This window comes from Musa acuminata, chromosome BXJ2-6, assembly GCF_036884655.1.
Source record: "Musa acuminata AAA Group cultivar baxijiao chromosome BXJ2-6, Cavendish_Baxijiao_AAA, whole genome shotgun sequence".
Lineage (NCBI taxonomy): Eukaryota > Viridiplantae > Streptophyta > Magnoliopsida > Zingiberales > Musaceae > Musa > Musa acuminata.
In genome coordinates this window covers 18300001-18353815 of record NC_088343.1, presented here as the reverse complement: position 1 = coordinate 18353815, position 53815 = coordinate 18300001, and the positions used below count along the sequence as shown (strand labels likewise).

General features: G+C 37.4%; 3 protein-coding genes across 4 annotated transcripts; 2 read left to right on the top strand and 1 right to left on the bottom strand.

The window, feature by feature from the left end:
* Positions 1-20628: 20628 nt before the first annotated feature.
* LOC103974559 (CBS domain-containing protein CBSCBSPB5-like) lies at positions 20629-26355 on the bottom strand. Its single transcript, XM_009389408.3, has 14 exons — positions 26145-26355; positions 25027-25195; positions 24804-24936; positions 24552-24722; positions 24329-24410; positions 24080-24193; positions 23910-23976; positions 22730-22835; positions 22569-22627; positions 21743-21852; positions 21509-21639; positions 21341-21426; positions 21134-21223; positions 20629-20998 (listed from the first exon to the last, which is right to left on the bottom strand). The coding sequence occupies exons 1-14, from the start codon at positions 26261-26263 to the stop codon at positions 20819-20821; spliced, it is 1617 nt and encodes a 538-aa protein (XP_009387683.2). The 5' UTR covers positions 26264-26355; the 3' UTR covers positions 20629-20818.
* A 971-nt stretch (positions 26356-27326) lies between these two features.
* On the top strand, positions 27327-27779 carry LOC103974558 (uncharacterized). The gene has a single exon (XM_009389407.3). The coding sequence runs from the start codon at positions 27327-27329 to the stop codon at positions 27534-27536; it is 210 nt and encodes a 69-aa protein (XP_009387682.1). The 3' UTR covers positions 27537-27779.
* A 3086-nt stretch (positions 27780-30865) lies between these two features.
* LOC135615158 (SUMO-activating enzyme subunit 1A-like) lies at positions 30866-40124 on the top strand. 2 transcript variants are annotated; one of them, XM_065113288.1, is made up of 11 exons: positions 30868-31144; positions 31678-31773; positions 31888-31939; positions 33092-33287; positions 34832-34911; positions 35116-35232; positions 37818-37868; positions 38567-38633; positions 38749-38852; positions 38933-39040; positions 39794-40124. In XM_065113288.1, the coding sequence occupies exons 2-11, from the start codon at positions 31691-31693 to the stop codon at positions 39905-39907; spliced, it is 972 nt and encodes a 323-aa protein (XP_064969360.1). In that variant the 5' UTR covers positions 30868-31144; positions 31678-31690; the 3' UTR covers positions 39908-40124. The 2 variants fall into 2 exon arrangements, with proteins under 2 accessions (XP_064969361.1, XP_064969360.1); XM_065113289.1 differs by lacking the exon at positions 37818-37868 and having other exon boundaries at positions 30866-31144.
* The last annotated feature ends 13691 nt before the right edge of the window (positions 40125-53815 follow it).

The window sequence follows — 53815 nt, the reverse complement described above, 5'->3', positions numbered from 1 at the left end:
TCTCGTCCTCGTCGGTTCCGTCGACATCTTGATGCATCTCCATGCATCACGATCGTCCGTCTCGTGGGTCCCGCTATGGCTTCCACGCTCCCGCTGCGCCTCCTCATGTGATTACAACTTAATCATAGGCACGCAGGCCCGACAATAAACGAGAAATATAATGGAGGTTCGCAGACCTCAATAATAATAATCACAAGTACACACATCACACGGTCCATGATCATCCGTCCACTCATCACATGTATAAATAATCATCATCATGTAGGACTACTAGATAATAATAAAAATAATAATCAACTAAACCTTTTAATTAATTAATATTTTCTGAAATCAGGGATATATAGGGAATTTCTCAATTCCTAAGGGTATTTTCGTAATTTGGACAAAAGACAGAAACTGGAATTTCTCAAATTCCGAGGGGCAAAACTGTCTTTTGCGCAGAAAACCCTAATACCCTTTCCCCTTTTCGCTGCTGCCGCCGCCGCCACCCTGCCGGCGGCGGCCTGTGCGGCGGGGCGAGGGCGCTGCCCTCGCCTGCAGGCGGCACGCCCGCTGGCGGCGATGCCGCTGCGGGTGGGCGCCCTCTTCGGGCGCCGCTGCCTCCGCAGGCGGTGCTGTCCCGCCGGGCGGCCGCCCCTGTGGGGGGGGTTTCGCCCGCGGGAGCAGCGGCGGCAGGCGTCGCGCGTCGCTGTCCTGCGGCGGCAGGCGTCGCGCGTCGCTGCCCTGCGGCGGCAGGCGTCGCGCGTCGCTGCCCTACGGCGGCAGGCGCCGCTTCCTTTCGGCGGTAGGCGCCGCTGCCCTGCGGCGCCTCTGCCCGTGGGTTGCCAGCCCCGCCGGCAGCAAGCCTGCTGCAAGCAGGCCGCCGGCCGGCTGCTGCAGGCACAGCGCTTGCGCATGCGCCGGCGCTGTGCTGCCTGGCTGCGGCTGCGGCTGCCACTGCAGGTGGCTGCAGGCATGCAGATCGAGGGCAGCAACTGTTGTTGCCCTTCCTTGCTTTTGCGTCAACGATTTTGACGTCAAAATTCTTCCTAAACACAATACACGCAGTTCAAAACCAATCATTCGCACGAACAACCTGGCTCTGATACCACTGTTGGGAAATCATTGGGGGCGACATCATATGCGCAGCGGAAGAACAAGAAAACAAAATCCCCGATTCCCAAAAAGATGTTCGTCGTCGTGCGAAGATTGGTGCGCAAAAATCCGCAAAACACAAAACTGCGTATAGAGATTGTGTTACCTAGGGAGATCGTATATCCCTGTTTCCTTGCAGATCCTTAGGAGAGGGTGAAGGAGGTCAAGCGTCCTCCTCTCTAGCGGTGATCCACACAGCAGGGTTGCGACGACGCTCCTCAAAACTCCAGGCCTACTCTGAGGTGGAGAGGGAGAGGAGAATAGGAAGGGCAAGCAAAGACTCTAGCCTATGAGGCTGTGAATCCCTCCTATTTATAGAGATCCCGTGTCAAAACCCTAATGGGTCCTTTCCCTAGTGGGTATTGGATTTGCATCCAATAAGACAAGGGCTCCGTCGGATATCTCATATCCGAACCTCTACTCATCGCAATGCCTACCATATGTGTGTGACCCTCTAGGCCCAATATCGAGCTGGCCGTGAGTCATACCTGTCAGAACTCCTTCTAACTAAGTGAATTATTATCTCTGTAATAATTCACTCGACTCATCGACTACGGAAGTACTAGGCCACTACGCCGTAGTCCCCAGACGATACAGGGGAATCCAATCCATTGGACCTGTCTGTCCTCAGTTACCATGTACCTATAGTCCCTCATCCATCTAATATCCCAGAGACCGTATATCGAGCATGGTGCTGTCAGACCCATACGGTTTCTACTCGAGTCTCGCTCTAATCGGATTCTCCCGGAGAACTCTTTCTCTCTCAACCCGAATGACCCTGGCCAGGGATTTGTCTGAGCAAGAACACATGGGATATTCCTCTCATGATACCGAGAGTGGATGATCCTCTATCGACACTCAATAGCCCTCGTAAGGTCGACTACCACTCCCAATGACCAGTTGTACTAGATCTGGGAACAGCCAAACCTATAAGTCTGGTATCAAAGAGTGGAGCACTCATACAGGACATCCTTGGTGTCTCAAGTCTAAGAACCAGATACACCACTAGGACTACGGAATTGTTGTCTAACAATAAGGCATCATCAACCATCCAGCATTCCGTAAGCGGATCAATCAGTGAACTCATTCTCCAATGAGCACCTGTACTGTATCCCTAGTGTCCCTACACGAGCAGCTATGAGACCAGCTGCATCCATCATATGGACGGGTATACAGCACACCAGTCTATCCGGTTATCACGATGTCCCTCTCGAGTAACCTATGACCGGGATTATTTAGGATATGTGTTTAAAGGTGAATCGATCTCATTATCGTGATCTCATCACGATCCGATTCCCATTGCACAAATCCAAGGACATCACAATATATATGCATTTATGCAATAGTTATAAAGTGATATATGCCAAAATATAATAAGCAAAAAGATTCTGTATCAAGTCACACGTGCCATCACTCACGTGATTGGCTTGCTGGGCACTTATGACTAGCAGCGGCCACCTCTTATTCTCCTCTCTTCCTCTCTGCCTCAACCTGTAGTCTCTATTTGGGGCATATGGACAGCAAGAAGGGGTAGCCCCTTCTTGATTGTGTGATGCACGCTGCGAGGAGAATTGTGCAACAATTGAAGGAGCATCTTCGTAGTCCCTACCATGTGGATCACCACTAGAGAGGAGAATATTTGACCTCCTCCATTTTCTCCCATATATTTATAGGAATTTAAGGATATACAATCTCCCTTATACTTATAGTTTTTTAATTTTATGGATTTTTACGTGCCTTTGTAGAACGATAAAACCTTATTTTCTATGAAAAATTCTAGGATTTTGTTTTCTATTCTTTTGTCGCACATGTGATGTCACCCCAAATTTTCTTATAGTGGTATCAAAGCTAGATTACTCATGTAAAATATTGGCTTTTAAACTATGTGTGTACATGTGATGTATATATCTGTGATGTGTGATGTGTGATGTGGATGGATGATCATAGACCTTATGATGTGTGTGTACATGTGATGTGATTATTATTATTATTGAGGCCTGTGAGCCTCCAATTATTTCTCGTTTATTGTTGGGCATACATGCCTGTGATTAAGTTATAATTACATGAGGAGGCACAGCAGGGGCATGGAGGCGATAGCAGGATCCACGAGGCCGAGACGGACGATCGTGACCCATGGATCTAGATGCACCGTGATGCCGACGGAACTGACGAGGATGAGATGGACGATTATATGACATGGAGATGCATCAATGCACACATAGGTCGTGATATGATTGATTGGACCCACTAGCTCGGGCCTAATCATATTAGACTATGGTTTATAATCATCTGGTATGACTGTTCATGTGATGTGTGGTTGCTTATACACATACTAGATATGTATATATTTGCATGCGATATAGATATATATTAAATATGTATGTGTGTGACACATCATAGGAGACCGAATCAAAAATCTCCTGACTCAATAATATTAAGTCGGTAAACATAAGATAATTAGATTGACCCATGTAGCCTTCCATCGTTATAGAAAAAAAATCAATTTCCGATGTAGGTTGAGTTGGTCGAGTCCCTTGAGACTCATCTATATTGCGATTCGATATTTACCTATGGCATAGAGATGTCACCGGTGACCTGAGGATGTGGTATGCTTAGTCGAGTCCCTCGAGGGCATATCATCGAATCAGACTCATTATGTAATAATGGTGATGACTTAACCAAACATCATAGTAGGTCATGTCCCTTAAGGCTATGGTGGTTCAAAGGTCGAACAGGATGGGAATCACAAGGTGTTATGATTGGCAAAAGTTTCCTACCTTTTCGGGCTTAGCATAATTGGATGAGTCCCTCGAGGTTACATTGAGACGCTGATTGGATCCCGATCCCCACTAGAGATCCGCTGAAGATCTTCGATTCACATACCAGAGGGAGTTGTGTGTTTTACGAAAAATAGTCAGAGTAGATGAAGATAAAAGATTATATTTTAGTTATTTACTTTTTGTAAAGTCTGCATGTTATTTTGCTACATGTTTATTTTCAGAACATGTTGCTTTCGAATCTCTTACGTAACATACTTGATGTCAACCACCTCACTGGTCTAAATTACATGAATTTGCTATACAACTTGATAATCATTCTCACGATAGAGAAAATCGTGTATGTCCTTGATATAGTGTTGCCTATGCCCGAGGAAGGGGCAAGCGAGGATGAGATTGCTCACTACATAAATTACATAGATGACTCTACTCTTGCTTAGTGTTACATGTTGGGCTCTATGACTCCTGCATTACAGAGACAATATAAAAAAATGGATGCCAGATCCATTCACCTACATGTCTATAAATTATTTGAGGAATAGGGAAGGACTCAACAATATGAGATATCCAAGAGTCTCTTCTGTGCTAGGATAACTGAGGGGACATTGGTTTAGAACCATATCATAAAGATAATTGAGTGGATAGAGAAACTTACAGGTCCAGGAATGGTCCTAGAGGATAACCTATGTGTGGATCTTATGCTTCAATCCCTACTAGATTCTTTTTTTCAGTTCATAATGAATTTTAATATGAACAAGCTTGAGGTGACTCTTCTTAAGCTCCTCAATATATTAAAGGAGGTAGAGAGTACTATCAAGAAAGAGAAGACAGTTCTTTATATTAGTGAGACTAGAAAAAAAAAGAAGGTAGAAAAGTCCTTTAAGAAGGGCAAGAGCAAGGGCAGACCAGGTAAAGCAAAGGTTGCTAACAATAACCCGTTGAAGGACAAAGGCTAGTATTTCTACTATGACAAATATGAGCACTAAAAGAGGAACTACAAATAGTACCTTGTAGAGAAGACAAAACAGAAGCTTGGAGAAGCTTCAAGAACATTCATGATCAATCTCTATTTGTCATATCTTTATGATAACATATTAGATTCCGACAGTGCTTATCACATTTGTAATTTGTTGCAGGTTCTAGCAAGACCTAAGAGATTGGTGAGAGGTGAGATAGACCTCAAGATGGGCAATGGAGCAAAAATTGCTATAATGGCTGTTAGCGAGGTCACCCTACATCTACTTGGTGGAGCTATTATTGCATTGGATGCATGCTGTTTTGTTCCTTCTATTATCAAAAATATTATTTTTATTTCATGTTTGACAGTTAGTGGATATAAATTAGTTTTTGAGAATAATAGTTGTTCAATATTATTAAATGACAAGATCATCATGAGAGGAACATTACATAATGGTTTGTTTATACTAGACACTTCTTCACATATCGTGAATGTAAGTGTGTCTAAGAGGAAACGAGATGAGGTGAATAGTGCATACCTATGACATTATAGGTTAGGTCATATCCATGAGAGAAAGATTCAAAATTTACTAAAGGAATGATATCTAGATCTATTCGACTATGAGTCATATGCAACTTGTGAGTCTTGCCTTCATGGAAAATTGACTAACTCTCTATTTAGTGGAATTGAAGAGAGAGATACTTAGTTGTTGGAACTCATACATAGTGATGTATGTGGTCCCATGTCAACTCATGACATAGGTGATTGCTCCTACTTCATTACTTTCACTAACGATTTCTTTAGGTATGAACATGTGTACTTGAACATCCAGAAGAGAGCCTTGAACATGAAGAAGAAGATGCAGAAGAAGAGCCACAACCAACCGAAGTTACGGTACATGCACTAACTGGCTACTCAATCCCGCAAACGATGAAAGTTGGAGGCCTTCTCAAACAACAACCGATCATTATTCTCATCGACACGAGCAGTACTAATAACTTTCTAAATAGTAAGGTTGCTATTCGGATGGCCTTACCTATAAAAAATTACAGCAGGTTTGACGTTATGGTCGCCGACGGATAGATTTTGAAGTATGATCGTAGGAGCCCACGAGTGCAATTGTTGCTACAGGACCAAGAGATAATTGTATATTTCTTCCTCAGCCCTCTTGATGATCATGAGGCCATGCTTAGAATTAAATGGTTGATGACATTAGGTGATATTTCTTGGAATTTTATACAACTAATTATGAAATTTTACAATAAGAAGAAACAGGTGATACTGCACGGGAAACGTGGGGGCGACGTAACAATGATTTGCACATAACAAATGGAAAAGGTTTTGCATAAAGCATGCAGCGGCTTTTTGGTACAACTTGAGCAACAAACTAAGGGAGAGCCAATAGAATTTGAAGATCCAAACCTACTTCCTTTGCTTGCTGAATTTTCAGATATATTTGACGAACCATACAACCTACCTCTTACCGTTGGCATGATCATTATATAACGATTCTTTCAAGCAAACCTCTAGCAAACACTCAGCTATATCAGTATCTATATCTCTAGAAGGATGAAATAGAAAGGATTGTAAAAGAGATGCTCAAAACAGGAGTTATTCGACCAAGTTGCAGCCTCTACTCTTCACCAGTACTACTTGTACACAAGAAGGATGGAACATGACACATATGCATTGATTACCGAGCTCTCAATGGCATAACCATCAAGGATAAATACCCTATTCCAGTAGTAGATGAATTACTAGATGAAAGGGAGCATAAATCTTCACAAAACTAGACCTTCGATCCGGGTATCATCAAATACCCTATTCGACTAAGTTGCTAGTCATGGGCGTCCTACAAGCCAATCACGTGAGTAATGGCACGTGTGACTTGACACGTAGTCTTTTTATTTGCTATCATTTGATATTTTATCATTTTATATTATTTATTGATTTAACATATCGTGATGTCTATGGATTTGTGCAATAGGAATCCGATCGTGATGAGATCACGATAGTGAGACCGATTCACCTTTAAACACATACCCTAAATAATCCCGGTCATAGGTTACTCAAGAAGGACATCGAGATAACTGGACAAACTAGTGTACTATATACCCGTCCATATGATAGATGTAGTTGGTCTCATAACTGCTCGTGTGGGAACACTAGGGATACAGTACATGTGCTCATTGGAGAATGAGTTCATTAATTGATCCGCTTACGGAATGCTACATGGTTGATGATGCCTTATTGTCAAACAACGATTTCGTAGTCCCAATGGTGTATCTGATCCTTAGACTTGAGATACCAAAGATGTCATATATGAGTACTACATTCTTTGATACCGAACTTATAGGTTTGGAGGTTCCAGATCTAGTACAGCTACTCATTGGGAGTGATAGCCAACCTTATGAGGACTATTGAGTATCGATAAAGGATCATCCACTCTTGGTGTCATGAGAGGAATATCTCATGTGTTCTTACTCAGATAAATCCCTGGCTAGGGTCATTCGAATTGAGAGAGAAAGAGTTCTCCGGGAGAATCTGATTAGAGCAAGACTCGAGTAGAAACTATATTGGGACTATTGAGTATCGACAGAGGATCATCCACTCTTGGTGTCATGAGAGGAATATCTCATGTGTTCTTACTCAGATAAATCCCTGGCCAGGGTCATTCGAATTGAGAGAGAAAGAGTTCTCCGGGAGAATCTGATTAGAGCAAGACTCGAGTAGAAACTATATGGGTCTGACAGCACCATGTCCGGTATACGGTCTTTGAGATATTAGATGGATGAGGGACTATAGACACATAGTAATTGAGGACAGATAGGTCAAATGGATTGGATTCCCCTGTATTGTCTAGGGACTACGGCGTAGTGGCCTAGTATATCCACAGTCGATGAGTCGAGTGAATTATTATAGAGATAATAATTCATTGAGTCAAAAGAAGTTCTGATAGGTATTACTCACGGCCAGCTCGATATTGGGCCTAGAGGGTCACATACATATGGTAGGCGTTGCGATGAGTAGAGGTTCAGATATGGGATATCAATCAGAGCCTCTATCTTATTGGATATCCAATAAGCTACTGAATTATTGGATCCTATGGATGAGATCCAATAAAAGTCAATAAGAGATTATTGGATAGAGATCAACTAATATAAGAGGCTTGAGTAGTTGAATGGAGATCCAATACCCAATAAGGCTGAATCCATTATGGTTATGTTGATAGAGAACCTCTATAAATAAGAGGGAACTAATGGCTCATAGGCTAGAGCTTCTTGGTTGCCTCTCCTATTCTCCTCCCCTTCTCCTTCTCAGAGTAGGCCTGGAGTTTTGAGGAGCATCGTTGTAGCCCTATTGTGTGGATCACTACTAGAGAGAATGACACTTGACCTCCTTTACCCTCTCCAAGAGATCTGCAGGAATTCGGGGATATACGATCTCCCTAAGTAACACAATCTATCTTATACGTAGTTTTAAGTTTTACAGATTTTGTGCACTAATCTTCACATAACGACAAACACATCTTTGGAAATTGGAGATTTTGTTTTTAATATTCTTCCTTTATGCATGTGATGTCGCCCCCAAGATTTGCCAACATAGGTCAGCAAAACTTATCATGGATCGTATCATGTCTAACAGTGTACGATTCATCCTTTCAGATACACCATTAAGCTGAGGTGTATAAGGAGGTGTCCATTGGGATAGAATCTCATAGTCCTTGAGGAATTGGGTAAACTCTATACTAAAGTACTCACCTCCTTGATCTGATCGAAGAGTCTTGATACTCTTTCCAATTTGGTTCTCCACTTCATTCTTATACTCTCTGAATTTCTCAAAGGCCTTGAACTTGTACTTCATTAAGTACATATGTCCATTGAGAAATCATCAGTAAAGGTAATGAAGTAGGAGTAACCACCAATTGGCATGAGTTGACATAGATCCACATACATCACTATGTATGAGTTCCAACAGCTTAGTGACTCTCTCTCCAATTCCACTAAATGGAGAGTTAATCAGTTTTCCATGAAGGCAAGACTTGCAAGTTGCATATGACTCATAGTCGAATGGATTTAGATATTCATGCTTTAGCAACTTTTGAATCCTTCCTTCATGGATGTGACCTAGCCTAAAATGTCACAAGTATGCATTGTTTACCTCATCTTATTTCCTCTTAGACACACCTACATCCATGAAATGTGGAGTAGTGTCTAGCATAAACAAACCATTATGCAATATTCCTCTTGCCAATCTCCTCGGTTTTGCCAGAATCTACAATAAATTGTAGATGTAATAAGTAATACCGGTATCCAATACCAATATACTATCACAAAAATCTGACAATTGGAGATGAATCATGAATGTACTTGAAGCTTCTCTAAGCTTCTATTTCACCCTCTCTACAATATACTTTTTGCAGTTCCTCTTTCAGTGCCCATCTTTATCGTAGTAGAAGCACTAGCCTTTGTCCTTTCCCAAGTCTTTCTTAGCAATCTTTGCTTTCCCAATCTGCCCTTGCCCTTCTTAAGGGACATTTATGTTTTCCTTTTCTTTCTGGTCTCACTAGTATAGAGAAATTGGCTTCTCTTTCTTGATAATGCTCTCTGCCTCCCTCAACATATTGAGGAGCTCTGGGAGAGCCATCTCAAGCTTATTCATATTAAAATTTATTATGAATTGTGAAAAGGAATCTAGTAGGGACTGAAGCAAAAGATCCACACACAGGTTATCCTCTACGACTATTCCTAGACCTGTGAGTTTCTCTAACCACTCAATCATCTTTAGGGCATGGTTCTAAACCGGTGTCCCCTCCCTCATCCTAGCGTGGAAGAGGCTCTTGGATATCTCATATCATTGAGTCCTTCCATGTTCCTCAAATAGTTTGCAGACATATAGGATAATGGATCTAGCATCCATCTTTTCATGCTATCTTTGTAACTTAGGAGACATGGAGCCCAAGATGTAACACTAAGTAAGAGTGGAGTCATCAAAGTACTTCACCTAGCAAGCAATTTCATCCTCGCTTGCCCCTTCCTCGGGCATAGGCATCACTGTATTAAGGACGTACGTAATTTTCTCCACCGTGAGAACAATTCTCAAGTCGTGAAGCCAATCCGTATAATTCGGACCAGTGAGACGGTTGATATCAAGTATGCCATGTAAGGGATTTAAAAACGATATTTTTTCTAAAAATAAAGATGCAGTAAAAATAAATAACATGTAGATTTTACAAAAATAAACAATTAAGATATGGACTTCTATCTTAATTTACTCCCACTATTTTACTAGTGAGTCACATGACACCCTCAACACGTGAAATGGAAGTCTCCGGCAGACTTCTAGTGGGGATCGGGATCCAATCAGCGTCTTAATGTAACCTCGAGGGACTCGACCAATCACACTAAACCTAAAAGATAGGCAACTATTGTCGATCACAAGTCCTTGTGATTCCCATCCTGTTCGGCTTCCGAATCACCATGGTTTCGAGGGACTCGACCAACCATGATGTTTGGTTAAGTCAACACCATCGTTACAAGATGAGTCTAATTCGATGATATGCCCTCGAGGGACTCGACTAAGCAAACCATGTCCTCAGGTCACCGGTGACATCTCTATATCGTAGGCAAGATAGCGAATCGTGATATAGGTGAGCCTCGAGGGACTCGATCAACTCAACCTACATCGAGAATCGATCCTTACCTATAACAATGGAAGGTCACGTGGGTCAATCTAATTGCCTCACGTTTATCAACTTAATATTATCGAGAGAGGAAATTTTTGATTTGGTCTCTTAATATGACATGTCACACACATATATATTTAATATATATCTACATCACATGCAAATATATATACATATCTAGTAGGTATATAAGCAATCACACATCACATGAGCAATCATACTAGATGATCATGGACCACAACCTAATGTGATCAGGCCCAAGCTAATAGACCTAATCACTCATATCAAGATCTATATGTGCAATAGTACATCTTCATGTCCTATGATCATCTATCTCGTCCTCGTTGGTTCTGTCAGCATCTCAACGCATCTTCATGCATCGCGATCATCCGTCTAGGTCTTGTGGGTCCCGTTATCGCTTCGACGCTCCCGTTACGCCTCCTCATGTTATTATAACTTAATCATGGGCACACAGGTCGAATAATAAACGAGAAATAAAATGAAGGCTCGCAGACCCCAATAATTATAATCACAAGTACACATATCATCACACGATCTATGATCATCCGTCCACATATCATACATCACATGTATACATCATCATCATGTAGGACTACTAGATAATAATAAAAATAATAATCAATTAAATTTTTTAATTAATTAATATTTTTTAAAATCAGGAACAATGTAAGAAATTTTTTGAATGGTGAAGGTATTTTCATAATTTGGACAAAGAATAGAATTTGAAATTTCTAAAATTCTGATGGATAAAAGTATCTTTTGTCTGAAAAAACCTAAACCCTCCTTCTCCCTGCTTGCTGCGAGGGGCACGGGAGTAAGCAGTGAGTTAAAAGGAAAGGAAGCAAGCCCTGCTTACGCTTATGTCTTGCGGTGCATTAGCGGCTCTTAGAGTGTTTTAGAGACAATATAGAAAAGAAAAGGCTACCTTACCTCATCAATTCAACAAGCCTAAGTGCTGACGTTTCGGTGTTGGGTGGAGCACTTTAGCGTAAGTGAGAAAGTGCTTGTGCTGACGTTTCGGTGTTAGGTTCCCCGGACTCTTTAGCGTTAGTGAGAAATTCCTTGCTTATTGCTTTGTTTTCTTACTTTATTACTTTATTGGTTGGTGCACTCTCCTCTTTAGAGTCAGGAGAGGAAGAAGCAACGGAAGAATTGTTAGTGAAGCTGCGGGAACAAGACAAGTTAGCGAGTTTTGTTGCGGGAAGGAAATCCAGAAAGACAAAAGGTGCTGAAAGCCTAAAGTCAGAAAGGAATGGAATATTAAGTGCTCTGAAGCGCGGGAGTAACAGAAGGCATTGTTTAGTGAGTTGAAGTTAAGGAGTTCTTACTCTATCTGCTGACTCACCTTTGACTGATGACCATAATGCTCCTTACTCTAATCAAACAAGGTGGTTTCATTGAATCTGAATTCCAGTTCTTTACCGAACAAGCCTTATTGCCTTTATTTCTTCCACGCGGTATCTTATAGTGGTAGTCTCTTTTGGTGCTTGTGCTTGAGAAGACCATAATCTCCGTTCTTTGAACAGCATTGATTACTTAACTCTCGACTCTGAGGCTTCAGCACCCCTAAAAGTAACCTCACCCCGAACTACAATAATCAAATACATGTTTGATCGTTCCGCTATAATTATTATTGTCGTTGCTTTTTCCATTGTTTCTTGAATAGAGTTGCTTCCTATAGAATATAATTAAGTAACCTAATACTGCATCGCTGACTTTGAATCTTATTGTTCCCTTGTGTGTTATCACTTCTTACTTGTTGAAGTGTCTTCTTGATTGACAGCTTTCTTTACCGATAATGGCGCATCATTTACGGAGTTGAGACATAAAAGAGTTCACCCCTTCTACAACCACACTTGAACGGAACTCACTTGGAAAAGGCTTTCTAATGTTAGCAACCCGAAACAGTGAGGATAGGCCCCCCGGAAAGTAATCTCACACTGAACGAGCGTAGGTAGTATAATCCAGTTTGTTAGAGAGTTCCGAGCGCACCTTACCTTTCGAAATCAATATATGATTACCCTAGTCCCCTTGCTTTAAGAGAAGAATAGAGGAACCCAATCGCTATTGCTTGTTATGTTACTTGTTTCAAACTAGTAGAACTATACTGACGTACACTGCTGAAGTACACCGCGCTTATTCCTTTAATTGGAATCCATCTTGAAACCAGGAAGAGGAGTCAATCGTAGTTCGGCTTTAAGGTACAAGCAAGGGAAGTCCACAGCAGAGCCAGAGGATAAAGGATTCCAAAAACAGGGTCAAGATGTTAGGCGTCACTGTCTACGAACAGCCAATAGAGATCTTCAATGAGAAATGACCTATGTTGCCCCCTGAAAACAGGACTTATGGATAGCATTCCTGAGTCTAAAATTCGAGTTTGGACCCAGTATAGAAAGATTCTTAGGCTTGTGTTTAAGGCTCTAACTCTTTGTGTATCATCTCTTTGTGTGCCAGTTAAGTAAGGAAAGGAAGATGAATCGATTCATAGTGGAATTGAGGAATGAAATCTAGTGTGCATTGGTTAGTATAGAAAGAAGGAACCTAACCTCACTGAACAAGCAATCTGATCTTCTGGAGCTTTATTTGGAAATAAGCTGCTAACTACGCTTTTGCTTTTGGGCATGCCGGGCAACAAGTTAGTGAGTTACTACAGTCAGGTTACCCTATTACATAAGAGGTGCATTAATACTCTTTCTTTACAGTTGTACTAACGTGAGTTCGCCCGCGAAAGCCTTAGTTCTCTTAAAGCTTCAAGTCAGCAGTAAACAGAACACCCTTATAATACTGTTGCGCTTATGGGAGCTCGATAATCAATTCAGTATGGACGGACGGACCGAATATCATGTTGAAAAAATACGACAAAGAAGAGGATAAAAATACTATGAAAACAAATAACAAACACAAGATCAAGAATACTGTAGGAAAGATATTTAACGTGTATAAACACTTTCCTAAAAACGATATTTGTACCCTCTTCTCAATAAGATTGTTATGGGTTTGATGTAAATAGTTTTAGTGGATATGACAAACCTTTAGAAGATCTGTATTGAGCAAACAATAAAGAATCTTCACATAGGAATTAGAGAATTCAATCACTTGAAGAATAAAGAAGAAGAATATGAAAAAGATGTCTTCATAATTTACCCTCAAATATCTATTTATAGATATTTTCTCAAAAGATACTACCTTTGAAAAATAACTACCAATATAACTATAAAGGAAAACATCTTTTTTAAATAAATCTTTTGAAAAGAATTTTTTTTTTTTTAATTTGAACAATTTATAACAATCCCCCACTTGTTCAAATTTAAAATTTTCTCCAAGTGATTAAATAGTATTTATGAATAAAGTAATATATCTTTCGATTTGAATATTACCTTAGTGTAAGCATCACAAAGTGAAGTCAAAATCTCAAATAGTATAAAAGCTTTGAATTTGTTATTCCTAATGACAACACCGGTGATACCACACACATAAATACAATATCCTTGTATTCCTCATAAAATCTTACTTGGCCCTAATATGGCCTTGGGCTCATCCAAGTTCATGAACTTTTATGAGAGAAAACTCTAACTCTGAATCGAAGCGGCACCACTTCTAAGTTCATATAGGTGAAGTTCTTTTAGTATCTTTGTCACTCTTTGAGATACTTGTGCTAACTTGACTGAACTTCATTAAGAGTATAATTAACACAACCCTCATTTGATGACAACCAGCACTTTAACATATTTAGATAGGACTCGTAAAATATTTCAAAGTACTGAACCACTTCACATGTCAATGACTTGTTTTTACCCTTTGAACTCTTCATTACTCATTTCATAATGTTGAGTAGGGTTGCTATCATTGGTGGATCTTTTATTCAAAGAGTTTTAGCCCCATCAATTTTGATGTTGATCTTACAACTTCTCTTATAAGAGGTTTGGTGAATGGATCTTCCACTTGTAAAACAAGAGGAATTGTTTTTGTCTTTTGTACACGAGTGATTCTCCTTAATTTATGAGATTGCTCTCCTACCTCTTGTGAACTTGATTGATATCCAATCAAAGGAATATTAGGTTGCTCACCAACCTTTTGAGATGTCTCCACTAGTGACTCTTCACTAATTGGAGGATGAACATTATTACTTGAAGTCAATAAATGTTCAAAGAACTCCATATCTCGAGATTCTATTATGATATTAGACTCTAAATTAAAAAATCTATATGCTTTGCTATTTGAGGCATAGCCTATAAATACACATTTGATTCCTCTATGTCCCAATTTTGTCCTTTGAGGATCATTATTCTTATAATATGCAAGACACCCCATACTTTAAAATAACCAATATTATGTTATCTTCCTTTCCATAACTCATATAGAGAGATCTTATATTTTTTTAAGGGAATTCTATTTAAGATATGACATGCAGCCAATAAAGCTTCTCCCCACAAATTATAAGATAATTTAGCATGCAACAACATAGCATTAATCATCTCTAGATAAGTTCTATTTTTTCTTTCTGCTAATCCATTATGCTTGGGTGTTCATTATGCCATGTTGTTCACAAAACAAGTTAAATTCATTAGGAAAGTATTCTCCTCCTCTATCACTTCTTAAAGATTTAATTTTCTTCCCAATTGATTTTCAACTTCTGTTTTATATACCTTAAAAGCATTAAAAGCATTATTTTTATGTTTCAATAAGTACACATATGTGAATCTAGACATATCATCTATAAAAGTAAAGTAATGAAATATCTATTACCTCCTCTCGTTAATATGTCATTTAATTCACATATATAAAAATGTATTAAGTCTAACAAATTAGTATATCTTTCAACACTTTTGAATGGTTTCTTCATCATCTTTGATTTAACATAAATTTCACATTTATTAAGATCATCAAAATGATAATTTATTAAACCATACTTAACCATTCTTCTAATTGTGCTAGTTCTAATATGTGTTAAATCTATCATGTCATAATGAATAAGAATCAACAATATAAATAGAAGCAACATCTTTATTAAATTTAGAATCATTGTCAACAATAGATAATTTGACCATTTGAATCTCTTGCCCTTTTGTGACTTCTTTCTAAGTCTTGAAGAGTACCATATGGACGGTAGCATAAGTATCATACCACTAATTAGAAACCTTACCAAATATGGCATTCACTTCACTAACCATAGCGATTATATTATCATCTCCCTCAACGGAGTTGACTTTCGATTTCTGGCTCTTTTTAAATCTGCAATCCCCAGCAAAATGACCAGGTTTTCTATAAACAAAATAGCCTCCACTCTTTGGCTTCTTAAATTTTCTTTGATCCCTTTTGAGGCCAAAATGATTTTTCTTGTTTTGTTTGCCTTTGTTGGAATTCTTAGGCTGATTCACAACATTTGCTTTTATATTGCCAAAAGAGTTCTCACTCTTTTTTCTCATCCTCGATTCCTCCTCGATTCGAATATATTTTTGAATTTGCTCCAAAGTGATATCCTTAGAGTCATGCAAAATCTTCTTCCTATACCCTTTCCAAGATGAAGGCAACTTGGCTATTATAGCCCCTACTTGAAAAGGTTCAGGAAGTTCGATTTTTTCAGCCTTCAATTGATTAACAATGACTTGCAACTCATGCACTTATGTCAAGATTGGCTTGTCATCCATAAACTTATAATCAAAATATTTAGAAATCAAAAATTTCTTTGTATCTTCCTCCTCGGCATGATACTTGAATTCCAAAGCATTCCAAATTGCTTTTGCAGATGGTTCCACCATATAATGATCATAAAGTCGATCCGAAAGAGCATTGAGAATGTGTCCTCTACACATGACTCCATCTTCGATTCTCTTCTTTTGTTCGGCCTTGACTTCATCAGTGTCATCGTCGGTTGGATCAGGAATTGGTTGAAGATTTGGATCAAGCACATAGAAGATCTTCAACGTAGTCAACATGAATTTCATCTTGTCTTACCAACGGGTAAAATTCGTTACATCAAAATGATCCAAACGAACAAAATCTTGATTCAATAATTTGATGATATTTGTGGCCTCCATAGTGAATTTATATAAACTCACAAATATCGTTTTTAGATTGTTGAAAAAATACGACAAAGAAGAGGATAAAAACACTATGGAAACAAATAACAAACACAAGATCAAGAATACTTTAGGAAAGATATTTAGGCTTGAAACGTGTATAAATACTTTTTTAAAAACGATATTTGCACCCTCTTCTCAATAAGATTGCTATGGGTTTGATGTAAATAGTTTTAGTGGATATGACAAGCCTTCAGAAGATATGTATTAAGCAAACAATAAAAAATCTTCAAAGAGAAATTAGAAAATATCTAATTCAATCACTTAAAGAGTAAAGAGGAAGAATATTAAAAAAGATGTCTTAATAATTTATCTTCAAATATCTATTTATAGATATTTTCTCAAAAGACATCATCTTTGAAAAATAACTACCAATATAACTGTAAAAGAAAATACCTTTTCAAATAAATTTTTTGAAAAGAAATTCTTTTTTTCTTTTTAATTTAAACAATTTATAACAGATCAACTGTCTTCACTGCGCTAACGAAGTTCTCTTTGGAATGTTTGACTGTAGCATTAGGAGTTAGAGCAAGCGTTAGTGAGATTTGTGCGCTAGTTCATAAATAAATGAAGTAACAGAACAATAAGTTGTTATAAGTAAATAAGTAATGCTCTATTTTATTAATCAATTATATCATGTGCTTCTTATCTCAATGAAAGGTAGCTTCAAACTCGCCCTACTGCGTTGTTACTGCAGGAGAAGTCTCGTATCCAAGTGGAACCGTTGAAAGAAATGGTTGTCTCTGCCTTAGTATAGGCTGCCTCTACTCTCATCTTTGCGCTATTCCTAGGCGCTACTCTCTTCCATTCTGTAGTTGGGGGTGGTGCTACACTGAACTCCAATCTCAAGTAATAATTGAACTTCACGGCAATACCTCCGCTTCTCTATATATAGGATTCCAGTCAAGCACCCGAAGATCAATCAATTGAACTGCTTGGATTGGACCACGTTCAATTGACCACTTGACTTGGACTGAGAACATCTCTTACTGATCCCAAAGACTGGACTGACTCTTAAAGCGACCTATACCATTTAAACTACCTATACCTTGGGTGACAAACGACTTCTATAACAGAACAGGTGCACCTACATTCCACAAGTGCTTTCGCAAGAACAAGTGAGAAGTCAAGTTACCAACAAAAGAGGTCTGTCTTAATTAGTTCATCGAGCTAACAAACTCAAGCATAAGATCTGATGGCAGTACAGGATTCTTACCCAAACCCTGTTGCAAATGTAAATACGGAGCTTTCTTTTCGAACAGATACACATCATTTACAGCGGCTTCTGATCTCTCTCTTTCGTCGAAAGGAGCAGAATCAAGATCTTCTACAGAATCAAGTACTAGTCCAGTGCTGGCGACTTCACGTTAGGACCTCTCACCATTGCTTATTATTATTAGACATATTTTCCATTATTGGAGTTGGTTAAGCCAAGCATGCAAAGTCAAAGGGAGAAGAACCTGCAGCAATAGGTAATGAGCCAACAGTAGATCGAGAAGTAAGGAAATGAAGCTGTTAGATTAGAAACCAAATTAGAAGCGAGGGTCGTTAAGTTACAGGAGATAAGAGATCTCATGTAAAAAAAAAATAAGTATGAAGGTCCTCTCCTAAACTCGAAAACGAGAAATGGTGTAAAGGTTATTGATCTTCATATATTTGAAGTAAGATTGGTAATAAAAGTTAGTGGGCTCGAGCAAATAGGAATCGAGAGAGGGCATGGGTTGAAAAGACCAAACCACTATAAATCAATTTATATTCTTTCTCTTGCGTATGATTTTTTTATCTTGCTTACTTATTTTCATTTACCTTACTTGAAACTTTTATTCACGTTCAACACTTGATTAATCATATTTTTGAAACATGTTATTTTATCAATCAGGTTTTTAAATCAATTAAAATTACTATAGTACTAATTCATCACCTCTAGAGTCATTAAGATCATAATAATTGATATTAATACAAAATTCTTTCAATTGAATTTACACCCAAGAAAGATCTAATAACTTTTTCAAGTATCCTCATATGTTTGATGAGATGGATGACACCTATTAAAAAACTAGAATGAGGATTTTATTATTTTTTATGAATTATGATTTATTGAATATCATTAAGGTTGATTTTGAAAAAAAAAATTAAACTGATAAATGAATATAATAATTTAAAAAAAATATTTTTTTAAATATTAAAACTATGAATGTTTTATTTTGTACTATGTATAAAAATGAATTGAACCGAGTTTCTACTTGTAACATTATATATGATATATGACATACACTTGAAGTTATTTAGAAAGGCATAAGTAGAATAAAAAAATCTAAGATTAATATTTTGATTCATTATTATAAATTATTTAAAATGAATCCATTTTTATTGACATATATATCTACTTTACAAATATTGTAAATAGATTAAAAACACTTGACAAATGTTACACTAACATTGAACTAATGAATAAGATTTAAAGTCGCTTGCAAAGAATTGAGAACTAAAGGTGATTACAATCTAAAAAGCCAACAATTTGAGCAATCTTCCTCTTGAAATACTTATAGAATCACTAATAACTTATACGATGATTTACGAGACACATAAAGATGAAAAAAATTTATCCAAAAAAAAAAGAACATTGCCTCGAGGGCTATAAAGAAAAACTCAAATCAAAATAGTTCAAAGACTAAAAAGTATACCTTCTCATAAGGAAATTCAAAAGTTCATGAAGAAAAATAAGTTAACTTAAACAAGAAATGAGACGGACAAAAATCGATTTAAAAAAAGATATAATGACATATTAATAATATAAAAAAAGAGATATTTCAAAAGTAAATATCCTCAGTTGAGAAGGAAGATCACATTCATAAAGAAGACCAGACATTCAAAGTAATATTGGATAAATTAAGTGGATCGAAGATGAAAGAACAAACCACCAAAAAAGAAGTGACAAATTATTCCCTCGTAGCTTTTGACGATGAGGTAACAAAGTCTCCCGAAATCTATTTATCACATCATGAGCTAGTTGAGAACTTAAAAAAGATTAATAAAAAATACAATTCATTGAAAAAGGATCATACTTTACTAATGAATTTGATATACTAAAAAATACTCAGGGCAAATATATTTTTTACATTAAATATGAAAATTTAGAATCATCTCATCTTGAACTTAAGAAGTTATTTCAAAAATCAATAGATTTGCATATTTTTAAAAATATAAAAAAGATTTATTTATTATTAATAAAATTTAAAAATTACTTGAAAGATTCAATAGCATGCAAATCTTCATGTGCGACTAAGTCTTTAAACAATTCATCTGGTACCGACCTATAAAAAAAAAATACTATGTGAGGTTCTGATGTGATCCCGGTTACTAAAATAGTATTTGACTTTGATTATTATTGTTTGATAGATTTCTTTTATAATTGATTTAACTAGAAAAAATATTTGAGAGAGAATGTTTCTTGGATATTTGATATTGAGTAAATATAAATATGGTTGGATTATTGATTGAAGACTCCAATCTCTTTGTGCTGACTAGGTGCCATGAAGGTAAATATTTTGCCAATCAAACACTAAAAAGGAGATTCAATCAAAAACCTTATAATTAATAGACAAAGTTTTTATCAATTAAATTAATTGATACCTTAAAAAATTTATAAGATGAGGCATAAAGTTCTTAACTTTTGTTATTTTTTATTTGAAAAAGTTACTGCAATCCAAAAGTGGTTGGATTTTATAGTCCCATCGATCATGTATGATGTCAACGAAACTCCCACGAGTGCTCGTGCTCTTCAGCAGCACTAAAGTAACGCGAAGGTGAGTAAATGGCATCGTAACATTAGCAACAGCTCATCGTAGTACGACAAAGGCTACTGAAGCCTTCATGTGCGTTCGCCATAACGTGGCAAACTGTGAAGCCAACTTGATTCCATGACACCCACAAGCACCAAACAGTGACAGTATATATAACACATCCTGTTACCCACCCTACACAAAATTTGCTTCGCTTGATGATGGCTTTTCTCCTCACGGTTCTTCATTTATATATAACCTGAGAGGAAAGCTATCCATCAAAATGATTACAGGGCTGTTGCTTGCTTCACTTCTCTGCTACTTGCAGTTGCTTGGCTTAGGGAGAGGTGTGTCTGAGGCACTATTGATAGTGTATTGATTTATGATGCGAATCTCTTCAAGTAAGCCATCATACCCAGGCCAGCCACGACTGCAGCTCCTGCTGCAACCATGTTGTATGCTGCTGCCCATGCATCTATGTTTGCCAACTCCATTCTTCCTGATCCCCTACCCTTCTTCCCACACCCATTGGCAGAGTAATCCAAGTGTAACCTCAATCCCTGCACCAAAACAGAAATCACCATATGTTCAGCTGGCTTTTAACCAAAAGCAGAAGTCACAATGGTAACAATAGAGAGTCATTAATCATGTATCAGAAGAATGAGTTGTAAGAAGGAAATCTTGGGTAGCCATGCCTTCCAGCCAACAAGTCTTGCATGGTCCACGGCTGCAACCAGGTCACTGTCGGATGCTAAAATGACTTTGTCACCATCCTCATCTTCGTACTGCAAATTTCCATGTTATTTTAAATGAAATCAGGTTAAGGAAGCGTGCATTTTTGGGGGGCAAAAAAAAGAAAGAAGTATATGTTTTTTGCACTGTAATGAACATTCTGGGAATACCAGGATATGTGGCAGATGATTCCTGTCGATGTCATCGCCCACCCTTTGAAGGATGGAAGTGATAAGGTATGTCAAACTCCGCGTTTCTGAAATGTATACTCCAAGCATTACCAATCTTCAAGGCAAAAACTTCAAGTCGATCCATAGTCAAGTGAGTAGCTAACGTACCACAATGGAATCTATGCATCCTGCCCTGTTTATCCTCAAGCTTGAAAGAGAACATGTCAGGTAAGTTTGAAGAAGGGTACGCAGAGGCCACAACGTCTGTCACCTCAGATGTCATCTTCATAGATCCTTCACTATTCCACAATCAGAGTTGGTGATTGAGATGTCATGGTGTATTTAAGCAGTTCGCGTGAAGTGCGATAGCATTTCCCAAGGGGGAAAATTACAGCAGGTTACCTCCGTGTCTCATCATCTTCCTCCGAAGGCCCTGTGGCCATTGCAGAATCCCAGAACTTTTGCATCAAAGAAATTGCGGCCTCATTTCCAACGGCAGCACTGCTTTCAAACTTGTTAACAGTAAACAAAGACATTAATTAAAGAAAACAAAGGGCAAAACAGTATTTTTTAAATATTTCAGCTTGTCTAGAATTGAATTTTGTTATTATAGTGGTTGATGGTTGATTATAGAATAAACTAAACACTGCCACTGAACTGTTAGATCATCTGACAAATGGTAGTTATGGTAAGAACATATGGTTGATATGAAAAATTGAACCCATATACATATGTACATATATGTACATTTCTATATATGTGCATGTATATATATATATATATATATATATATATGTGTGTGTGTGTGTGTATATATATATGTATACATATATGCATATGTATATATGTATATATATATACATGTATATATATATATGTATATGTATGTATATATGCATATATATATATATGTATGTATATATATATATGTATATATGTATATATGTGTGTATATATATATGTATATGTATATATATATATATGTATATGTATATATATATATATATATGTATATATGTATATATACTCCATATATACATATATATATATATAGGACGGACTATTCAGCTCGTGTACTCTGGCTAGAAACTAACATTCACGTGCACCTAATAGAATGATATATGATTTGCAATCTATCGAAATTCACCTATATGTCGAGTGAGTCAATCAATGAAAGAAACAAACTGTCAGAGGAATGTCCTATGTAAAATTATACATATTAACTTACTGTGGCCAATGCAGCATGTGTGATATTAAGTACATCAATCACTGAGACAATGATACCATCTGCAATGAACAAAAAGATGTAAGAGACAGCAAAAAGGATTATTCTATATTTCAAAAGCATCTTTCTCCTTTTTGGGGTAGGAAGAAGATTAAATAGCTTACTTCTGTCTGTTAGAGGAAGATGCAAAAATTTTCCAGCTCGCATAGTGTGAAGAGCATCAAGGATCGAGGTATCAATGCTTCGACATTCGGGATTCGGTGTCATAACCTAAATATGAGAATCATACGTGTCAGGAATAAAAGCACTGGAAACATGACCACCATACTTCCAGACACAAATATGTTATTAGGAGAATCCCATCTACACTGTTCAGGCTAATATATAATATCCTACAAGCTTTAAATGAAACACAAACTTCTATTGCTAGCATATAGGCCAATGATCACAATGCAACATAGTGTGTTACAGTTAGTATGCAGATGAAATTGTGTACCTGTGATGCGAACCCAGGATTTCTTTCCCACAGACCCACCTTATGAGCAGAAAATTTAATATAATACTATACCTGAAGATATAATTGCTGGTTACTGGTGGTGACACAAGACAATTCCCTAGTTGCTGAAAACCCTCTTCATTATGGCAGGACTGCCATTTTCCATACATGGTATACTCATCCTTGGTTTGACATGGGCAATGATTTTCTTTCTTTTTTTCCTTTTGAGGAAAGTCTAGAATATAATATTCAGAAATAAAAGAAAGAGTGGCTACAGTTGACGATCTGGTGGCACATTGAAATTCCTAACTTATCCCCAAAACTTAATGATATTTTAAATCATCAATACATGTAAGTTCTCTTTTTTGGGTGATACAGTCCCCACTCTCTCTCTCTATAAAAAAAGACACAAATCTGTAAAAATGAGAATTAAATTAGTTTCACATATACATTGGAAATTTCTTTATCAGATGGCTGTGCAGTGGTCTATCGTCTACTGTTAGTATACAGAATTATTTAAACCATATTCTTATCCCTTGTTTAGGCAAAGATATGCAAAAGCTATTATTTCATTACAATCATGAAATAAGAGTATAGAGCTATAACCTTATTCTTATCCCAAGCATTTCTAACTTGATCAAAGTAGTTATGCCTGCTAATGAATTGCATACTCGGATTATTAAACATTTGATCTCATTTGTTTATCATGTTCTACGTTATTAAGATTATTAATATATAGACATCTTGGAAATCACAGAGATGACAAGAGAAATACAGGACTAATCCAACAAGCTTATATAAAATCATTGTAAGATGGAAAACTCCACATCAAAGTACTGAACACATACCTTTTCTACAGCAGTTGTATCTGGTGAAAGATTCTTTGCAGCCACACGCATCAAAATATCTCTTGAACTGATTCAGAAGAACAGTAGGAAAACAAACTCTCAGCAGAATTAATAGTTAAGATGACGTTCTTCAAGGAAAGTGACCTTAGATTTAGAATTGAAGGGCATACGTAAGTATTCCAATTGGCTTATTTCCGATGGTAATTATTGCCGAACCCATTTGAAATTCAACCATTCTCTTGGTAGCAGACAAAACTGACTCAGTTGGTGAGACTGTAACAACCCTGATAGATTAACATCACTATAAGAAATATACTCTTCATAGGACACTACTAAATAAAAATATCTCTATAATCTTAAAAATCACCTATAGTATATGCATTGTCATTTATGTGGCTAATTACAGAAGAAGATATTACCTACTTTGAGTTCCTTGGATAATTGTTGACAATGATGGCTGAAATACCTGCTCTCGAAGAGCTTCAATGAACGTACTAGGCCCTGGGCAGGAGTAAAATCAGTAAAAAATTTCTGTGAGCAGGTATTTAAGAAGTTGAGGGATAAATAAAAAACTAACACAATAAACAATCTGACAATTGCATCCATCAACTAATCAGCTGTTTGTATTCTGCTAACACAGACCAGATATAGATGTTCCCCAGTTTTTCTCGACCCCTTCAACAGCAGCTTGAATAGCTTTCCCCTTCTCAGCTGCCCTCTCTAGTCGTGCAATGGCATCATATAGACATTTTGTGATGTCAAGCAAAGCAATAACTTCACCATTCTCCACAACAGGCAAATGTCTAAATTTCCCTGAAAATAGAAGCAGAAAAGAAATAAAATATTTAGCTTGATGTAGCAAGGAAATATCAGACGGTTTTAGGTCAATCGAACCAAGGACCATCTTCTGCAATGCTTCCTCTGCAAGAGTGTCGGAAAGAACAAAAATGGGATTTCTTGTCATCACTTTCGAAACTGGCGTATCCTGAAGCGTCAATTCACAAGCAACAACTCTTGTTGCTATATCCTTCAATTAACAGAATATGTAATCATCACTCAACCTATAAGAAACGACTTAGTTTCCAGTATGTAATAAATGAAAACATAGTGTATCAACCTTGTCCGTCAGGATTCCGCAGAGCAAAGCATTTGAGTCAGTCAGCAGCGCAGCATCAACCCTACGAGCAGCCATCCTTCGGCAAGCCTCCAGCACTGTTGTACTGTCGGGCATTGTCAATGCTTTTGACAGTCGTAGCCTCTTGACAGTTCTCTCACCAGTTAAAGTCCTGCTCCAAAGGAATAAACAGGCCAACAAGAGTAATCATAGGGATGTATTACACTGATAGATAAAATAGTTAACGTGGTCAACATCATCAGTAAAAGTCCTCAATTACTCCACACGCATCAATAGAAGTTCTGATTTATGAATAATAACCGCAAAAGAACATATAAGCATCAATCTATTACTGCATCTAGAGTGTGCAATCATAGGGGTGTATAGATAATTGTCAACAAAGAAGTATTCAATGAGCAAATACATGAACTGAAAGAAGGCTTTGGTACATAGTCTACCTTCATTGAGCTGGGAACATTTGGATTGAACGGACAGAGAAATGCTTTGAACATATAAATCGGTCTAATAATGTGGCAAGCAGGGAGAACTACTGACATGATTAACCTCATGTCACCAATTTTAAGATAGGTTTTACTATTCTAATATCCTACATAACCCCATTTATGCCATTTACAATAAAAAATATGAATATATTGAGGCACTCCATCTTTCTCTTGCCAAAGAAAAAGAAATTAATTCATATAACCTGTTTTATGCAGAAATTGGTCAATAAAGAGCTGAACAATCAAGGTCATACAATAACCCCCAACTGCGACGATGATGAAGATCAAACATTAATCCTACCTCTTCCCGCAAGCATTTAGGATTTAAATCGAAATCGCCCAATAAAATGTTTTCCAACAATCATCTCCTTCAAGACTTTGATACAATTCAAATCAAAATGCCATCAGGACCGTATTGCATTTATTAAGCAGTAGAAGCATATGATCAAAAGAACGAAATGTTTAATCGACCAACAACACATGCTCTTGACCTATCATCAGAACGATTTGACATAATTGAAACAAACACAACAATAATATTCGTTTCGCGAAAGAGAAAAGTTGTACTACGTAGGGAAGAAACCGCTTAAAGTAAGACAATCAAGGGCAGAAGCGCACAAAGAACGCGAGAGGGGCGTCTTCCGACCGCTGTCGGAACTCCCCATCTCCGGCTGCTTCTTCCTCGCAGGTGAGCCGCTGAACGACGAGCACCTCCTCGAATGGGCTTGGCCGTCCATCCCCAGTTGGCCCGATTGCAGATCGGAAGTACCAATCTCCTGCAATCGCCGGCAAGAGGGGGAAGGGGAGCGCTTAGGAGTTCCGGGACTCGGGTAGAACAAGGGGAACCGGAAGGTGAACTGTTACGGTTTCTTTTCTATTTCGCGCCTCTTTTATCCCGTTTCAAACGGAACGGTAAGGCCTCCGCGACCGCTAATTAATATTCTCAAAATAAAGACAAATAAAAAATGTAAAAAGAATAGTGATTTGTCATGAGATGTATTACCCAAATTATTTAAACCACTGACCACCCATCCTTTGATCGGTGGGTCCACATGCGTGGATGTGGATGATAAATAAGGGTGGATTTCGTCTGTGTTTCTTACTGCGTGGCCGAGATAGGAAAGGGCATCTTCGCGTACCTGCCAAATGGAAGGTCGGTGAAGAAGCTGTGAGGCGTCGAACAGCAGCCAGCCATCTGTATCAAACCCTGTAAACCTGGATCAGATGACACCCTGGTCCGAATCAAACGGGAGCGGGAATTGATACCAAATTAGGAATAATTAGTTATACCAAATCAATTGAATGAAATGGCTTCGTTTGGTCTAATTAAGATAGAAAGATTGGGATAATATGAAAACTTGTTAATATGCTGATGACCGATAGAGATAAAAAATAATAATAAGAAATAGTTGGTGACGGCGTGAACTTTATATAATATTTAAATAGAGAATCTTATTCGGGACTGCAGTAGGTGAAGATCTGGGTGTCCGAGGAAGGAATCCCACAGTGTTGGTTGCCACGGTGGTCGGTCAAAGAAGCCTCGTCAGTTGGAGCCGTCCATTCCCCATTCCCCACGACGAGAATTTTTAAAAAGACGCTTGCTAAAGGCACTTCTTTGGAGTACCCACCTTTTGTACCTATTTTAGAATCGAGGATATTGCTGGACCCACAACTCACACCTCTCTACGTCTCATGGCACACGGTAAGGGCGTAATATTCTGCTTCTCATGACTTGGCGACCTCTGCGGTCTCCTCTCCTCTTTATAAACGCTGTTATAGGATGCTTGCATAGTAGACGAGATGGCGGACTGGGGGCCGGTGGTGGTGGCGGTGCTGCTGTTCGTGCTGTTGTCGCCGGGGCTGCTGTTCCAGCTGCCGGGAAAGGGGAGGGTAGTGGAGTTCGTCAACATGCAGACGAGCGGCATCTCCATCCTCGTCCACGCCGTCCTCTTCTTCGCCCTCCTCACCATCTTCCTCATCGTCGTCGGAGTCCACATCTACACCGGCTGACACACTACTTCTGCTACAACCGCCTGCCTTCTTCCTGTCTTCCTTGTTGCATATCTCCCCTGATGGACGCTTAAGCATTACAATTAAGTTTCCGCCAGCGGCAGTTCCTATGTCCTTTTCTCTACTGTTGTTGTTGCTGTTATTCGTTTGGTATATGTCATTTCTGTTTGTGAAAATGTTATTGCCGTTTATTTTGGGATATATTAAAGATGACGATGTCCATGAAGGCATACTATGATTCATGAATACAAGTGGTTTCGTTGTCTCTCTGGTTCTTGGTTTCCATACTCGTCATTTCCTTTGCTAGTGACAACCACGCAGACGAATCTGATGGGGGGAGAGAGAGAGAGAGAGAGAGAGAGAGAGAGAGAGAGAGAGACCAATGTAGCCCACGAGGCGATATAAAAATTGTTTTTCCCACAGGCAATGAAGGAAGAAGGGAGACTCGTCGTTGACTCGAACGAGATAGTCAACTGTTGGTAGACGCATCAGAGACCATGGGGAAGGGGAGGAATTCGATCGTTACCAACTGACATGAAATCAAGACCGACACGGTCTCTATATACAGGTTAGGACGGAGGGGCGAGTTAAATCTTTGATCAGTATGATCAGTCGTTGATTAAGAGAATTTGGCGGAAAGACGCGATGAAAAATGTCAGTATCTTAATCCCTTTAGCTTTGAGATTTGAATCCCTGGGTGATGATATGAAATAGTGTCTAGAGTTAATCATCGTATGCCTTGCGGTTTTGTTCATATGTCACTATGCATGTAGATTTTATCGACAGGGGGCTGACCTAATGGATGGTCATTCTGACCGAGCTAAGGTATTCATTTACATGTCCAATAATCTACCATTGTTCTGTTATGCTTGTTCGTCCGAAGTGATGACAGTTAATCATTTGCTCGTTATTAATCCCTTTTGTTTCTATGTAGATTCTAGGAGAAATAATTCCATGATATGATTCTTTCCTTGTTACGTTCCCTTTTTAACTCTCTAGGTATACTAACTGTTTCTAAAATATAACTTAATAATTCAGCAATTAAACTTCCTGATAGACCACTTTGGTTGTATATCAGATGATAGCCCGGTACCAGCTTGATTGTATATATAATATATCTATATATTATTGATACGCATAATTGAGTCAAGGCGACTTGGTACATAAAGTTCATCACGTCTTGAGAAACCTATCTTCAAAGGGAATGAGTTCGTGTCTTGAGAATCATATCTTCTAGGGGAAAGAGTTTGTGTCTTGAGAATGAAATCTCCAAGGGGATTGGTTCATCACCCTTGAAAACATTATCTCCAACGGGGATGAAGGAGATTTGCCCACGTCAAGAGTGACATATGCAAAACTAATTCAGGTGAACTATACCTGAAAGGATCTTATCTAGATAATGGTGAGAGAAATTATGTTGAAATAAGAAATACTTCATCTAATATTCTCTCTTCCACCTCACGCAGACATGGTTGATTCTTCACCGGAGATCTTTATAGCAGCAGTTCATGAAAAAGGTTTTGCTACCTGAGAGCAATAAGCAGAATGTTTGCCCACTCTCGATGCTCAAGACAGCATCTATATATGGCACACAGAAATGCCAGTTTTCTTCTATCATTCAAGCCATCTAGTTGCTCACGCTTGGCTCGGTGGTTGCTGCAGCAATTCCCATTTGATCTGGATGATAACCTGGATGAAGAAGAAAAGAAAGAAGAAACTAGATGTTGCCATTTGATATGATGATTCCATGGTTCACAGCAAACAATTCCAGTGAAGGACACTTCTATCTGCTGCCAAGAGAAATCACTTCGTTTCCACTGTAATGGAGGAAGAACACATGCACTGGCGGAGACAAAAGATTAGCAGATCGCAACAGGCCAATTGAAATGTAGCCTACAAAACATCAGATTGCATGATTGCAAGAAACCTACGTACTCTTCTCTTCAGGGATTTATTAGCTTCAAAGGGCATTTATTCCTGTCAATACACACGGACAGAGTTACTAAAGGAGATTCTAAGAACAGTTTTACAGTTTATATATATATATATATATATATATATATATATATATATACACACACACACACACACACACAAAAGAGGTTAGCGATCGTAAGTCAACTCTAGTTAAATTCTCATTTAAATTTATATCTTTTAAAAAAATCATTATGATGCTAAACATATTAGTAGTGGCGTTTTCTCAGGTATTCTATATTTTATATGTTTTTTAATTCAAATAAACTAATAATAGTTGTTGCACTGCTTACTAAACCGCGAAACAGTGCAGTTAATGGAACTCGATCGCTTCGGTATTCCCTTCAGAACATTGAAGTTTAGATTAGATAGACTTCGTCGAAATTCTAGCTCAGTTGGACAGACAGAGCCATCTCTTGCTTGAGATCGAGGAAGAAGTACTTTCCTCCTCTTCTTCCTCTCGGTGTTGCCCTACGACGTCGTGTTTCCCGTGTACCGTCGACCGTACGTGATAACACCTTCATGCCGTAGGTGTGGCTGCTCATCACCATCGATCGCCATTGCAGGTGCAGGAGAAGGCAAGAGTGGATGCTGAGCTTGAGAGGAGGATAGCCTTGTAGAGTTCTACAAAGGTCGACACTTTGAGCTCTCTATCCCTTCCTGTCACTTGTTTCTCTTCATATTAATGGCTTCTTTTTTGTTCCTGCTGCATGTAATACTTGAATGTGTGCGTAAAGAAAGGATACATACTACTTAGAAAGCTAGCTCTATCATGAATTGTTCCTTAATTCTACAATTTAGAGTGCAGAGAGAAACATTGGAAAGGTCGTCGCTCTTCATTTGAAATGGAACCAAAGAGAAGAAGATGGCAACACAGATCTACGCTTGGGTTATTCTCCTTACTTCAGCATGATGATTTTGGAGAGAATTTAGTTACTAGATTCTACAGGTATAATTTTGTCTCAAATCTTTTGCTGGATTTTAGATTTTATTTGTGTAAATTAAATAGAAAAAGGCAAATCCACACACACATGCATAGAGATTAGACAGGAAAAACAAATCATATATAAGCAATGCACCGAGCCCTAATTGACCCAATCGAAAGCCAAATCCATAGTAACCTGCCTAATTACCATCCCTATCGGGTTACTGTTTGTTACGATCCGATTGAATCCTTCGGCTTACCGTCGACCTGATCCGATGTCAGCCCGATCTGAAGCCAACCCGATCTAAAACATCTAATCACAAGAATTGTACTTGTTCGGACAGTACCGGACCGCTGGGCGTTAACATGAGAAACCAATAACGAATCCCCGTCGGTTCAATTTGGTAATTGGATCGGAAGCACAACAGATTTCTGACGAACCGGAAAAACGGGCCGGCTGAAGCCATAAAACTTATCGAATCTGCCCTAGTTCAGGAAGCCGAGACCAGCCCTAAGCCCTCTTCTCGTCGTCGGCGACGCCGCAGTCAGTTACATCGGCGGCCTCGAAACTCGACCAGGTGCCACTTGTTGCAGGAGTCGGCTCATCTTCTGCAGTGTGTTCCGAGAGTCTCTCCTCTAAAAGCGATTCCGTGTTCCTATCCCACCCGTGCTAGGCTGTGGCGCATCACCTGTGTCTTTGGGAAGGACGGTAAGAAGCTGCACTGCTAGTCCCAAGAGTCGTTCCTTAGTTGACACAATAATCGTCCTTTTTTTTGTCTGTAACTCAGTGCTGCTGTTTGTTTGTGGGTTGCATTGATGTCATTTGAAGACGTTAATCTACTTTTTCCTTTGGATAATTCTTGATTCTCTTTGTTGGCGTATAAAAGCTAAATAAATTCCATTTTTCACCGATACCGGATACATTTAGAGATTTTTCGAGGTGCTTTGAAGCTTATTGCACCTTTCACTACACAAAATCCTACTAAAAATTCTATCTTGGTCTGTATTCTTTGTAGCATTAGACAAAATATTGTGGGTTTTTTACAACTTATTGTTTGAATCTCAATCCCGGTTCCTCGTATAGATTCCAGCTTTGGAGAAAGCATTTTAGCTGATTAGCCGTTGATGCTTTCTGTCCGCCTCTTCCTTTCTTAACAATTTCTAAGAAAACCGCATCTCAAGTTTTCTCCTTTCTTTAACCATTCTTACAAGGTCGTATCCCTAATCATCTTTGCTTAGCAGATTAAGGATCAAAATGGATGGGGAAGAGCTTACTGCACAACAAACAGCCCTATATGATCGCCAAATTCGAGTCTGGGGGGTTGATGCTCAGAAAAGGTAGTTTGAGTCATTTCCTGTTTTCTTAAGTATTAATTATATGGTCTCTCTTTTGTTAATTTGATGTTTTTTACTCTTCTTGGTTTGATATCTTTTTTTTTTGTTTCAAAAAAGGTTAAGCAAGGCTCAGATACTCGTCAGTGGATTGAATGGCACATCGGTTGAGGTAATCCAGTTCTTTTGTGATTTTACTAAAATTTAGTCCTGACTTCGTAATTATCATTGAAAAGATTGTTGGATTATGTGTCCTCTTGTCACATGGATTTGTCATTGATGTGCCACAATATGGATGAATAGTTATGTTCTTTTATTCTAGTTCAATTGCCAACATTTATAGTCTGGGTTTCAGCTTGTTGCTTATTTTGTTTTCAGAAGCCTTGATCAATTATAGTCTAGTTAAGGCTTTCATGCAAATGCATGAACTCTAATCGGAAAATTAGTTTGCAGAATGCATGTACTCTGTACTGGTTGAATCATTTATAGTCCAGTTAAGGGTTTACTTCAAGCAAACACAAGAACTCTGAATGGAAAAGTTGGTTTGGAGAATGTGTGTACTCTGTACAGTTAAGTTTTGGATATATGATTCATAACTTTGTTGTGAAAATGGATTAAATGTAGAGCTCATTATGATAGCTAAATATAGATAATATTAGTTTCTCAAAGGAATGCTACCTGAGAAACTTCAAGTACTCTTGGATTTTGGATATGTTAATATGGGATTACAAGAAGAATGTTGGATAAGACAACACTTTTTTAAGGGGATTAGATTATAATACACATTGGAACATAGTTGTTTCTTGTCTTTTTAACATTTTTGAAATAAATGTAATTTTTCCAGTAATATATTGTTAATATTCACAGACCATGTGCTCAATTCTCTTAAATAATTTTTTTTACTCTGTTCAGTATATTTATTAATAGGCATGTATATCATAGGTTTTCAAAATAAAACTCACATAGGGGTTTGAAACTAATGTCCCACTGTAGTAACTAGATATGACATTAATTAAGTTAAAAAGTGTAGTACTAATGTGCCATACGAGCCAAGAGTAGTCGATTAGAGCAACAGCTGAAAGTTCTACTTTATCTGTGTGAGTTTTCCTATATGAAGGTACTTCTGCGGCTACATACTTGCTCTTACAGTTTCTATGAATATTCAATAATTTGTGATAGCTAGATTGCTGAAAGTAACTCGGTAGCTAGATTGTTGAATTCCATGTTAATCATCTGTCAAGACTTTTAAAATAGTTGTTATTGGAGGTCATGTTGGAAGCATCTATATTTACCACTCACACAAGTTCTTTTCTCTTTTGGTTAGTTCTGCAAGAATATTGTTCTAGCAGGAGTAGGGAGTTTGACACTGATGGATGATCGTTTAGTGACAGAGGATGCACTTCAAGCTAATTTCTTGATTCCACGGGATGAGACTGTATATAGTGGTAGATCCCTTTCTGAACTATGTTGTGAATCTTTAAGAGATTTCAACCCTATGGTCCGTGTTTTAGCAGAAAAAGGTGATTCCCATAATTCTTATCATTTCCAATTATGAATGCTTATTCTTTGGTGAAATCTCCAGCTTTTGCCAGATAAAACATATTGGTTGAGATGTGTGTTGGTTGTTGAGTTTGTAGCATGTCAGCAAAACTTTTTTTATATGCTTGCAACATTTTGATTTCACAGATATAGCTATTTCTGTGCTGTCATGATATAGAGTATGACAATTTCAGATGTTAATATATGTAAATTCAATAATATCATGTTTTGCAAAACAAAGTTTGATTTAAGGATATTTAGGATTGATCAATCAATACTATGATCTAACTTATCTTGCTTGTTATATATGAAGGTTCCATTTATCAGAATTTGGGTCCTTTGTGTTTATATCTGTGGAATGTTTGTGTCATCACTCAGTCAATATGGCAATGTAGGATCACATAAGTTTGAGATATGGCGATTATCCCAAAATAAGATTTAGAAAAATCAGTATATGGATTGTCTGTCCCAGACAAAAAGGCAATCCAGATCTCCTGTATAAAAATGAGGTTTTGGATTGGAGCATCAAGGTTCTGGTTAAATTTATTTTTAAAAAAAAAGTTGGCAAATTAGAAAGATATGAATTATATGTCATGTTATTCAAATAATTTAAACCATAAAAAGATTAAGAGATATAAAAAAAACTTAAGAAGTAAAAAGATCAACAAGAATACTGATTGGTCAAAAGATAGGAAAAGGAATTATTATAATATATGTATCTTGTAAATGCACCTGTTAAGACTTTAAGATGACCCTGACTTTAAGGTAATGTACCTAGCCTAATGCCCAAGTGGCAAAACCACGTACAAGGTAAACTGATTAATTATATCAGTAAAGGTTTGACTCACATTCTTTAGCAAGTTATTATATATGTATGCTTTGAAGGTGTCTTGGCACCTTGATAAATTTGCTCTATTGAGACCTGGGTGTCAAATTTTGAGCTATATGAAACTACTACTTTTCATGTAGGGATAAGTTGACATACATATTACCTTTCTTATGCCTGGTATGATGGAAATTCTGTGCACAGGGCTATCTTCCAATACATATTCCCATTTATGGAATCTTGCATGATTGAATTAGTGTCCATTTATTCTACAGGTGAACATCAGATAGGTCTCATTAGGTTCATGTACTGTTATAGTGGTCAATTATATTTCAATGGGATTTAATATCTGTGCATGTTAACATGAATAGTTAGGTCTGTGGAATTAAATTTTGCAGGTTTTTGATATGTAGGAAGCAGAATATTTTTCTAAAATATGATGCTTTTCTTGGTTGGAGTACAAAGAGATATTGGGCACAATGAACAGCTTTGGTTTATTAAACACATCTTGGCTATGATAGTATAATACAATACAAGACATTGTATTTAGATTATAATTCGTTTATACAAACATGTGCCCTCTAGACTGACATATGATTTATAATTCATACTGCATCATTATCTTTTTTTCTTTGAACTCTTTGTACAATTATAAGGAGTTTGGAATGTAATATCGTATCTGAACATTGTCTTCTACAGGTGATTTGGCACAATGTGAAATGGAGTTTCTTGACAAGTTTGATGTTGTAGTTGTTACTGGCTGTTCACTCAAAACTAAGGTACTGAATGACACTTGATATAAAGCCTATCTAATTGAGCTATGCTTATAGATATTTCCATTAAATTTAATTATTTGATATTCTAGATCTGATTCGTATTTCTGTAACTAATAATGTAGTAATTCTGTGTTTCACATGTGCTTTGTACTTGCATTCACCTATGTTGTCTTTGATCTGTTAATTCTTTGATTATTTCTTCCCCAGATAGAAATCAATGAGAAATGTCGTAAAAGAGCCAAGCGAATTGCATTTTATGCAATTGAATGCCGAGATTCCTGTGGTGAAATTTTTGTTGACCTGCAGAACTACACCTATGCACAGGTGCAGTTGTTGATATTAGCAATGTCATCAGTATCAATTATATTAAGCTGATTATGCATTGTGCTATTTTGGACAAATGATTGCAATCATAGTCTGCACAAGGCCTTCCTTTCCTTAAGTATCGTGTCTTGAAATATACTGCCATTTGTTTTTGGGTGTTTTATGTAGCTCATTAATTGGTCACAGTTATATGCTTTCCTTTTTTGATAGTCTTTTAATTTATGTTAAGAATTTCTTGTCATGTTGACAGTTATTAGTGGCTCATTTAGTACGATTGTATGTCTGGCCTGTTTTATATACACTTCTAATATGGGAGTTGATATGACTAATTTCTTTAGTTTGATAGGAATTCTTCCTTTATTTGTTGCATGCTTGTATGCTAGTCATTAATAGAACTCTGCTGTGGTATCACATTCTGATATGTTATGAAAGTTTATTTTCATTTTAGACAGACAGCTGGTTATTTGATATGATTTACTCTAGACAACAGACATCACAGAATTTCAGCAAAATGTTGTCCCTTTTTAATCTAATACTAGCTGGTTAAGAGTAGTGTCATGCAAGTAAATTCTGGTATACCTCGGTATGTACTGGCTATTATTTAACATCTGACCAAGTACCAGAATTGGAATGCATAGCTCAATACAGGTACATATATGTTTATCTGTATTTTTTATTATTTTATTCAGTGATATTGGGTGGTACAGGTTGGTATATATACTGCTATCCACCAATCTAATAGATTACTGAAACTTGTAATGAATTGGTATTTTAAATCCTTCGTGCTATCTTAAGCAATATATTTCAGAAAAGCAATCTATCTAACAACGAAAAAAGGCATACACAGTTTATGAGGCTCCCCCAATTGCGGAGTTTGGGGAGGATCAACGTACTCTGCCTTACCTTTAAATATTTAAAGAGACTTTATCTGTTACTTGAATCTTGGTCTCCTAGGTCGTAAAGGAGCAACCTTATTGATGTACCAAGGCCCACCCTCAGCTATCTAACAACTGCATGCATGATTTTTTAATGTTCCATTTACCTGAGAATATGAGTGTGAAGATTATGATTACCACTGAATTTCCACAATGTAATTAGTGTGTACTATGTTTACTGCTAGTTTAGCTGCCAAAAGGATCCATGTTTGGGTTTGTAAGTGACACAAAAGCAAGATTTCATGACTGCTAGGTTGTGCTGGATTCCAACCTGAAAACTAATGCAATTGAAATGTAGTTCTATAACACTGCATTTATTATCGTTGCCTAGAATCCTAGGCTACTTTTTAGCCACTGTATATGACCATGGATCTATTAAGTGTATTTTTCTGCACTTTTCTTTACCCTTCGTATCTACATGTGCAATAGACAGGGTGCAGGCAAATAAATAGGGGAAGATGGATAGTAAATGATAAACTGGGGAGAAGACACACCAAGTCCATCAATCAATTAAATTATAGATTTGTTGTATTAACTCAAGACCAATTTTAACTCGCTCCATGATCTGTGAGGCATAGATCTTGACTAGACCTACCTAGCTTGTGGGAGAGGCTTTCTTTTGAGTAGTTTGCAATTTTATAAAATTTCTTATGGGAATGCATCTAGAACTCCCCAAACTTGTATACTGTTGTTGAGTAGAAAACCTTAGCATCATTGTTTTATTCTAAAGGAAAACTAAACTAAACTTAGTGTAATGGACAAGTACACGACCGTTCGCATCACAGCGAACAAAAAAAATCAAGTTTCGAAGGCCAACCTTTGGTCCAAAAATTACATGATTTGGTTGTACGGGCATATGTCGCCAACCAATTAGCTACACTGATCCCCTTTCTAAAAACCCTCCCCAAAAACATGGGAGAATTTACATTCAACAAAACAAATAGTCAATCCTTAAATTTTCTTGACCAAAGTCAATATGCTCCAGGATGGAGGAATATCTTCAGTAAAATATCCACTAGGATTCTTAACATCGATATCACTCAAAAATAGGACGTCAAAAACCACCTAAACTATCCACTTAAATCAATAACAAGCCTCCATAAATACCTCAAAAATTGTAAAATATACATGTGACCCAAGTCTGAGTTGACTAGTAATGAGATTCATTGGGCTCTTATTCAAATCCATCATACATCAGATTACTATCTTTAATGGACCTTACATTTTAGACCTTCATTCCCACATAAGATTGGTTTGAATGAATGCTCCATGAGTTGGTGTCACAGGTCAGTGCTAATGTTGCATACAAATAATTTGACCTGGTATGTGCCTGTGCTTCAAAAGAAATTTGAAGGTCATTAACATCTTTTTATGACGATGTTTTTCCCTCATGGATGGATCAATCAAGACTGGTCTATGAATGGATGTGATTGTCAAAAAAACTTGCTACATGATCAATGAATCCTCTTTTAATTCTCCTTTAGATGATCGATCTTACAATATGATATTTGTGCTCTTCATTAATTGATTTGCTTCTTTAACCTTTTCAGCCTGTTCCACTGTTTCTTTTGATGGCCTTCAAATGCTGGCGCTTGTGATTTGGCTTATTAAGTTATCTAGAAATGACACTTCTCATTATTTTTTCGGCAGAAAAAGTCTGTTGGTACTGCTGAATGTCATTTGAGTTATCCAAGTCTTGAGGTACATCTTTTAAGTGGTATTAAATATTATTTGTGATGTAGTATTCCAATAGCTGCATCTTTGTTTTGGATAATGTAATTAAGCCATGTTTCTTGATGTTTAGCTTCTTTTGACATCAGATCTAGTGTAGTTTACTTGTTGCTTTATGGAATTGCATACTCTTCAATTATTGCCAAAAACCATAAATATTTTAAAACCAAAGTATGACAGAAACACCATAGTGTGTAGCACAACGAATTTATTGTCCATTGTGGTGATAAAATGCAACTTTTGGAGGTTCTCTTGTATATTGCATTTATCTATTGATGTACGCCTTTGCAAGTAGCTTTTCTGAGTTTTGTCCAACCTTATATGGTTAATCTTTATGAGAGAATGGTGTTGAGTATCAAATTCATATTTAGAATTTGTGGGTTAGGATGCAACTTGGTGATTGCATAAGATGTCACTTATATTAACACAAGTTGTAAATCTATGTTCGACCCATATATATATATATATATATATATATACCTGATCGTAAAATTTTTTTTCCTGGGCCTAACACAGTTCTTCGGTCATTAAATTCTTTTTACAAGATTAGAATCTTAGTTTTGTTATTGGTTATTCTATATAGATAATGACACTGAAACTTGGTCAAATGTCCTCTGCCTCCGGATTCAGTGGACAAGTTTCATTTGCAATTATCATCTCTATTGCAGGATGCAATTTTATTACCATGGAGGAATCTTCCTAGGAAAGTGAGCAAATTGTACTTTGCTATGAGAGGTTTGTAAGAAAACATACTGAAGCAATTTCTTTAAAAAAGTCTTTATTTTCCCCCCTTTTGCTATGCCCTCCATGGTTAACTCGTAATGCATGACGTTAATTATTTTTCATGCAGTAATAGAGAAGTTTGAATTATCCGAAGGACGTAATCCTGGTGAATTGTCTAATTTTGATCTTCCTGCTGTTTTGAAGCTGAGGAAAGAGCTATGTGATGCTCAGGTAACCTGGATATTTCATAGCTAAGCATATATTATATTTGTGCATGCATGTGATGTCTTCTTTACCCAATTCTTTTTCAGTCCTTGAATGAGTCACATGTTCCTGAAACACTTCTGGAAAGGATACTAGTTGCTGGGCCAATGTTATATCCACCTGTATGCCCGATACTTGGTGGAATTCTTGGTCAGGTGTGTAAAATTTTATTTAAAGTCTATTATTCATGAATCTTCTTTTCTAATGTATGGATTTACCTTGCAACGTATATTTGTTTTCACTATAATAAGTGTCATCCAAGATAACTGAAAAATGCTCGAATCCAACATGAGGCTTCTGCCAATGTGAGATCTAAGTGGGGTCTATATTACCTTATATTTAAAAATATAGAAGCTATTTTCATGACTCGAATTATGATCACTCAGGTTGCAAGGGAACAACCTCTTCCTTTGTCATGTAATCTCTCTTTTTCTGTCTGCTTCTTTTCTTATGCTAGTAAATTAGGTGGGCCCTAACCCCTGATTATTTCAGAGAAACCAGGACGCAATACATAGTTTCATATTTCAATGACTATCAAAATTTTCAGTATTTACAAGAATAAATGAAGTTGTCCTTAACTTTCTGACTCATCTTGTATGTTGAATTTGAGCCGAAAGTTGAAGGCTACTGTCTATATCTCTAACCTATGATGCAAGCCCAACCTGATGCGACCTACTTTGGGATAAATTGCTAGCTTGTTTACTTTGATTAGTGTACATTAATTCTTTTCTATGTTATTTAAGTATTCGTATACGAGATGGATTATTATCATATGCGGTGCTGTATAGCTATTTCACGTGTTTTTTCTCTGCATTAAATAAATCAAAGAGTAGAGCCTAGTAAACTAAGAATCTCTCATGATTTGGAGTCACCATATGCAAGCTAAAGTTGTTGCTTCATTCTACCAGGAAGTGATCAAGGCAATATCTGGCAAAGGTGACCCACTCAAAAATTTCTTCTACTTCGATGCTGCTGATGGAAAGGGAGTGATCGAGGATATCTCCAACCCCTCCTCGATCTGATATCCTCTAAGACAGAAGATTGGTTGTCGTGTTAATTTAAAGTCCTAATGCTCCAATGTACTAGTCATATGTCATGTGACTTGGAGTTCTCTTTTCCAAATTTCACTGTGTTTTCCAAATGTCATGCGCCAAGTGCATATGATAATCCTGTACACTGATGGTATTAGACTGATGTATCTGTTGTTTCTGTGCTATGTCGATTTTGCTCGAATCTTAAGGTATGTTGTCAGTAGAATTTGCCACCGATCTCAAGAATGAGATACATGCAGGCTCCATAAAAGTTCTTTGTAAGGTCTACTCAATGCAAAATTGATGAGAGTCTCGTTCGCTGATCTCCACAGCGACATGGCCACGGTGGTTGGGATTAGATATCCTTAATCTAAATTGCTACTAGTATTGACATCATGTATCCGAAATAAAGGGAACAAATAAAGCTGAACAGCCCCTTATAGCCTCTAATCCCAAATTCAAAACTTCAAACGTGGGTTAGGGGACAGTTCATCTCCTTCCACATTTGTAGGACTTACAAGTCCTCGACTCCATCCCAATACCCTCAACCCCACGCTGCCGCTGAAGGACAACCGGTCTCTCTGATCTCAACCATGGCAACGTTGCAACGGGATCACGAAAGGCAGCAACAGGAGGACGAGGACCATCTCTACAGGCGATTCCAACACCTCCAACACGATTGGAATTCCTACAGGCAGTCCACCGCCCGCCGTCGTCGCAGCTGCTCCGCCACCGACGTGTCCACCTTCACCTCCGCGGACCTTCTCGAGCACATCCACGACTCACCGAAGAAGCTCGTCTCTGCCCTGCAGCAACCTCGGCCTCCTTGGGAGTCGACGAAGCCTAACGGTGTTGTTGGCCGGGCTGTGGAGGAGATCGTGGCCGACAGGCATGCGGCAATGCGGAGCGGCAAGCTAAGGGGGCGGAGGCTGTTGGAGGCGTTGGAGCGTGCGAAGGACGAAGCGGGCTTGCATGGAGGACAGGAGATATGCAGCGTCTGCTCTTCTGTGCTCGTCCAGGGTGCCGAAGTCGACTCCTCGTCCTCCTACTGCTCGTCATGCATCGGTGAATGCAGCTATCTTCAAAACGAGGAGTGCATGTCTTCTTCCTCTTTGTCGTCTTCTCCTCCACCATCTTCTTTGGAGAATACGAAGAAGAAGAGGGTGGGAAGAGTTAGAAGACAAGTTGCAGGTGGCGATCATGGAGGTAAGTGGATGGCTAGGGTTGCTGTGTTCGCAGTTATCGCTATGGTTTTGGCAGTCGCTCTCATCTCGCTGAGTGAGTTTGGCATGGAGGAGCGTGGAGATTTCATGATCCCAACATGAGCTTTACGTGGGCTCTGATTGAACCAATTCCCTTGTAAGGTTCCAAGTCACATGAGTTAGTCTTCCGAGGATAATGACCATGGGGATGAGGGACTGTGTCTTGGCCTTCATCTACATTGCAATTCCCTTGTAGGTTTAGTTTTGCCGTCGTACGCATGAGGCACTGTGTCCTGTCCTTCTTCTACATTACAATTCCCTTGTAGGTTTAGTTTTGCCATCGTACGCATGAGGCACTGTCTCTTGTCCTTCTTCTACATTACAATCCCTTGTATGTTTCTGTGTCTTGTCCTTCTTCTACATTACAATCCCCTTGTATGTTTAGTTTTGCCGTCGTACGAATGAGGCACTGTGTTTCATGATCGTCTCATGATGTATTAATATGCAACAGCACTAAAACAAGCATCCCTCCTCCGTAAGTAATTCTCCTACGGTAATGGTCGCCTTGCTTAGAAGGTGATTTTTCCCTATTTGAATGCATTAATTTTGTGGATTGCTAGTGGTTTGTTATTGGAGACCCGTATGAGTTATTTTTGTATTTAAAAATAAAAAAAAAAATTTATTCTACTGCTGTAGAAAGAATTAAGAGGATCAGAGTTTGTACAAACAGATCATCCGGGAAATCAGATCCCAGGATTGACAATGAGCCATATGACAATGAGCCATATGACAATGAGCCATATGACAAAGTAGTGTGGTTGGACCATGGACCATGACTCATGTTTTGATGATCGATTTGAGTTTGACGAGATGCAAGGATAAGAAAGGTGTACGTTGGCATCTTTTACAGGTTCACAATAAAACCAATGAAGCAACGTTGCATTTTGAACCAATCCCATTCTTTTAATTCCTAGCTTCTTTTGATCCCTATTGCGAATGAGGAAGTTTAGAAATTGCTATGGTGCATTTTTGTTATTCCCAGTGTTCTTTGATTAATGTTGGAAATGGCTACCTACATAACCGTTCACAAACTTCTGCTAGACTTTCTATCTTTGACACTATCGATACTCCTTGTTGTTACTTTTGTGATCAATTTACCGATGACTAGAATCATACAAAATTTTTTTTTAACTATTCTTTTTTCAAAACCTAATGGTCATTTTATTATATGAGAATCGTTTGCACTTTTCACTTGTAAGTGAATGGTGGAACATTTCTTGGCTTAAAGAAGGGGATAAACTCCTGTAAGTAGTGGATTACTTATCAAATCTCTTATTGCTCATAGCTTATGGTTGATTTGAATGAGAATATGATATCATCGTATGGAGCTATTGGCTCTGTGATGAATTCTATGACCTCTCATCTTTCTGAAGGGATTAGCAAGTTACCTTGCCAAAGTAGTATCCAATAGAAAAATCGAACTATGTTAGGATCAAATTAAATACTCATGGTGCCTATAATATAAATGCTAAAAGAGCGGAATTATTTTTTAATTAAGACTAAGAGACCTTAAAAACCTGTGTATATTATTAACATGATGTAAATATGTGGCTGAGAGATGCAGCTTCTACACTGAACTGTTTCTACTATTTATGAACATACAATATCAGAAGTCACCAATTATATTACCATTTAAGTAGATAATAAAAACTTGATTAAAGTATTGAAAAAAGAGAAGGAACTTTCATGACAATTTACCGATGCATTTCGTAACTTTTTTTTATTGTTTTAGAAATTTCTCATGAAAGAAAATAAGCGTTCATTGATTTGTCACACGTGGCAAGGCCTTTGGATTAAATCAGTTATCACGTGTGAATCGGTCACCTAATTTGGATTCCATTGTATTAGATTCCTTTAATTATTTTAATTTATTTGAAGGACAAAAAGAAAAACGAACGGTGATTGATATAGACGATGATAGCCTTTAACACACATCACTGCATATGGGACTAATCTTCAGCCTTTTCTTTTCTCCATCTCATACACATCAATAGAAATCCGGAGAGAAGTCTTCATGTCACATGTGGGAGAAGTCTTCATGTTCCATGTGGAAAGACTTCCACACAAGAGAATAAGAATAATAATCTTTCCATGGTTTATAAAACTCCCATATATGCCTTTTTCATCCCTCATAAAAGAAAACAAAAATTGAGAAAAGTCATCGAAACCTTCAGCACTTCAAGTCCCAAGCTCTCAACGTTGATAGAAGATGATGATAAAAATACATATATAATATCTCTGTTTTTAGAATCAATCTATAATTCAAGGATCAATCCCATGTTTGAGTAACTGAACTGATTATATGATTTGAGTTATTGATTAAGAAAAATCTTTCCTCCGTAGTTTCAGCAATGCGTGATTCCTCTCTTACAGTTTATATTCTCAATATTCTTTCCTCACTTACATTTCATTCTTCAATTACTATTTTTATAAGAAATAATTATTTGATTTATATCCATAAATATTGTAACTCTAAACCCTTTCAAATTATCTAAGGGTGGTAACTATAAATCTTGATGAATACAATTCTTCAATCTTCTATTTGGATATAATCTATTAGGCTATATCGATGACTTTCTCAATTGTTTACCAAAAAAGATTTAAATATCAAAAGAACTCAGCCCAACAACAAATCCTGATCATAAGTTATGACTATGATAAGATCATCTTATTCTATAAGCAAGTCAAGCCTTAATTGTTGGTTTCATACCACTACTAATATCTTCGTGTAGTACTACAATACAAGAGGAAAGTACTATTGTTAATTATATGCAAAATATAAAAGTTATTATAGATGACTTGGCTTTAATAGGTTATCCCTTTGAGTGATAAGTAAAATTAGTGAGCAACTAAATCAGTAAGCAATAGCAATAAAGAGCATAAAAGAAAATGCATATCAGATTTATAGTAGTTTGATCGTCACGACTTATGTCTACTCTCGATTTCTCCTCTGTCAAGGCCATCGACTTTTATTAATGATCTTCTTTCAACGATTGAAGATCAACTACCCTTGTTATAATTATTTTCTTATTTTCACAGGTTTAGAAGAGAATCTTTACGACTCTTTTTTTATAAGTAGTCCTTATAACTCCCTTAGAATGACTTAGAATATTGAGGAGGAAGGAACTCGACACTTTCAATAGAGTTTTCACACTTAGAATCATAAATTTTCCATGCTATTTTCTTGCTATCTCAAGCAAAAATGAGTGGGGGTATTTATAGGTCCCAAATGGGTTAAAAAATAGAGCAAAAAAGTCTCATCCTCAGGTTTTTGGAGTATTGGCAGTACCACCACTAGTTTGGGCAGTACCACTACCTAACATAGTCTTGAAGACTGTGTTCTGGTGGTACCACCACTAGTTTGGGCGGCACCACCGTCGGGTCTTTCGGAAACCGACACTTCATACTTTTTAGCTCATAGGCGGTTCCACTGCCTGATCTAGTGGTGCCACCGCTTGACCCAACTGTAGGTCACTGAATGAACCTTCCAATAGGCCCAATTTAGTCCTAATTCTGGCCTAATGGGTCCCTAATTGAGTTAGCATGGTTACACCCAAAAGTAGCTCAATTAAAACCTAATCTACTTTAATTAAGACATAAACTATTATAAATATGAATCATAAATTGTTCGGCATGTCATTGGTTCATTTGGCACTTTGTTTGAACTCTTGGCCCGTCGTGCTTTCCTTCGACATATTGCTCGATCCATTGACATATTGATCTTTCGCAACATTCGATCTTGGCGTAATGTCCGATCCTTTCGACCCAATGCCTGATCTCTAACTTCGGCCCAACATCTGATTTTTCTACTTCAATCAATTTGCCTTTTCATGATCAAAGTTAGTCCTACATCACTTTTCTCAAACACTGATTAGATCATAAACTCATCAATTGATTTCATCATCAAAGTTCAGAATTCAATAATCTCCCCCTTTTTGATGATGATAACCAATTAATGATGGAGTTTTAACTAAACTCTCCTTATCTATTTTTAGGACTGTGATGGCACTAGAGGGGGGGTGAACTAGTGCTTATGATAAAAACATCGATTTTAAAAAATTACGTTCGATGAAAGCCCGATATCAGAATAGAGTACTTGACTTAGAGTAAGTGAACTAAGCAATTAACTCAAAAAGTAATAGCAATGATAATGAAAAGCAGAATAGCAATTGCACACCGAGTTTATAGTGGTTCGGTCATCGTAACCTACATCCACTATCGATTCCTCTTCACTCGAGGCCATAGGCTTCCACTATCGATCTTCTTTCAACGAGTGAAGATCAACTACTCTTATAACTCTTTCTCCTTTTCATAGGCTCAGGAGAGAACCTTTACACCTCTCTTTCTTTTAGGTCTCACTCCTTCTTTAGAAACCTTCTAACTCTAGAAGGAAGAGACTCACTAAACTTAAAGAGATTACAAAACTTTTTTAACTTAGAATTCTTTCCCTTTTTTGCTCAATTCTTGCATCTCTATGCAGGAATAGTTGGGGTATTTATAGACTCCAAGTGGCTTAAAAAATGGAGTAAAAAAAGGTCTCATCCCGGATTTCTCGGGTCTTGGCGATACCATAGCCTATGCTGGGTGGTACCACCAGCTACAATATTGATAGTGGATAGTACCACCGCCCAGACTGGTGGTACCATCACTTGACACAGTCTAGGAGACTGTTTGGTGGTACCACCGCTTGACATAGTTTGGGAGACTATGTCTAGGCGGTACCACCACTTGACAACCTGAAAAGTGTGCTCTTAACTTTTCCAGCTCATAGGTAGTTCCACCTAATCTTAGGTGACCGAATGAGCCTTCTACTTGGCCCAAAATAGTCCTAACTCAAGCTCAATAGGCCCTTAATTGAGTTGGCCTAAGTACATTCTAAACCAATCCAATTAGAACTAAAACTAATCTAGATAATTATTACAATGTAATAATCACATATTGTCCGACATATCATTGGTTCATCTAGTGCTTCGTCCAACCCTTCGACGCATCATCCTCTCCTTCGGCATATTACCCAATTGACATGTTGTCTTCCTGCAACATCTGATCTCCTTAGCGTAATGTCCGATCTTTTTGGCCCGAGAAGCATGCTTCTTTTTTAATCTATCAAATTTATCAAAGAGAAGCATGCTTCCTTTTTAATAACTTATATTTTTTACTAACTAGCTTACATTCATCAAATAAATCATGGAAGACATTTAGTAATTCATCATAAGGTAAAGACATTTCGGTTGAGTCATTTACCTCATCGTCGAGAGCCATCAAAGAGAAGTTCGCCACTTCATCTTCATTGGTTTGCTCCTTGTCTTCGGATACACTCGTTTCGTCCCAAGTCACCTTGAGTGCTTTCTTATTTTTTGACAACTTTTTCTTTTTAAGTTCATTTTTATTCTTTGATTCTTGTTTTAAGATCTTTTTAAACTTTATTGTTAAGAGTTCAAAGTGTCAAATCTTTTTAAACTGTTTAAACCTTGAGTAATCTTTATTTATTCTAAGTGTCAAATCCTTCCGGTTCTTTGAAAGGTTATTCTTAAGTTCATCATGTGCTATACACGTCATTTCATAGGACATCAAAGACCTAATAAGTTATTCAAGAGAAAAGTTATTTATGTCCTTTGCCTCTTATATTATAGTTACTTTCGAATCCCAATTTTTAGAAAGTGATCGTAAAATATTATTAACAAGTTCAAGATTCTAAAAACATTTGCTAAGAGCTTTTAAACTATTGATAACATCCATAAAATGGGTGTACATGTTAACAATAGTTTCGCCTAGCTTCATTCGAAATAATTCAAAATCATGCATCAAAAGATTTATCTTAGAATCTTTAACTCTACTCGTGCCTTCGTGTGTGACTTCAAGAGTATGCCAAATATCATGTGTAATTTCATAAGTCGAAATACGATTAAACTCATTTTTATCCAAAGCACAAAATAGAGCATTCATAGCTCTAGCATTTGAAGAAAAAAATCTTTTTCTCCAAATCATTCCATTCGTTCATTGGTTTACAAGATTTTTGAAAGCCAAGTTCAATAATATTCCATAAATGAAATCTATAGAAAGAAAAAAATCTCTCATTCGAGTTTTTCAATATGTGTAATCCATCCCATTAAACATAGGAGGACGAATGATAGAGTGACCCTCATGAAAGCTGAAAAAAGTTATCTCTCTTGGGTGTTAAACTAAACAGAGAGAAACTGGCTCTAATACCAATTGTTAGAACTATGAGTACTAGAGGGGGTGAGGGTGTGAATTAGTGCTTATGATAAAAACGCCGATTTTGAAAAATTACATTCAATAAAAACTAATATTAGAAAAGAGTGCTTGACATAGAGTAAGTAAACTAAGTAATTAACTCAGAAAGTAATAGCAATTATAATGAAAAGTAGAATAAAAATTGCACATTGAGTTTATAGTGGTTCGGTCATCATGACCTACATCCACTCCTGATTCCTCTTCACTCGAGGCCACCAGCTTCTACTACCGATCTTCTTTCAATGGGTGAAGATCAACAACCCTTATAACTCTTTTTCCTTTTCATTAGCTCAAGAGAGAGCCTTTACACCTCTATTTCATTTAGACCTCACTCCTTAGAAACCTTCTAACTCTAGGAGGAAGAGACTCACTAAACTTAGAGAGATTATAGAACTTTTTCAACTTAGAAAATTTTCTCATTTCTACTCAATTCTTGCATCTCTATGCAGGAATAGTTGGGATATTTATAGACCCTAAATGACTTCAAAAATAGAGCCAAAAAAGATCTCATATAGGGTTTCCCGAGTCTTGGCGATACCATCGCCTATGCTAGGCGGTACCACCACCTGACAACTTGGAAAAATGTGCTCTTGACTTCAGCTCATAAGTGGTTCCACTTAATCTTGGGTGACCGAATGAGCCTTCCACTTGGCCCAAAATAATCCAAACTCAAGCCCAATATGTCACAGACAAAATTCTAAACAGGTTGTGAGAAAATTATTTTCAAATTTTTTGATAAATAACGTAGTATCGACCTTGTCTTTAGAGAAATTATTTTCAATAAGAAAAGAGCTAAGTCTCTCATACCAAGCCCTTGGGGCTTGTTTTAAACCATAGAGAGCTTTAGTTAATTTAAACAAATGATTAGGGAGACTATTATTTTCAAATCCGAGAGGTTATTCAACATAAACTTCTTCGGAAATAAAGTCATTAAGAAAAATGCTTTTAACATCCATTTGAAACAACTTGAAATTATTACTACTAGCATAGGTAAAGAGCATCCTTATGGCTTTTAATCGAGCCACAAGAGCGAAGGTTTCTTTGTAATTGATACATTCTTCTTGGTTAAACCTTTGGCCACTAATCTAGCCTCGTTTCTAACCATATACCATATTCATCTTGCTTGTTCTAAAGACCCATTTAGTACCAATAACTAAATGGTCATTTGGCCTAGGAACAAGCTTCCCCACCTCATTTCTCTCAAATTGATTTAACTCATCTTGCATTACGATAATCCATGAATCATCTTCAATTTGAGAGAGAAAAGCGACGTTGGCACAAAAATTTTTAAGAGAAGAGCGTGTTTGAACCCCCTTAGATGTGTCTCCTATGATTAGCTCCTTAGGATGAGCATCTACATACTTCCAATCCTTGGGTAAGAATGTTTCAGAAGTGGATGCATCCAAGTTGCTAGTTGGAGAAGGGGTTTCATTTAAATTCAAAGAATCAAAATTAACATCATCATCAAAATCATTTTTCTTGATTTTAGGAATCTCATTGAAAATAACATGAATAAATTCTTCTATAATTAAAGTTCTTTTATTGAAGATACGAAATGCTTTAGAAATCGAAGAATAACTAAGAAAAATTCCTTCATTTAATTTAGCATCAAATTTTCCTAAGGTATCTTTTTCATTCAAGACAAAACACTTACACCAAAAAACTTTAAAATATGAAACATTGGGTTTTTTATTGTTCTACAACTCATAGGGAGTTTTGGTGAGTAAGGATCTTACTAGAACTCTATTCATAATATAGCATGTAGTGTTTATGACTTCAGCCTAAAAATATTTGGGTAGACTATGTTCATTCAACATAGTTCTTGCTATTTCTTATAAATTTTTATTCTTCTTTTCAACTACTCCATTTTGTTGAGGATTTCTTGGAGTAGAGAAGTTGTGGTTGTATCCATTAGATTCATAAAATTCTTAGAAATCACGGTTTTGAAATTCACCACTGTGATCACTTCGAATTGATGAAATCATAGAACCCTTTTCATTTTGAATAAGTTTACAAAACTTGGTGAAATATCTAAAGCATTCACTTTTGTATTTCAAGAAATAAGTTCATGTGCATCTACTATAATAATCTACAATAACAAAAGTGTATTTGCTACCTCCTAGGCTTGATGTAGAGATTGGTCCGAATAAGTCCATATGGATCAATTGTAAAGGTCTAGAAGTGCTTATTTAATTCTTAGATTTGAAGCTACCATTTATTTGTTTTCCTAATTGACAAGCATCACACACATTATCTTTGATAAACTTGATATGAGGAATTCCTCTTACAAGTTTTTGATGAAATTTTGGTGATTAGTTTCATGCTAGCATGACCTAATCTCCTATACCAAAGCCAAGCATTGTCATTCAAAACCGAAAAACATATTTCATTGCAAAGATCATTGATGTCAATAGTGTATATGTTATTTTATTTTAATACAATCATAGATATGTTCTTGCGTGGTTTTTTAATAATGCAAGTATTAGATTCGAATTTAATAATTTATCCTTTATCACACAATTGACTAATGCTTATGAGGTTATGTTATAAATCATAAACTAACAAAATATTTTCAATAAAGAAGTTGGATTTGTTACCTATGGTTACTTCGCCAATGATTTTACCTTTGTTGTTGTCTCCGAAGGTGACATAGCCTTCGTCTATGCTAGTGAGCCTAGAGAATTGAGATGGATCTCCGGTCATATGCCTTGAGCATCCACTATCAAGGTATCATCTCTTGCTCCTAGCTTATGGTGATATATATTTCTACAAAAAAGAATGATTTTTAGGTACCCATTTAATCTTGGGTACCTCAAAAATCGATCTAAATTGTTTGTCATGTTGCATGGAATTTAATACGGTTCCTTTAGGAACCCAAATCAATTTGTTAGGACTAATCTTCTTGAATGAACAATGATAAGTTCTATGTCTATGTCTACAACAAAAGTTACACTTGTTTTGGTGCGAAACATGCAAGATAGGGCCTTTAATGAAAGTGATTGGATTTTAGTGAGAGCTTCTCACAAATCCGATTCCACTTCTTTTAGGAACGTGACCCTTATTTGTAAGGATCATATCCAAAGACTTGCTACCAACCTCAAATTTCTTCAAGGTCTCCTTGAGTAGCAAGTTCTCCTTTTGGAGTACTTCTAAGTTATGGAATCTCGTACATGGAACTAAACTATCATTATGTTTAATTTTTAATTTATTAAAATTACTAACAAGAATATTATGTTCTTTTTTTAATAATTTATATTTTTTACTAATTGTTTTGCATTCATCAAATAAATCATGGAAAGCATTTAACAATTTATCAAAAGATAAATCTGCATCAATTAAATTTGATACCTCCTCTCCAATGGCCATGAGTGCATGATGAGCAACTTGCTCGGTGTTGGACTCTTCTTCGGATGCGCTTGAGTCATCCCATGTTACTTTGAGCGACTTCTTCTTTGGTGTACTCTTCTTGGGGACAATCACTTTTATAGTGTCTCGGCTTCTTGCATTCGTAGTAAAGAACTTGGTCCTTTTTGGGTTCAAATTTATTTTTAGTGTTATTTTTAAATTTATTTTTTTAATAAATTTTTTAAAATTTCTTGTTAGAAGTGCCAAGTCATCGTCAAAGTCCTCATCACTTGAGTTTTCTCTCAAGTGGTCTTCTTGAGTTCTAAGTATTATATCCTTCCTGTTCTTTGGAAGGGTGTCCTCATGCTCTTCATGAGCTTTGCAAGTCATTTCATAGGTTATTAATGACCTGATTAATTCTTCAAGAGGAAAGTTGTTTAAATATTTAGCCTCTTAAATAGCAGTGACTTTAGGGTCCCAACTCTTTGGAAGGGATCTTAAAATTTTATTAACAAGCTCGAAATTCGAAAAACTTTTACCGAGTCCTTTTAGACCATTGACGATATCCGTGAAATGGGTATACATGTCACATATAGTCTCACTTGGTTTCATTCGAAAAAATTCATAAGAATGTACTAAAAGATTGATTTTTGACATTTTCACTTTACTCGTGCCTTCGTGAGTCACTTTGAGTGTATGCCAAATATCAAATATATTTTCACAAATCGAAACACGATTGAACTCGTTTTTATCAAGTGCACAAAATAAGGCATTCATAGCCTTTGCATTTAAAGTGAAAGTCTTCTTCTCTAATTCATTCTAATCGATCATTGGAAGAGAAGACTTTAAAAATCCATTTTCAACAATATTTCAAAGTTCAAAATCCATAGAAATAAGGAAGATCCTCATTCGGGTCTTCTAATAGGTATAGTCCGTCCCATTGAACATGGGCGGACGTGTAATAGAGTGACCCTATTAGTTTCCTGCATATGCCATCTCTCTTGGGTTTTAACCCAACTGAGAGTGAACCCGCTTTGATACCAATTGTTAGGATCAAAAGCACTAAGAGAGGGGGGTGAATTAATGTACCGGAAAACTCTCGTCAGTTCAAAAATGACTTTCGTACAATAAAATCTGTTTTCGATGAAAACCATTTCGGAAAGAACTTTAACTTAAGATCAAAACGGAAGTATAGTTGATGTAAAGCAACGGAAACAGTTTGCAGTTAAGATAAAGAGCAAAATATAAATGCAAACTAAGATTTAGAGTGGTTCGGTCAATCTTGGCCTACATTCACTTTTGGCCTTCTCCTTCGACGAGGTCATCGACGTCCACTAGAGGCATTCCTTCAATAGATGAAGGCTAACCACCCTTTTACAGCTTTTCTCTTTTTGACGGGCTTAGGAGACAACCCTTACAGATTTTTACTCCTCTCTTGAATGATCAACACTTAGAAAGAAAGAGGGAGAATAACTTCTAGCCTTTTACAACACATTTAAGCTCTCAAATACTCAAAATAAAAGCAAGCTTTTTGGTTTTTCTTTCATGCAAAAAGGGTGAGGTTTATATAGGCCCCAATCAGTTTGAATTCGGAGCTCAAAAGTATTTATTCCTAGATTTTTGGGGTCCTGGCGATACCACCGCCAAAACTAGGTGGTACTACCACCTGTCAAATGTCACTGAGTGGTACTACCGCCCAGTCTGGGCGGTACTACCGCTCAATCTGGGTGGTACTACCGCCTGACATCGCTTAGAGACCGAGCTCAGGCGGTACCACCGCTTGACAAGGGCGGTACCACCGCTAGCAGTAATAACTGTCGGTGGTACTACGGCCTGACATGGGCAGTACTACCGCCCAGAATTCCTGGGAGACCAAGTCTCCTAGGCGGTGCCATCGCCGACTAGGAATTCTGGGTCCGAATAGGCTGATCCATTAGGCCCAATTTAGGTTTGCCAAGGGCCTAGTTGGCCCCAGATTAAGTTAATGGGATCACCTCCCAATCTTAACTTAATCTATATGCTAACTATGATAATTAAGACATCAATACTGCAAATTGTGTTCCGGTGCGTCAATCGGTTCTTCCGGCAAGCTTCCGGCGAACATCCAATGAACCCTCGACGATGCTTCGGTAGACTCCCGGCAAACTCCTGGACTTGCGATGATACTCTTGATGAGTTCCAACAAGCTTCTTTGGCAAGCTCCTGGACTTCTCGAATTGTTTCCGTAGAACCTCCGACGATCGTCTGGACTTCTAACGAACTCTCGAACCCCCAACGTGATCTTGGTCTCGACTCCGGCTCAACACCTGCTGCATGTCTTACTGCCATCGTAGTTAATCCTACACACTTATCTCAACATATGGATTAGATAACTAAATGACAATTGACTTCATTATCAAAATCCAAGATTCAATAGGTGGTACCACCCAATAATAGTGGGGGTACCGCTAGTACCCCGAAATCCGGGGATGTAACACTTTTTGGCTTCAGTTCTAAAGCCATTAGGGCATATAAATACCCCACCATTTTTTGCATGAAAGGGCACATAAGTGTGAACAATATCTTGAAGTCTTGGGATGTTAAGTGTTGTAAAAGTGCTAAGTCTTGTGATCAATCAAGAGAGGTGTGAGGCTCGTAAGAGTTGTCTCCTAAATCCGTGAAAAAGAGAAAGTGCTATAAAGAGGGTGGCTGGTCTTCTCCTATTGAAGGAAGACCATTAGTGGATGCCATTGACCTTGACGAAGGAGGAATCGAAAGTAGATGTAGGTCATAATGACCGAACCAATATAAATTCCGGTATGCTCATTTCCATTATGTTTTTTTTTACTACTATTACTTTCCAAGTTAATTGCTAGTTCATTTATTCTAAAGTCAAGCACTTTCTGAAATTGGTTTTCAATGAACGAATATCTTACAAAATCAATGATTTTTTCGTTGCACTAATTCACCCCCCCCCTTTTGTGTCGCTCCTGTCATAACAATTGGTATTAGAGCAAGGTCATTCTCATTTGGTTTAAAACTCAAGAGAGATGACATT

Bases quoted from the DNA above. Each gene is read 5' to 3' on its own strand.
- LOC103974559 (XM_009389408.3), bottom strand. From the start codon at position 26,263: ATGGACGGCCAAGCCCATTCGAGGAGGTGCTCGTCGTTCAGCGGCTCA. The intron at 25,196-26,144 runs GTGCGCTTCTGC...CCTTTGGAGCAG, and splicing joins ACGCCCCTCTCGCGTTCTTT to GACTTTAACTGGTGAGAGAA. The intron at 23,977-24,079 runs GTATGCCCTTCA...CTTCTGAATCAG, and splicing joins AAGCCAATTGGAATACTTAC to TTCAAGAGATATTTTGATGC.
- LOC103974558 (XM_009389407.3), top strand. From the start codon at position 27,327: ATGGCGGACTGGGGGCCGGTGGTGGTGGCGGTGCTGCTGTTCGTGCTG.
- LOC135615158 (XM_065113288.1), top strand. From the start codon at position 31,691: ATGGATGGGGAAGAGCTTACTGCACAACAAACAGCCCTATATGATCGC. The intron at 37,869-38,566 runs GTACATCTTTTA...TCTCTATTGCAG, and splicing joins TGAGTTATCCAAGTCTTGAG to GATGCAATTTTATTACCATG. The intron at 38,634-38,748 runs GTTTGTAAGAAA...TTTTTCATGCAG, and splicing joins ATTGTACTTTGCTATGAGAG to TAATAGAGAAGTTTGAATTA.